Genomic DNA, 71,602 nt, shown 5'->3' on the forward strand with positions numbered 1-71,602 from the left:
TATTATTTATCATAATTTTTTTTATTAATAAATTCTTAGACTACTTTTTTCCAGCAGTGTTCTAACTCCAGGTTGAACACCCCAGCATCAACCTTCCTGCTGCTGTTGTGCACTGATCTCCCTGAAGATGCTGGGGTCTAGTGGAGTGAGCAAGGCAGGGTGGAGCAAGTGACCTTTATCTCACTATTTCCTGGACCTGTCTTTTAACCCTTCTTCCTCTGTTTCCCAGCTACACTGTTTCTTGTTAAAAGAGGTGTATTGTGGATCTAGCCTGCAGCACTGAACGGCAGACAAACCTTATGACATATGTAAGCATTTGACAAGCTCTGGGCTTCAATAAGGTTGGAGACCATGCTTCCCAAAGGAATGGATGGTTTCCTACAGTGGCTGGTCAACTGATTTTGTGTCCTATTTTCACGATGACAGGAATCATGCCTGGATCTCTTCTCTGTGGTGACCAGAGGCAAAACCCAAGGGAATGACCTGAAGTTGTGTTAGGGGAAGTTTAGGTTGGATATTAGAAAAGGTTCCTCACCCAGAGGGTAGTCGGGCACTGGAACAGCTCCCCGGGGAAGTGGTCACAGCACCAGCCTGACAGAGATCAAGAAGCGTTTGGACAATTCTCTCGGGCACATGGTGTGACCATCGGGGCCAGGAGTTGGACTCGATGATCCTTGTGGGTCCCTGTCAACTCAGAATACTCTGTGATTCTCTGGTGCTAATCTCTGCAAAGACAAGGACTGTGCTATTATTCCACACAAGTGGGATCCGGGCGAACGACAGCTAACCAGTCCCTCTGCTCGTTCCGATGGCTCAAGTTGGCAGTGTTGACACTCAAAGATAAGAGCCTTATCTATGGGCCGCCCGCGCTGCCTCCGCCAGGGCTCTGCCCCCGGCGCCGCGTGTCCCTCGCGCCAGGGGCGGGCGCGGTGGCGGTGCGGGCCGGTGCCGCCGCATCCCGCGCCCCGTGAGGGGAGAGGGAGGCCGGGCCGGGCCCGCCCCCTGCCGCCGGCCCCGCCCCGCCCGTCCCCGCGGCCTGCGGCGCTGCCCGGTGCGGCGGGGCCGTCTCTGCGGGGGGGAGCGGCGCGCCGGGGTGAGCTCGCTGCCCCCTCGCTCGGAGCGGGGGGCGAGGGGAGCACGGCGGGGAATAGGCCGAGAGGGATGCGGGGCGTGTTGCTGGTGGTGGCGCGGTGGGGCCGCTGGTACGGCCCGGCCTGCCTTCCCTCCCTTCCTTCCTTTCCTTTCCCTTCTCTCCCTTCCCTTTGCCCACTTCCTCCTGTGCCGGTGCCGCCGCTTTCCCCGGGGAGGGTACGGGTTTGTTCCCCTTGGTACGGAGCTCGCTGTCCTGCTGGGGCGAGGTGGGGGCAGGGAGAGGAAGAGGAAGAGGAGGAAGGAGGAGGAAGGCGATCACGTGCTGGGAGGCGGGGCGGGGCGGGGGTCCTTTTCTGGGAAGGGGATCCCTCTCCGCCGAGGGAGTGCTTGTGGCGCTCGGCGGATGCTCAGCGGGCGCTGCCGCCTCTCCCACATGCCCGGCGCCGCTGCTTCTGCTGTCGGGCCCGCGGAGGATTGCTTTTTCCCCTCTCCTTGCGATCCTAGCCCGGCAAATCCATCCTCACGGAGGTACGGCGACCTGTTTGTCCTGCTGGTAGTGGGGTGAGCCAGCCGGGCCCTGCGAACCCCCGGCTTCCATCGCGGGAAAATGTTGTGCTGAGGGTTAATTTTAGCGTCGGGCTGAATTTAGACAGCTTCGGAGAGGTACTGCCTGCGTTCAGCATCCGAATTTAAAGTGGATCATTCATTCCTGAAGTGTAGGGTTTTTAATCTGTGTTGAGGGTGACGCTGTACGTCTGCAGAGCCAGCTGGTTAAACCCGCAGCATTTGGTCTCCAGCAGCAGTTTATGTTATTCATTGATCAAGTGCTAGCACTCAGCAGTTCCCAATTAGCTGTAAGCAGACACAGTGGTCGACTTCAACCTGGAAAATATTCACCACAAATACTAAACTTGTCGAAAGAGGTCGTTTGTTTGTTTTTAAATCATGTTAGTGTGCATAAAGGCATAAGGTGATCACTGTATTTTGCACAACGTTGTCAATACATTTTATGGTGCGCGTTTGTCATCTTGGTTTATATAATATGTAGAACTGTGTTGAATATTAATTGCTATGAAAGTTTTCATTTTTTGCTGGTAGTGTTTTGGGGCACTGTTAGTGAATCCAACATTGTGAGGAGGCTCCTTTCTGTTTATAAGTCCATAGTGGTGTTACTATTTTTAGTAGATGTTTTTCATCAGCTTTGGAAGTTTTAAGTAGGCCAGATGCAGAGTGATTTGGGTTTTGTTTGTTTGTTTGTTGATGGTGTTCAGGGCCAGATACTCTGCATAAAAGGCACCAGTGATCCTCTTGTTGTGATGCAAATCCATAATTTTAAGTATTTTCTGTTATTCGTGTGTTAGGCTTTTTCAGGGTGAATGTTGCTTTCTGTAGACTTGATATGTTGAGAAAGAGATATGATCTTTTAACGATGCTGGAATTTGTGAAATACTAAACTCAGTTCACATGGATTAGGCATTCTTTTTTGTGCATTTGGGCTTGAGTGTGGTCATCTTGATGTGATGTGGTCTAATTTTCATAAATTCTCAAGTGTTTAGCCATGATTTTTTCAAAGTGAGTTTAGCACAATTGTCCTAGGTCATCATTCATGAGAAAGAATGTATTTAGACTTTACCATTTTAAACTTTGTCAGAGCATCATAGTCAAACATACAGTTATTAAAACATCTTTGTTGTAATGTTTTACAGGGCCAAACCTAGTTTCTAATAAACATGACTAATGGTTTTCACTCGGTGAATTAAGTCAACATGCACAATATTACCAGTGATTTTGCAGAAGACATGGATGACATGGTAATGGTAAATCAGACTTGTGACAGCAGGGCCTGTGATTTCTCATGGTTAAACAGCAGCATCCAGCTACTCAGATGAGTCACTTTAAAGGATCACAGATTTGTTGCTTGTTAAACATTCTCTAATTTAACTGTACGTGCTAAATATCTGGTCTTAATTTGGAATCGTTAGCGACTGTGTGAAAAGACAGCTTGTACATTACCTCTCTGCCTTGCTGACTTAAATTCAGCTAGGAGTAGAATTAAAAATGAAAATTTGAAAAAAGTAATCTTAGAACCAAAAAGAACCAGCTGAATGTCTTATAATGACATTATGCTTTTCATATTAAGTTCAGCTACTCAGTCATCAGCTGAAGCCCTAAAATAGCATCACTTCAGACATCAGGAGTTAATTTCTATCTGACAGAAAAATTAGATAAATTATGTGGGGGTGTGTTAAACTAAGTCTTTTCTTCTGAAGGTTCAGATGTAGGTCTTTGCTAGAACTTGCTGCTGCTTGGACTAGGTAATTGTTTCCTTACAATGTCTTTTAAGAAGAAAAATAGAGGTAAAATGTAAAGCCTGATACTTCCTTTTATTTTGAAGCACCTTCAAGACCTATAAAAGAGGAGTTAAGAGTGAAAAAATCTTACAAAAATTTATCCTGTATTCTGAAATGGATGTCAGTTTCTTGAAGGGCTGTTTTCTTTAAGAGCTCTGAAGAATTTTCAGGGGTTGTTTGCCTGGAGTAAACTTGCACCATTTTGTGGAATAGTTTTTGAGGGAGTGACAGAATCCTGAGTGTTTCTCACTAGTACATAAAGTGACTGATCTATTTCAGGAAGAGTCCCACAATTCTGTGCTAGCAAAAGAATAGCTTTTCTTGTCCAAGTTGTATCTGGCTAGCAGCCCTGGGGCATATGTTTGTTGTTGATCTGGGAAAAAACCAACAAATGTGTAGGAGTAGTCAGTGTTATAAACCAGTATCGTGCTTGATGTTTGAGGCAATCAGTGAGATGTTTGGCCTCTTTAAAAAATTGTGTTTTCTACTTAGAGAAATGCTGGTGTGATAAAATAGGTATGGTTTTGGTATCTAAATGGTTTATTTGGCCCACAGTTAAGTCTGAGAAACTGAATGGATAATAAGCCCTTATTGCTTATTTTGTGCTTAGTGGAGAAAGTTTGCCATGAAGTCTTCATTTCTGTGAGCTGGTGTTGGGTGGGCTACAAAGTCAGCTTCAGAGAGCAGGTAACAGATGTGAAGAAGAGTTAATACCAGATTCGTTGGAGGTTTTTTAACTGTCTTTCCTCTATTTTTGTATCACTTCCTCTTTATGCCCACCTCTCCCTCCCAGCTTTTGCAAGAAATCATTAGCATCTTTTTTTTTCTTTATATTTTTTATTGCATGCAGGTATTGCTTGTGACTGGAATGTGTATGTATACATAAAACATACAAAAATACTGTTTATGTATGTTAATATAACTGTGGGAAGCTGACTGTATTAAACCTTAAAATCCTGATGTAGTTTCAGGTCTTTGGCAAGATTACTCCAGAACATTTAAACCAAATAAAAAGCTTATGTTATTTTTAAGAAAACTATAGTTTTGGTTTGATAATTAATTAAATAAGAGTCGGGACTGGATGATCTTCAAGGTCCATCCCAATCCCTTAGCATTCTCTGATTTTATGAAGTCATTGCTATCAGTTGGAATTATTGGTTGTAAATGGGATGACATGCTGTCAATTCTATAACTGGGTTACTTTCTCTCTCTAAGGACCTAACAGTGATAACGTGCACAGAATTCAGTTTTGGAGTTTACAATGCTTAAGTATCTTGAGTGCAGCTGAGATCTGAGGCAGACCTTTGGAACATGTTACAGTGCATCCTTTTTTTGTTAGATTTTTTTTAGAATATCGTTGCATATTAGCTCAGTTGTTTAGAGCATGGTTCTAATAATGCCAGGGTTGCAGGTTTGTTCGCTGTGTGGGCCATTCATTTAAGAGCTGGACTTGATGACCCTTGTGGGTCCTTCCAACTCAGATGATTCTGTGATTTAAGATCATACTCTTGATTAAACAAAATCTGAACTCTATACATTTTGAGTTCTGGCAAGTGTGTTTTCAAGTGTATCATGAATTCAGCATGGAATATTCTCAGAGTCATAAAACCATAGAATGGTTTGGGTTGGAAGGACCTCAAGAGACCATCTAGTTCCAATCCCACTGCCACAGGCAGGGACACGTTCCACTAGACCAGGTGGTTGCAAGCCCTATCCAACCTGGCCTTGAATAATTCTGGGGATGGGGCAGCCATAACTTCTCTGGGCAACGTGTTCCAGTGTCCTACCACCCTCACAGTAAACAACTTTTTCCTAATATCTAGTCTAAACCTGCCTGCTTTCAGTGTAAGTCCATTTCTCCCTTGTCCTGTCACTCCATGCGCTTGTAAAAAGCCCCTCTCCAGCTCTTCTGTAGGCCCCCTTTAGGTACTGGAAAGTGCTCTAAGGTGTTCCTGGAGCCTTCTCTTCTCCAGGCTGACAACCCCAACTCACTCAGCTTGTCTTCAGCTTCTGAAGCTGATTTACTCCACCGGATCCACATCCTTCTGATGCTGGGGACCCCAGAGCTGGATGCAGTGCTCCAGGTGGGGATAACTCTGAAGAGCTGTTGTTTCACATGTTCTTTCACATGTCTGGTTTGAGTCCATTTTAAAAGTAAAAGTCTGGGATATGCTGTTAAATAGGAGTCCAGAGGGGAAGAGATGATGGAGATAAAAGTAAGGACAATGCTGATGCCAAATTTACAAGCTGTTAGTTCTGCCATTTTTCTCAGCTCTTGTAGAATAAGAAATGAAGTGTTTGGAAAAGGACAATAGTGTTTTGCAAGACATGGCTCAGTAGCAGGGATTCTTCAACTGCAGGGAAAACTAGTCCAAGGTTGGGACACTTGATTTGACTTTCTGAATCTATGTGTCTCACTCTTGGGATGGAGAAGGGTGACACTGCTGTTTCCTCAGATGCTCTACTAACCGAAAAAAATTTATTTCCTTTTTTTTTCTTTCTCTTTTTCACTTTCTTTCAGTGGTCTGAGAAAAATATTATTCAGTATAAATGTGTGCAACTGCCCTGTTACTTTTGCTAGGTCACCATTAGAGCACAGGAAATTGGGGAAACATTTTTCTCAAGGAAACTGGGGGTTTATTGTTTCAGTTTTGTTTCTACAGGGACAAGTTATGTAAGTAAGAGCTGCTACTTCAGGGTAAAGCAGAGCTACTCTAGTTCTGAACACCCAGATAAACCCAAACTCTTTGTAAGGTGCTCTCTCCTGTATGCTGGTAGGTCTTGCCCTGCCCCTCCAGTGGGAAACCTTCCCAGTCTTTAAATGTATTGCATATTTGTAACTTGTAATTCCTGCTGTATTGCTTAATTGAAAAGCTAGACTATTGCCAAAGCACTCGACAGTATCTGCTTATGTTTGGGGAGTTTTGTGGGTGTGCATCAGTTTGAATTTTTCAGTCTTATTTTGATTAAAGTGTCTGGCCCAGGTTTGGGGTTTTTTTGTCGGTGGTGTTTTGGTTGGTTTTTTTTTTAATATTCCTTCATGTTCACTAAGGAGCATTTGTTTTGAACAGAACAGTGCTTCAGACAGTGTTTTTAAAGGCATTGAAACCTTAAAATGTTTCTGAGGCAATGATGTGTTACAGCTAGAGACAGAATGAGTGCAGATTGGAAGGGATTTGAGTGCCCTTCAGGAACAGGAGCAATGAGTATCAGGAGGTCACTAGTAATGTACCCACTACAAGCGGATTTCAGGAAAATTAGTTCTTGCAGTTATATAAACAGAAGAGGGACAGAGTAAGTCAGCAGTGAGGTAATTTATAGTAGAAAACAGTGTTAAAAATGTGTCCAGGTAAGCTTTGGAGGCAATCTTCAGCTCTTCGGGAATTTTTTTTTTCCGCCTTGATTTATAATCAGTGTTACTTCATCTTCACAGAAATTGATTCTATCTGTGTTGGCTCTTAATCAGAGTATGTGCTGGTACTGTCAGAAGATACACTGAGAGGCTCTGCTAATACTCCTGCAGGTTAATACGGCTTTATACCAGAAACTCTCTGTTTCTTGGACTTCCAATATGGGGTGTACCAAAGCAGTCTTTACAGATAATTGCATATTCTGTCCAAGGTGTTGGCTAGGGCAATTTGTGTCTATGCCTAGATAAAGAATGAAGTTGGGCTTCATGATGGTGAGAGAGCAAACAGTGGTTCAAGACCATTTTCTTTTAGGTATGTTAAAATTGTCTGAAACTGTCTTTAAGTATTACTTAAATATGTGAATGTTAGTGTTATAATTGGACCGGTTACTGTATTAAGCTCTGTTCTTGTGAGAAATTTTGGGTTTGTCTGTGCCATGTAGTGTGTTCCTACAGCATAGCAGGTAGTATAAGCAGAAGTGTAAGCCCTCTTATCAGAAAATAACTCTTTTGGTAAAGAACTAGCATGTTTTATTTGTCTCCCTATGAGGAAAGTTTTTAGCAAGGAAATGCTTTATTTTTTATTTTTGTTAGGAGTGAAAATTGCTGCTCTTTCATTGTCAGCTTTTCTACTACCCTGTAGTTTTCACAGTACTTGAGCATCTTGGCTGCTATATTGTCCATGTCATCCTATTTTACTCATTGGAAAAAAAGAAATATTTTCAGATGGTTTTTTTAACATTCACAGAAAAGCTGTTTATGGTGGTAGTTTTTGGGCCATATTTAGTGTTGTCAGGACACATATTAGAAGTATTCTAGATATTCAGTGCGTTTCAACAGCAGTTGTGACGCAATGTTACATTTTGTGCCTGGTTACTTTATGCAAATGTGACTTCTCTGGTATTTTAACCTAAACTAGCATTGCCTTTTCGGACTTGCCTCCATGTGACTCTTTAAGTTTTGGTTTTGCTGAGCTGTTGATAGCCTTTGAGTAAGCCTTTTTGTTTGGGTTTTTTTTTTTCTTTTTTCTTTTTTAATCACATCTATTATCTCTTCTAAGTTAAATTCTGCTGTGTCTTTTTTTTTTTCTTGGAAAGAAAAATGTATCATATGTGGTGCTGTTGCTCATGTATGATACAGTAATAGAGTCCAAAAAAAAAATTTAAACCAAGGATAATAGACTGGAAGAATAATGGTAGAAAAGAGAAGTAGCCTTCTGATCTTGCATCTTTAAGATAAGTGTAAAATTACACATGCAGTGTGTGCCATCTGCTTCTGTCAGTATGAATGAAAATAATGATGTTAATTGTAAATGTAACCTGAAATCATGGGCAAGCTCTCACCATTGTATTGCTAAAGTCTTTATTAGACTTTGAGGGCAGGGAAGGACTGCAGTCCTAAGCTTGATAATTTTAATTCCTTTACTTTTCACTTAGTATACTAGCTAATACTATTAATAAGTGTAAAATCCGTATTTCAATAGAAAGTTTGAGAATTTAATTCTCTGTTTGGAAGTTTGAGTTATGGACATAACAATTAAGGGTTTAAAAAAAAAAAAAGAAAGCAAAACACACCTTTATTTTAATTCTTTATTTTTATTTAAATAGATGCAAACTTTGGGGTTTTCCTTCCAGGAAAATTATGCCACTGTTATCTATGACTTTGAATATGTCAGCATAGAAAACTAACTTAGCAAAGTATTTTTAGTGGGAGTTGAGTGAATATACGCAGTAACGCTGTCCGCATCATTAATTGTTGTCTTCCCTGATGGGGAAGACGTTCAGATTTTTGCCAGGAGAAAAAAGGAGGCGAATGGGACTTCATGCTTCTCAGTCTCCAGATAGGTGTTTATTAATCCTTATCTAAGGAGTACAAGCCACTGGCATGGCCTAGACATAGCACAGAGCAAGAAGACAACTTATCAAGATTTCACAGCCTTTTTAAAGGTAAATTACCCAATGAAAACTTAAAACACAAGCTATTTTCACTTTTTTACCAATGTCCAACTAGTTCCTAAATCACGTAGACAGGAACTGCAGAATTCTTTATCCAATCATCCCAAACCATTATTGCTGCAAAATATGGAGTTAGTGAAGAAGGAGAAAGAAGATTTTAACGACAACTTATCCTCCATTATGAGGTTTTCTACTTCTATCTATTTACTATGCAAATAGACCTAAAAACTCTAAATTTTTTACCCTGTGATAATCTCAGACAGTATCCTATCACCTAATTCACACCATTGTAGATTCAAATTCTTCCCAGAAGCTAGGCAAATTTTCCCATGGACAAAGGCCAAAAACAGTACTGTCCAGGGGAGTAAAACCTTTCAAAACAGGCAGAGAAATATTCTCTGCATTCTAGGTTGCCACAACACAGTCATGAAGAAAAGAAAGAAAAAACATTAAAATATTACATCTCTTGAAATCAGGGGAAATGAGGAGAAAGTATATCACAAATATACTGATGTGGATTCTTATTTCAGAAGTTTTATTTCCCTGTTAAGTGTTTTGACACTTCAATAAGCTTGCAGATTCTGTCATTTCACCCGCCCAGTAGATGAAGGGAAGGTGGTGAATATGATTTTTCTGGACTTTGTTTAGGATTTTGATATTGTCCCTCGCAGCATCCTTCTGGACTAGTCTGACTGTGAAGTGAGCAGGTAGATGGTGTGCTGAAAGAACTGGCTGAAGGGCAGGGCTCAAAGGGTTGTAGAGGATGGGGCTACACCTGGCTGGAGACCAGTCACCAATGGTGTTCCTCAGACCTCAATCCCAAGGCCAGTTCTGCTCAAAATTTTTATCAATGATTTGGAGGCAGGAGTCGAGTGCACTATTAGCAAGTTTGCTGATGATGCTGAAGTGGGAGGTGCTGTTGACATTTTTGAGGGACAAGAGGCCTTGCAGAGGGATATGGATGGATTTGAGTGTTGAACAATCATCAGTGGCATGAAACTGAACAAGAACAAATGCTGGACTCTGCACCTGGGATACAGCAGAACCTTCCACAAGTACAAATTGAGAGAGGCATGGCTGGAGAGCAGCCCCACAGAAATGGGTCTGGGGATACTGGCTGACAGCAGGGTCAAAGTCAGCAGTGGCAAACCTTCAAATACAGCACAACCAGCTGGTCAAAAGGGGTGATCATCTCATTCTGTTTAGCATTGCTGCGACTTCATTTTGAGTACTGTGTGCACGTCTGGACTCCAAAATTTAACAAAGGTGTGAAGGTCCTTAAATGTGTCCAAGGGGAGGGCACTGAAGCTGGTGAAAGGGCTAGAAAGCAATGCCCTGTGAGAAGTAGCTGAAGACACAGGGTTCATCTAGTTTGGAGAGAAGGAGGCTGAGGGGTGACCACACTGTTTTCTGCAGCTTCCTGAGGTGGTGGAGAGAGAAGTTGCTGATCTCTTCCCAGTGGTACCCAGTACCAGGGCATGTGGGAATGGCTGAAAGCTACATCCATCAGGGCAGGTTCAGACTTGACATGAGGAAACATTTCTTTACCAAGAGGGTTGTCAAACCATGGAAGAGTCTTCTTTGAGAAAGGGTTGATGCCCCAAGCCTGTCAGTGTTTAAGAGGCATTTGGGCATTGCCCTTAATGCCATACTTAAACTTTTGGTCAGCCCTGAAGTGGTCAGGCAGTTGGATAAGGTGACTGTTTTCTGTCCCTTTCAACTGAATATTCTATTCTGCACTCATGATGAGTCAAATAACAATAAGACTGTTATATGCCTGAAATGCCAGGGTTTTTTTAGCTTTGAAAACACTTTCAAAGACGTGTAACACAAGAGATATAACTGGAAACAGGATTTTATTTTTCTCACTCTGTTTCAGAATTAATGTTCACAAGCATTATCACAATGTGCAGGTGTAGCTAGGAGCAGGTTAATGCAATCCTCAGTTTAGCTTGAAAAAACATCACTTGAAGTCTGGCAAAGGAAAGTCAGAGAGCTACAGAGCATTGCAAGTCCCCTACATTTTGTGGATTTGACACAGGCCCAACGCCAGGCACCCATGAGAGCTGCTCACTCACTCTCCCCTGCCACAGCTGAGCAGAGGAGAGAAAGGAAAAAAAAAGTCAACAAAGGCTCCATGAGCTAAGGACCAGGAGAAGCGCTTCAAGGGTGAAACAGGCTCAACTTAAGTTACAAAGTGAATTTTTTACTAACAGAATCAGAGGAGGATAATGAGAAGTAAAATAAGCCCTTAGAACACCTTCCCCCTCCCAGCCCCTCCCTCCTTCCCGCCGACAGCACAGGAGACAGGGCATGGGGGTTTGGTCAGTCCATCACCGAGATTTCCATCTGCTGCTCAAGGACAGGAGTCCTTCCCCTGTGAGGCCGTGGGTCCCTCCCACAGGGGACAGTTCTCCTGAACTTTCCTGGTGTGGGTCCGCTCTCAGGAGCAGCAGCCACACCGCCCCTGCTGCAGCCTGAGCCCCTCCCACGGGCACACAGCCCTCCCAAACTGCTGTGCCGGGGCTCTCTCTTTCCACGGGGTGCAGCCCTCCAAGGACAGGCTGCTCCAGCCTGGAACCAGGGCCCTCTCTCTCCACTGGGTCTCCCACTGGACACAGCCTCCTCCAGGCATCCACCCGCTATGGCACGGGCACCTCCCCACGGGCTGCGGGTGGATCTCTGCATCCCCCGTGGATCCCCACGGGCTGCGGGTGGATCTCTGCATCCCCCGTGGATCCCCACGGGCTGTGGGTGGATCTCTGCATCCCCCGTGGATCCCCACGGGCTGTGGGTGGATCTCTGCATCCCCCGTGGATCCCCACGGGCTGCGGGTGGATCTCTGCATCCCCCGTGGATCCCCACGGGCTGCAGGGGCACAGCTGCTTCACCATGGGCTGCACCACGGCCTGCAGAGGCACCTCGGCTCCGGCGCCTGGAGCACCTTCTGCCCCTCCTTCTTCACTGACCTTGGTGTCTCCATGTTGTTTCCCTCACGTGTTCTCACCTCCTCCTCTTCTCTGACTAGAATCCAAAATCTTGTGACTTTGTTTTGATTTTCTTCTTAAATATGTCATCACAGAGGCGTTACCAGCCTCTCTCACTGGCCCAGTTTTGGCCAGCAGCATGTCCGTCTTCAGAGCCATCAGCCATTGGCTCTGCTGGACATGGTGGGAAGCTTCCAGCAGCTTCCTCACAGGAGGCATCTTTGTGGCCCCCCTGCTACCTAAAACCAGGCTGTGCCAAACCAATACGGACTGCATGAGGAAAACAGATTTCTGTCTCACTCATGTGTCTCTTGTGGCAAGGAGTTAATGGCACGGTTTGTATCCAACACAGTTGCTATGAACTCCACCTCTCCAGGCAAGTTTGCCCATAGAGTTTCTTGGAATATTGTAAATTATGGGCTGTTTATCTTCCTGGTGAGTGTCCTTCACCCAGGCTCTCTCTGGAGAGAGTGAACATGATGATCTGTGAACATCATTCCTTCATAGGACATACTTGTTTTGACCACACATCCTTCCTGGAGCCTGCCATAGAGAAGGCCAAAAGAAGGGGTGTCAGGTGAACCCAGTCTCCTTCAAATCAGAGGCAGACACTGGGTCAACCCACAGATGATACAACAGTCTTGAAAGTATGTTACTGATATTGAAAAAAAACCCTGAAAATTATCTATAAAATCTTTATAACCTTTATATAACCTTTATCAGAAACAGGAAAGTGGATAACTCACCGATGCACAAAAAAGGTTCTTTTTAGAAAAAATCTCAACAGTTATAAGAATGTGATTTTCTCTCTTTATTTGATAACGATTTTTTTTCTGGCTGAATTTGCATTTTCAAAAACCCAAACCCCAAACATTCTCACACCCAGTTTATAATTATTTTTTTTCTCTGATTCAAAATTATTTTGGTTTTTAGAAAGAACAATAATCAATGTAATGTATCAATTTGGATACAGAAATTCAAATAATATGGCAGTATGAATAGAGGTCGAGCTGTCCATGTTTCCTGAAGAGCAAGAATAAAGATCGGTAACAGTCACATGCAAAAGAATTGTGTGGTATTTTTAAAAGTATGACACATCTCAATGACAAACACACCTTTCCTAAACTTATTCCACCACTGAGTTTCTTGGCCAGGGATGCATGAAAAGCACTCCTGTGCCTGCCTGGTGCTTGTATTGCCCACATGGAGTGCTGAAAAGTGACATCTCCTCATGAGGGTGCAAGCCTGGAGCCCTTCCAAGCACGGGCTGTTCTGCACAAGCAAGAACCCCTGGAGAAATGGAGCCAAGGGAAGAGCAGAGCTCACTCACTCCTGCTGCAAACTTGTAATGGGCAAGAGAGATGGGGCATGACTGGTGCTTTGGAAGTGCAAGGGAGGAGAAATGTTGTTGCTGGTAATGCTGAGATGTGTATGAAAGTGTCTGGCCAAGTCACCATCTAACACTAACACTGCTTTTTAATAGTCCTTACATGCCTGTAAGACAGCTGCCGGGAAGAATTTAAGATTTTTTTGTGCACCCACCTGAAGCCATTTGAGAATGCTGGTGTGATGAAATGGCTGATTATGTCATTCAGGTACAAAGGGACTTTTTATTTTAATTAATGAGAGAGATAATGGGAAACAATCCTCTAGCACACTTGGTGCTTAATCAGTTCGCAGAGCTATTGCAATGAGTGCAGAAAGCTGCCAAGCTATGTCTGTTCAGTTAAAGAATCACAACATTTTGATGCCAGCTTAGTGTGATGAGAGAGGCCCTGCCATGTGTCCAAACATGGATCTGATGGATCAGCAGACAGAGCAAGGCTAGAGACAAATTCCCTTACTGTGAGTATCCCCTGTCCAGAGGGCTTTGACGCAAAAACCAGTCTGTCAGTAGCAAGGATTTCAGAGTACATGGCATTTATAAGTGAATCTGACATTTTGAGTCATGCTTGAAAGCAAACTGGTAGCCAGTGCATTTTAAGGCCATGCTTTTCTCTTTGTGGAGGCAAATGGATGCTGAACTAGCACATCCTAAAACAATTAGCTCTGGTTGTATGAATTGCATTCCCATACTGTTCTGTATCTAGCAATAATCCAGACTGGAAATAACAACTTCCTATATAATTGGCACTGAGTGCCATGTCAAAATAAAATAAATATTTTAGCCAATGTAGATGGAAATTTTTTTGGAAGTTCAGGTGTTAACTTGTCTTTATCTTTTCTTTTTAATTACGGCCATTGATGGCCTGATCTGAGGTTTATGTCTCATCCCAAACATTTTCCCATGGCCTGCTGTTACATAGCAGGGCAATTTAGTGTGAGGGTTTTCAGAACAAAGCAAGTGCAGTTCACAGCACTGGAGTGCAGCAATTCTGCTCACGCCCTCGGGTTCAGGCAGCCCAAAGTTCACTGTAGTGCTCAAGACACCTGACCAAACACACATCACGTATGTCTCCCTCCTCTACAGCCTTTGCCAGCCACGTTTCAGGCAACTGCTGAAATAAATGAGGAAGATTTAAGGATGCATTGTGCTTGTCCACCCTTGCCTGATGCTTTGAACTCCCTGAAGGCTGCTCTGTGTGACTTGACGTAGGCATTTACCATCCCTGGCTGGCCTGTGTCTTCCTCAGTTCTGATGTGTGTGCTCTGGTAGCTCCCCACACCACCTTTACTTTTTCCCTGCGTCCTTGTATCCTCCCTTGTGTTTGCTTAGTAGTGTGTTACAGATCCCCTGTTGGTCTTTGACTGACTGTGCTCCTGAAGCCTTGGGGTTGAAACACTGTTGAAAGACAGGAGTGGGAAGAATTTCTCTATCTCTTGCCATTTACTGTAAAACAATCCACGCAGCAGGAAGCAAAGTTTTGTTCTTGAATTTCAAAAAGCTATTTCACCAGTGTTAAAAAACCTTGTCTGATGTGATTTGTATTGGAGGATGTATAGTTTCATCTTCTGAGCATTTTGCATAAAATTGAATTTTCTGTGTGTTTCCATGAAACTTGTAACCTTCTGAGTCCACCCTTTCTAGAAGCTTTAATTGGACAAATGTTCTCACAGAGGATTTAAGTGAATCATGCATCAAGCTGCTCCAATTTTATAGGAAATTCAGCCTGAAACTTCTTTTAAAAGCCTTGTATTCAAAAGAGACTTAGGGTAATTGCATTACCCTTAACCACTGGTTGCACACATTTTTTTCATGGAGAAACTGTCTGGCAATGTAAGTTGCTATAGCAGCTGAATTTACAGAGCTAATAGCAGTGTATATGCTTTATAGAATTATTAGTACACTATTTGGGGATTTTAATGGACTTTTAATCTTTTGTTTGTGGCAGCTCTGGATGTGCTAACACTGCCATTTTTCAGGAATTGTATGTGGAAGTTCGTTTAAGTTGTCTTCCTATTTATTGAGAGCATTTAAATCAGTATTGGAAACCTTCAGGATGCACAGCATCATGCTTTTTATTCATTCTATTCAATGATCTCACTCGAACAACATGGAGAAATGACCCATTTAAATCTAGACAGTGTTCCCTTATTTCAAATGGTCTAATTGAACATTAATTCTCTTGCTTCACAAATCTCCTGAGAGATGAAGAGGAACTAGATACTGTGTTAGAAACAATTTCTAGGGCCAGCTTGCCTAATTCTCTCAGTCATCAATTTAGCAAAAAGAGAACTGACACTGTAAGGTGAAAATACCTCTTGGAATTACGGGCATTTGGTGACTAATATGGTTTGATTTTGTTTGTTTGTTTAGAAATTCTTCCTATATGGATCAGCCTTCTAGTGATGGTAAAACTGGAAGAAGACCACTCTAAGCAAACTCAGGATGAATCGGGTCCCAGCTGATGCAGAAAATGCTCACAGTAGCAGCGTGGAATCTTGTCCTTCCTTGCGGGATGTCCACTCCATCAACCCCACGCATCTGATGGCAAGGATTGAGTCATATGAAGGCAGGGAGAAGAAAGGCATATCAGATGTCAGAAGGACTTTCTGTTTGTTTGTTACATTTGATCTCTTATTCATAACCTTACTGTGGATAATAGAATTAAATGTGAGTCGTCTTTTCGGTACCTACCCTTAGACATTATATTAAGTATTTATTCACTTCAGAGACGGTTAGTAAGTTGCTCCTTTCTATCCAAAATTATGTTATTTGTATCTATAAGTTGAAGCTGCTTGTTACTTTAAGCTTCCATCAACACAGTGTCTACTCAATTGCATCTACTTTTATTCATTAGGACACGTTTATCTTATTATGAAACCTTTAGATGTTCCTGTAGTCTGTGAACCATGCTGAAAAAAACATTGGAAATCCAGGGAACTCTTCAGGCATCAAATAAATGAAAATGTTGCTGTACATCTTTGGATTTAGCAAGAAATGTGAATTTTTACAGGATTCAAGGCTTTGCCTTCTGAGTAACTTTAAGTCAGTGATATTTCACTGAGGTGTTAGTCCCTGAAAAGACTTCCGATGGCCAAAACCTTTCTTTTGTTGTGATGTATTTTCTTTGATGTAAATTTAGTGTGTTATACATTATGGATGGCAGGATGCATTTGAACAACATAAACTCCCACAGTTGCCATCTTTTAACTCCACCATTTGTAATCTGGAAAATGAGGCTGTTCTCCTAAAATTTCCAGAAAGCAATAGGATAGCTCATTTGTTGTTATTTCATAAGTAGCATCCTAGTTCTTGAGCTGGGTTTTAAGCTATAATCTAAAGTTTGCATTAAAGAAAGGACACACTAGGGAGGAATCCCTTTTCTAGACAAGAAAGATCTTGAGTAAATATTTTTTGTCAGCATTCCTTTACTAGATAAATAACCTTGCTTATTAATTTGACATAATGAAGCTTCAGGAGCTGACTGTTCAATAGTTTGTTGATGCAGTGAAAAATACTCATTCTGATTTAATTAGAGAAAGCAGATTTGAATGATGTAATTTTGGGACTAGACTTTCTGTTTTCTCTCTAGGTGGAAAAATGGTTGTAGCATAGTGTTCTGAGGCAGTTCTATTTTTTAGGCCAGTTTCTCAACAGCTTGTACGAGGAACAGAGTGGGTTTATATCTCTTGTTGAGGTTTCAGAGTACAGATTTTCGCATGGGTGCTCTCAGAATACTGAAGACTGAACAGAAAATGCTACCAACTCATTATATTTTATTTTGAATGCTACAGCATGAAGGGACCTCAAGATCATAGCAGTTTCTTTGTGAAAAGCTGTATTTTCAGGACAACATATTATGAACTGGTGTCCTATACTTCCACATGTCAGCAAGAATGAAAACCAGGTTTTTGTCATTAGAAGTCATGATATTAGAAGCTAAAATTTGATATCTGGGATCTGACATGTGCTTAGGGTTTTGTTCTGTTTTTCTTTGAGTTGCTTTGTTCACTGGGAAGTCAAATAGCACTGTGTTAGGACTGTCTGTCATTGGTGCATAAGTAATGGGTCAGAATTGCTATGAGAGTTCCTGTAAATATTGTTTTCACTTTGTTGCCACTATCCAGTTTCCTTAGGTATAATGTACTTTATCATTAAATGCTTCAGGGAGTGGCTCCCTGTCATTTTGAGCAAAAATCAAGACTTCCATGGTTCTCTGTTTATCCTTATGTTAACATGGTGCTCACACAGCCACACAGTTACGAATAGCTCGGAGTGGGGGAAGTTGATCTTCCTTATTTATGCTGGATAATCGCACCTGATGCAGTAGAGCAACCAAGGGAAAACTGTATTTATCAAATTGTTTGTCAGGTAGCCATAGAGGGGAGGGAGAGGAGAAGAAATTCGGAGTTTGAATGACTAGTTTCAGGAAAACACTGTCCAGCAGTATAGCTGGAAGAGTGTGCAAGTGTGTAGACTGCATTGCTTTGAGATGGTGAGCATATGTTGTTGGCATGCTTTGGTAGCTCCTTTCCTTAAAAAGATGACAGTAGTCGAACTCAAAGCCTTCCCTTGGTGGTTTTTTACATAACTATTCCAAATTTTCAACTAAGATAGATACTGCTCTCATTCTCTGACCCAGTACACCTTAAACTATTTTCTTACGAGGCCTGTTTGAACAGTAGAATCCTTCCACTGGAAAGAAACACGGAGGCTAAGGAAGGTGTAATTTTGAATCTCATCAGCAAATGGAGGAATTAAACTTGAATGTTAGTTATTTGTGGGAGATTAGTCTAATAGTTGCAGCTTCTGGTTTTTTTACTGTGGATCTTTTTGCTCAGCTTTCTTAACAAATCATGTGAGGTCTGATAAGGAAAAGACCTAAAGTATGACTTCAGTTTCTGTTTTGTTTCCTATTTGCTAATATGAAACTAACCAGAACTGGGTTATGGTTGGCTTTTTCATCAGCTGTTTTGATCCTCCTTATAAGACATAAAATGCTTTGTGAGTTTGTGTAACAGACCTTCTTAACATTTAATCGTTTCTTCCTCCCTCAACAACTTGTTTGCTTTTATTTTGGGACAGTCTGAAATGTAGCTTGCCTAGGGCAAGGATGATAATCCTAAATGTTTTCACTTTGAAAAGTCTATGTAATCATGAAAAACAAATAACAACAATAGTCTTGACACTATCATTCTTAGCAGACAGCTCTTCTGTATTTAGTTTAATGATCTTTTTGTATATCAGCAGGAATTATTAGGGAATTATTAGTTTTACCCTTCATATTTGTGTGTATTTTGTTTTCTGAAGCTGTGTGTTTTGTTGTTCCTTTGTAGGTAAAAGGAGGCATTGAGACTACCTTAGAGAAAGAAGTCCTACATTATGACTACTCTTCTTCATATTTTGATATATTTGTAAGTGTTCTTAAAAAAAGAAAAAGGAGCAGCAAAACTACAGTTTTCCCATTCCTCCTTCCACAGATGTTTCCTAGTTTGAGTCTTGTGAAAAGGTTGATCTTTTCTTGATAATTTAAACCAAAAGGGCTTGTGCCAAATTTCATCCATCTAGGGATTCTAGGATTGCCCAGTCCTGCTCTTGCAGCAGCCTCATGGATCCTGTGGATAGAAATACTTAGGGCCAATTAATTTGCATCTTTAGCTTTGGGGTGCATGGAAAAGCAGATAGAAAACCCAGTCAAGAATGTGACTATGATGTAACATAAGGTAATTCATTAAGAGAACGAGACCCAGAGACCGCCAGCTCTAAAATAATTTTGCTCAAACCGATGTTTTCGTCCTTCCTTGGGCATAAGGTGGCTGCAACGAGGAGAGGCTTGTTCCCAGGGTGGCCTGCGCAGGGCAGGCTTTTTCAGAGTTGTGTTTTCACTCCAACAGTAAAAAGAGTTGGCATGAAGTAGGAGTCTCCTTTACTATGTATAAATAGCTTAGGCACATAAGAGGAACTCTATTGCATTAGGAAATTTCTTTCTTTAGGTGAAGCTGTAGCTCTGTAGCTGCAATGCATTTTGCACTGCATGACCCAAGTAAAAGGTGTTTCACTACAGTTCTTCTAAAGGGCAGGATTGTTAATTCTACCAGATCTTGTTTGCCTTACAGAGATGACTTGGTTTGGTATTAGTCATTTTACACTGATGACCATATCCAGAACCTCTCTTTGAAACTGGTGTAGAAACCCATCCTTACTTCTGCACTGGACATTTGCTGTGTCAAATGAACTTACTTACTAGATTCAAATATAATATAAGATGGCAAACTCTGCTACTTCTCCCTCTTTCATTGTTTTGCTGGCAGGTTCTCCATGATAAACCATACTGCAGAAGGCAAAAAATGTTATCTCTAAATGTTGAAGCTCTGGAAGTTATTTTATCCCGTAGTTTAACCAAGGGTTAAGAACATGCAAATGCAAAACAACAGACTTTTATTCCCTGGGAAGGGACTAGAACATTTAATGTTGCAAAATTATTTGTGGGCTTTTACAGAATTTCCTGTTTCTACTACACATTTGCATAAGATTAAGTGGGTTTATTGTACTTCTGGCCATGGCTGTCTTTGACTTCTCTTCATTTTTAAGCATTTTTTCCCCATTTTTTCAATTCTGAACACATCTTTTAAAACAAGTTGGAGACAATCTAGTATCAAAAAATAAACAGGGAAATTGAAGGTCGGGGTCCCTGATTCAGAGATCTTGTCTGTCTGCTATTGATTTAATTTTATGGCCTAGAAATACCATAACTTACCTTTCTCTACTGCAAAATAGAATGACTTGCTATTGCAGGCACCTACATAAAGGATAATTGATTGTTGCAATGTTAATATTTCAAAAAATACTAGAAGTATAGTAGCAGACCACTAAGATCAGTGAGATGCAGTGATGCTCAAGGTATTTGCTGGATTAACTGCATCCAAATTTAACTGTTTAGATTCCAGTCAGGTAAAATGATCATGAACATACTTTGTGTAGCTTTCTTACGTTTCTAACTAATTTGTGGAATTGCACATGTTTGCATATTTGAGCCTGTGTAGGCATGTGGATGTTGCTTTACAAATTGGGAAATTGACTTCTATTTCTGTATTTTCAGTGAGCTGAGAATATTGTGGTTCTTCTGTGTTCTGAATTAACCAACCAATGTGTTTTCCTCTCTCTGTAGCTACTGGCAGTCTTTCGGTTTAAGGTGTTAATACTGGCATATGCAATGTGCAGACTGCGCCATTGGTGGGCAATAGCTGTGAGTAGTAGCCAAGTGTAATGGAGTTTTTCCTAGACTGGATCAAACAGACACAATTTTAGATGCCTCTTAACGCTTGTTTGTTAAGAATCATCTTGATGATATATACAAACATTTGTCCTGCAGTAACAAATTAAAAACTTGTTTTCTGAAAGATTTTCAGCCTAAAGGCAAGAATTTATTAACACAGTGGGTGTGGTTCTTACTAGGTATCATGTTAATACAAATTGAAGATTTATCAATTTGTATTATATTTTAATTTATTAATACATTATATAATTAATATATATTAATAAATATATTGATTTATCAATAAATTCAATTTAATCCAGTATGGATGGCTAGTCATAACTGCTTGTTACCTTAGATTTGTTAATTAATGTTGGAAATACATTTGCATTTGAAATAGTGAACCTTCTTCAGAAACAAGAATTGGCATTATTGTACCAGAGATCCAGGTGTCCATTAACTCCCACATTCTTACTTTTTAAAGTTTTAGGTGCCACCCATTGAACACTAGTACCTGTATTGCTTCATGCTCCAATAAAAAATGTTGAATATGCATCCCTTCTTAAAAAGGAAGTTCTCAAGAACTGTAGGCAGCCACAGTGGATTGGAGCCAATATCTTTAATGCAGCTGTACTGTGTGAATGACAAAGAAAGCAAAATTTGGTGTAAAATTCATGCATCCACCAGTCAATACTATAGATTGTAATACAATAGGTGTGCTGCTGGCTTAGTGCTTTGTAAATCAAACTTTTTTTTTCCCCTTATGCTGTGGTGGGTGCATGTAGAACAGGTTCATGTATAACTTTCTTCAAGTGAGTAGCATGCAGTTTGCTTAGTACTCTGAGACTACATGCCATGATTTTTATAGACTGTGTTACTAGCATGGCACAAACACATACATAATAATAGCTGCTGCTCTGATTGTGCTTATATTTAAATGCATGCCTCTTAGAAGTCCTTGCTCTTAGTTGTGTAGCTTTAGCATATTTCTTAATCCTTAAGCCTTTGTTTGTGAGGTGGTGAGAGTGAACCCATCATGGTAGCAAGTAATTAGATACATAAAGCTTCACTGAAGGTTTTGCCAAAGCCTTTAATCTTAATATCCTACCTGTGATTGACAGAAGTTAGTTAGGTTCTGCTGTTACTTAAAGAATTGCTGCACCCAAATGCACTAGAAGATATAGAGGCCTTGCTTCTGTGAACAGTACTTGTTCACTGCTTTTTCAGGTTTTGGGGTTTGTTTAGATGTTTTATCCAGCCTGCCATTTTAAAAAAATATATCAGGGAATATCAAGTCTTCAAAGAAATAAATTTTTCAAAATATCACTTCATGGATTAAAATATTTATTCCAATTTACCCCCACAAAGATGTTTTGTTGTTTGAGATGGATATTTTGATTTGGATGGTAGTGAAAAGCATTTGGAACAGCTGCTGTTTGCTTTTTTCCCAAATACATAAATAGTTGGGATTTTTTTAAGGGACTTGATGACTAGAGTACACTGTCTTCATTGTACAGTAAGATCACAATTAACGTAACTCAGGCAGTTTAGATTCTACACAAATGCTGTCTGCTATGTGGAAATCAACGTTTGGAGGTGCTCGTATTAAAAGTTATCTTTATTAAGGAGGTTATTTTAATAACACTGGGTTAATTGTATCATGCTTGTTACATTTTATTAATCTATGTGATCTTGCTGTTATCAGTAAATATTTAAAGTTGCAACTAATAGATAATGGCAGAAATCAAAAACTAAATCAATTTATTAGTTTATCTGTTCTGTCTCTTTCAGTTTACAACAGCAGTGACCAGTGCCTTTTTATTAGCAAAAGTAATTATTTCACAGGTATATATTCTAATCAAATGTTTGTTTTACTTTGTTGTTTTCTTAAAAGCAAGATTCTTCAGGGTAATTTTTGTAATGTTTTTTTTCTTTCTAGCTGTTCTCACAGGGTGCTTTTGGCTATGTGCTGCCCATCATATCCTTCATACTTGCCTGGATTGAAACTTGGTTCCTGGACTTTAAAGTGTTACCACAAGAAGCTGAAGAAGAAAACAGTAAGCTTGTGATATTTCCCCTCAATCACTGCAGTTGGCAACATTTGATGCCATGTTAGCTGGCAGAAGAATACTTCTTTCAGCTTCTCAAAATTTGAAGAGCTGAGGAAAAAATTAAATCATATGGCATGATTTTTTCGTTTTTGGGAAAGGAACATATGCCTTCAAAGAAATGAGGTTTTTAATTAATTTAGGGAGGCAAATTTAAAAGTTACAAAGGCCAGATCAGCAATTTTTCAAACACTTAGAAATGCATGTAATTTTGTATGCTTAAGATACGAAAATTTAACTGACTTGTAAAATTTAACTGGGCTTGTAAAATTTCATTTTTTGGGTAGTGCATAAAGTGTCTGGCTCTTCTTTTAGGAAGAGCATACACAATAACTAATTCAATGTCACTAACTCCTCTTTTGAGGTGGAAAGGGAAAAGCAAAGAAGTGTTGTGGAGAGTCTGCTTCATGCACAGGCAGAATGAGACCAGAACAAGTGAATTTCGACCTTTGAGATAAGACACCAGGTCATCTGACACTCAGTGTATTCAACTAAATGGAGAAAACCCACAGTTACAGTTGAAAGAGAGTATTGCTTGAGTGGTGAGGAAAAGAAAGCTTACAGATGCTTTTTGAGTTTCAACAGCAGGAGGGTAGTTATACAGCCAAGCTGTTATTTATGCACCATTACCTGAAATACAGTCTGAAACTCTGTTGGGAGGGCATGTTTATGTGCTAGGTAAATCCGAAGACTTTACATGGGCATGGATGCCCCCATTTTTACGTGCTCTGAACGCAGTCTTCCTGCTTTGATCCCTTCCCTCATCTTTTTCACCAGTCTGAGAAAGAAGTTGGTTAAATGAGAACAGTGGGTTTTGTCTGCAGAAAAAGAAACTTAGGGTAACTTTTTTTATCTTTTGAGGGGATGACAAAATACAGCTGCATCACAGTGTTATCTAAATAGATAAGAAATCTAACCAGTTCAGAGACTTTTGCATTTTTTCATGTTGAATATTCATAGACAAAGAAAATATTCCATACATACACATGCAAATACTTCGTGAAGGTTGCAGAAACTAGGTATGTTGAGACAGATAGGTGAAAGCAAGCCATTAGTGAAGAGTCATAGTGGCAAAGTGAGAAAATAATTTATTTGGTTATGCATGGTACCTCACTGATCATTAAAAATACATTTCAGAAGTTTTAGTTAGCCAGTGAATAGAGATGAATTTACGTATGGCAACCTAGTTGTGTAATTGCACGTAGTAGAAGGAAAGATTCCTTAATTCATGTGTGCAGTATGTCTGTTTTGCTAGTGTGTGCCACCTTAGCTTCCAGCATTTAAATAGAAGACGTAAGTGTTACATTAATTGTTGATGCTTTTTAAAAAGGTATTTATTTAAAGAAGTAACTTGTTAGGAATGCTAATGTAATACATCAGTCTTCAAGGTTCTTCATCAATATTTGATCTTTAAGATGCTATGCGTTAGCAGTGAGGAATTGCTTTCTGGTATTCTTTTTCTTTTAGGGTTTTTGATAGCACAGGATGCTTCAGAACGAGCAGCTCTTCTTCACCCAGGAGTCCTCTCTGATGGGCAGTTCTATTCTCCTCCTGAGTCTGTAGCAGGTAATGATGTTTCCTTAGTGAACGATTTTTCATATTCACTTTACACTCCTGCATATTTCACCCCCTTCAAGAGGGGAAGGGGGAAGGGAAAAAATATATTTTTCTTTTTGAATAAAAAGTGTATTTACCACCCTGAAATGCAAGTCTTTTTTATTCAGTAATTCAGTTTAGTTACTACCTACCAGATGAGTTACAATACACATGATTATTGTATTTTAAATCATGTTCTGACTAAAAACAAGGTAAGTCTGAAAGAAAATGGCACCACAACTGAAAGGAGGCAGTTATGGTTTGCTTCTGCCATCGGTGATCCTTACAGGTCCCTTCCAACGTGAGGTGTTCTATGACTCTGTGATCTCTTATCTGCCAGCAATACATTTATGCAGCAATGCACTATTTAATCCAGCCTGGACTTGGAGCTTTATACTGTCTTAGGATAGACAATGAACCTGAAGCTGCTATGAGGCAAACTGAAATTTCAGTCAGAGGCTCTTTTCTTTTCTCAAGAAGAAAAAGCCCTCTCTGTATAAAAAGGCTCACCTGTGTGTAATGTTAATTATATCATAACTCTGCATATCATGTGCTTTGGTCTAGTTGAGGTATGAGTTGATTAAGTCAAAAATAAATGTAAATATGGCAAGATTTAATAATATGTTTTCAAGCATTTCAAGGAAATGAGTGATTTCTTTATGGATCGGATCAATTTGTGTTACCCGAGAATGCAGTGGGAACCCCCAAATCCTGTATCAGTTTTTTTCCCCTAATACGTAAACCTCTTCTGTAAAGCTGTGCTGTGTTATGCAATATAATTAAAATAATATCTGCTAATTGCTACAGATACGTTCGCCTATCTTGCATTATAGAGTTATACATGTATGTGATATTTTTCATTTTAATATTTGTCTCTGGTTTCTCTATGCTGAGCATCTTGGCTCAGTGAATGACTTCGAGCTCCATCTAGGGGTCACAGAGCATTAATGTCGAGTTTAACCAATGATTCAAAGTGAAAATGGATTTTAGCTGAAACTGCGGGTCTGTTTTGAGGAATAATGGTTGGAAGTATTATACCGGACTCGGCCATTCAGCCTGGGCTTTGTGGGGTTTTTTAGCATCAGAATATCGGTGTGAGAGGAGTGCAAGTGGAGCTAACGTTTCTCTAGACATTGTGTCTGGGCTGCTCGTGCAGTGAGGTGGTGTGTTGCAGCATGCATGTGTTAACTCTAGGTGTGCCATTATTTTCAGCTTGTCCAGTGGGATTCACTAACAGCTCAGGTGCCTTCTCCAAGTCTGCCCTGACTGCCAAGTACATTTGTTTAAGCACCCTTTATGGGTATGAGAAGTAAAAGGAACAGTCAAATTAATATATTTGAACTGAAACGCACACACTGGTAGTCACAAAGTGAAACTGCTAGATAATGTAGAGTAAAAATAGCTCATATTTGAAATATTTCTTTAAAAATATGCATTTCTTTCTGAGAAGACAAACAATGGATTGTTCTAAGAGAGCAGTTTTTGGTCACTTTGCCATACATACTGATTTGACAAATATTTAGACCTAAACTATTCCCTGTGATCATGCAGTGGGGAATAAAGCCCTCTGCTGACACAGCAACATTTCTAAAAACAAATCTTTGCTTTTAGGAGGTGATGTTTGAAATGAGATCTGTTGGAATTTTCAGCATATTTGTCTCTTTTTGTCTTTCTTGAAGCTACACGTGTCCAGGAGCATGCCCTGAAACCACTTCTTTATATGGGGTGACCCTTCCTCTTCAACATTGGTTACTTGGTAACCAAGTCTATTCTGGAGGTAGCAAGTGGAAAATCAGCCTGGAAAGACTAAATTTATTCAGTTCCTGTACAATTTGAGCTTCAAAAGGAGGCAGATATGCTATTCCAAGAAATTAAAGAAATTCAGAGTAAATTGTCCAAAAAATGCTGAACACTTTTGTGTGTCTTTTTACTTCTCTCAACCGATCTACAGCATTCTTGTCTTCCTTTTCAGGTTCTGATGAAGACTCTGAAGAAAAACAAGACAGTGAAAAACCAATTGTATAGCAAATATAAAAGAGCAGGTAAGCTCCTTTGCATAGAACCTGAATATTCCTAAAGGTATGTTTTACCTTCCTAGTTCCTTCCCAAACAAATTAAATGGTGTGTTAACTCTTAGGAGTTCATCATTTTTGAACTCAGTCTGTCTCTCATAGCAGCCTTCAAGAAGGAAATCCTGCCAAGCTCTTGAGAGCCTGGAGTTGGTGTACTCTGCATTTATTTTTTGGCTCTCCTGGAAAGGACAATAGTGGACCAGATGTGTAAAAACTCCTTTTTTTGGCAGAGGAGAGAGATACTTCTTTGGAGATGGCACCGCAGGAATGCTAGGAAGAGATTGTCTCTGGTTTAAGTCTATGACATGTATGCCTGAAGATTTCATGGGCAAACCTACTTTGGTATTCCCCCTCCTCAGTCTGTTTAATACTACAAATGGGTCACATTGGAGCAGCCTCATCTTAAGATTTTTGTAGTCTACTTTGGTTAAATATGAGATTGCTTCCTTATTTTGGAAATGACTTTATTTACTTTTGGAATTATCGTGCCCCATGCTTTCACTTCACCACTCACAGCAAAGCTCAAGCTAGGGGAGGTATTAAATGTTCTTGAGAAGCTGAAGCTACTGATTTGAAGTCTTCTAGTGCTCACCTGGAAGAGTGGATGGCCTTTTCTTTTCAGCCTCCCTGTTTACAATATCTGGTTTCTTTACTCCCATCTTCATTCATCCTGGCTTGTGTGATCTGTTGCAGAAAGAAAATCTCTGCAGGAAGTTGTTGGGGTTTGGAAACTGGCAACAGAGTCTGTGGCTGACTTGCTGGTGGAGCTGCTGACAGAAGAATTTGCTCATTAGAAAGTAAAGGGAAGGGTTCCCATGTACTGTAATACCTCATGAAGATGTACCTTGTTGACATATGTATATTAGGTTGCCTCCCAGGTGGTATGAAAGTATTTGTCCATGATGTATTTTATTATTCAGTGATTCCTGAAGTTGATCTTCTAATGACTAGGTAATTACTGGAAAGTGTTGTCTTGTGTACCTAATCAAGAGACTGGTAATATAATGAAGTAAAACTTCTCTGTGGTGGAAGTATATTTAATAATTGTTGGGTCTCACTAGATAAAACTATTTTATGTTCTTGCAATTTGTCATTAGTTTATGTTTACTTTTTTTTTAACTCCATGCATTTTCTTTTTTTTTTTAATGGATATGTTCACTTTCTAAAATAAAAACATTAAAACATGACTAATGTATTATGATATTTCATTGCTCTGTTATCAGAAAATCTGATAAACCACTCCTGTATATGTGGGGTAATAAGGATTCCAGTTTGCAAAGATTTTGTGCAAAATGTGTTATAGTGCTGTTTGCCTGTAGGGAGGCCATGTTAGTGGTAGTGGCACATCACTTCTTTGTTGCATTGGCTTCAGTATGCTCTTCCTAAAGTTCTCTTCTGTGATTGCTGAATGAAAATATAAGCCAGGGCCAAGTTTATCCCTTACATTGCTTCAGAATAGCCAATATCTGTTTCAGAGGATGCAGGTAAGAATAAACCATTAGAAGAAAAAAAAAATTCGAGACAGTTACTAACCAAAGGTCTGAAGCATCTCTCTTACGAGATGAGACGGCAGGAGCTGGGCCCGTCTGGAGGAGATTGAGAGGGGATCTCACTAATGCATATAAATATTTCTAAGGCAGGTGCCAAGAGATGGTGCCAGACTATTTTTGGTGGTGCCCAGCAACAGGAGGAGGAACAATGACTGTAAATTAAAACACTGAAGTTTCACCTCAAGACAAGGAGGAACTTCTTCACATTGAGGGTGGCAAAGCACTGAACAGGCTGCCCAGGGAGTTCATGGAGTCTCCCTCTCTGGAGACATTCCAAACCCACCTGGATGCATGCCTGTGTAACCTGCTCTAGGTGACCCTGCTTTGGCAGGAGGGTTGGAGAGGATGATCTCGAGGTCCCATCCAACCCTAATGATTCTGTGAATTCAATGAGAAAAGTGCATCTGGGATAGGAGGTCAAAGGTTCCATTAAAGCTATGAACTTCATCTAGGTGCACAACCCATGATTTTACTTGAACACTTTCCTCAATCTGCCATATGAAATTCCTCTGTGTATCTAAGAAATTCAACATATCCTCAGTGCCTATTTCCTCCTGCAGTTCAGTACTTGGAAAAAATTTAATGGAATTAATACAAAAACTGCAAAGCAGAACAAGCCATATGCACTGGTGACAGAAAGCCCTTGGGGTGGGGGTTATTTTGTTACACCGAACATGAATAGTTATATTTGGCAAATGTCAGGTAAAGATTTTGCAAGCCTCTCCTAAACAAGCATCTTTCTTCCTGTGGTGCATGGTTTGGGTGCTCTGCATAGTGAGTTAACTGAGATGCCATGTTCTCATACACGGGTAGTTTGCCAAGGATGTTACTCCCTTTGGTGCATCCACAAACAGTTCCAGTTGCTGCCATGAGAGGCTGCATCTCCTGTAAATCTAAAATGCATCAGTTACAGTATAGAAAGGAGTTAAAACTCAATCTGGATTAATTTTGTTCACTCCTCTCAAACCTACCTGTAAAACCTGCAAAAACTATTGTTCAATCCTGCCCTCCCCAGGGATGTTGTTTCTCCTTGGGTAGCCCCCAAATACATCTCCAGAAGAACTTTTCACCAGCCTTTCCTAGAAAAAGCTGTTTGCTTAATACAGGTGAGGTGATTGTTCATGGGAAGGCCCGTGGTAATGGACTGAATTGCTTGGCATGACTGTGACAGCAGTGTGGCTATGTGCTCTTAATGTGTTGGGTTTGCTTTTCATTGGGCTTGAAAATGAGATTTAAGAAGTTTTGTTTCAAGAAGCAGATTTGAATCAAGGATTTAAAAGGAAAAATAACCTAAGCAAGATGTTAACCGAAGTACAATCACCTGCCTGTCATATATCTGTGACAGGAATGTTTGATTGACGGTTTACTGCAATCTTAACTTCAAAATATATTTTGCAAGAAAGATTTCCTACATTTTTTACCCAAAGGAAGTCAGTTAAGCTGTATCAGGTTGCTTAATGCTCTGAAATATACACAGATTAGAAGAAAAAAAAAGGTATTTGAACTATCAGTATTTTTCATTTTGTGACAAAAACTTGGCACTATGTCATCAGGTTTCCATTAAATCCCAAAAGGGGAAAAAATACCAAAACCAGAAGAAAACGAGTGTAACTCAAAATATACTTATGATTTTGGGGTTTGTTAGTTTTGTGGGGTCCAGGAACCCGCACAACAATTTGATGAGGAGCTGGCATTTGTTACATGGCATGTGAGTGCACACCAGACTGCTGCCACACTTAACATACACTGTAAGTATGCCTGTGGTGATCTCTAGACATTTCTCACATGTACATGTCGGAGTCCAGGTTCTTTTGGATGTTCCACAGAGAGAGCTTTTCATGTTCAATATCAAATTTACTTATTTGATATATTAGGTATTACATGTGAAGAGTCATACAGCAGTGTGCCGAAATCACAAGACAAGCACACTAGCAAGGGCAAGCACAATGGAATCACAATACAAATATTATTTCCATTAGTAGTTCCTATATTCTCCACATTCTCCATGCCCGTTCATTGCCAGAAGTAATACGTGGGCTGAGGCCAGCACAAGCCAGATTCTGCTCACTTCAGAGGTCATTTGCTGGGCTGCCTGGCTCAAGAAGACATGAATTCCCCAGTAGTTATCCCATCGCCAGGATTGTCGTCGAAGAGGGGGAGCAGAAGGAAGGAGACGCTTTCTGGAACAGTGTGGTTTTCTACTATTGAGAACTCCCACTCTTTTGAAGCTGGCACATCATTGGTGAGAAATTATCAGCATCTGCACTTGGCACCCTTGAAATAGATGAAGTTACACAGCCCCTGTGTTATACTTTACTTGAGGCCAGCAGATGCCCATCTGAGAGGACCTGTCTTTTTGGACTCACATCAAACTGCTGCCCTTCATGAGTATTTCTCAAAGTAAGGCAGGGTTTGGCACCTCAGCAATCCAAGAGCATTAATGCTTCTGCTTGTACCAGAGCTGCTTTCAAATGGAACAGAAATATTTACAGGGTAAAAAATGAAGCTTGCTTTCCTTTTTGGTTTGGATGCTAGATGCCTCTTGGACTTAGAAAAATGTTTTCTCTGTTGGGACAGCCTTGTAAGTAACAGATCTCCTAAGCCCTACTCATTAAATTGGAGACAATTAATATTATGTGTTCATGCTCATTTACTACCTGCCAGAGCATTCCCATTTCTATTCTCTGACTCCTTGATTAAAAGGGAAGGGATTTGCCTTATTTCAGCAAGGGTCCTGAAATATTACAAGCCTAACTCCTGCAGTTATGGATGATTTTAAGTGCTTTGCATGTACATTCACATTGCAGGTACTGTCAGACAACAGTCATACTTAAAAGAATGCAGGTAACCTAATTTGATTTCCAAAAGCAGTGAAGTTAAAGCACTCACATTTCAACTAAATTAAGCTCTATCTTCTTCCACAATCACTTAACCCAGTTAATTTTCTTCAGTAGAAGTGTATTCTGTCAGCAGATTGGTTAATAGGGAAACTCAGAGTGTAAGTGGAGATTTTATTGTAGGGATTTTGGTGGGTTTAGACAAAGCAAAAATTATGCTTTTTATACTTTGATCAACAGAAGGAAAATAGAGCATTTGCTGCCATGTTAGTAGTTTCATATGATACTAAATCCTCTCTTTTTTTCTTCCATCAAGATTTCAGCTTTATCTTCTACTAAGTAAAATTGAAGGTAACATAAATGGTGTCTATCTAAAAAAACAATCTTTAATAACTATGTGCTCAACATCTTTCAAAAACTTTATACAGGTCAGGCAGGTTAGCAAGCTGCAAAATGTTGCCGTCTTCTGCAAAGTGTTTAGGAGGTAAAAGATGAGTCCTAAAAGCTTTGTAAAGCACGTGTTCCACAGTCCATTTCCATGTTGTTGAACCAGACTCAGAATCTTCATTCTGAAATACAGGAAGAAAAGTACAAACAATTAAACCGAGGTACTGTTTAACTAGAGGACAGCACTCCTTAAAAACTTTACTATGTAAGACTACAGCAATTGTAAAATTCTGCTGGTATTAGAAAAGTTCATTCTATACAGTAAATTCTAAGCTCTGTGAAGTCACTTGCAGAATGGGTGAGCTTAACTGAATGATTGGGCAGATATTTAGACACAATCAGGCTGTATTTTAAATTTATATGCATCCTTGTTCTTCTGTAGAAATATAGCATAAAAAATACATTTCCAACTTGGAGGCCAAGGAGGCTTGTTATAATATTAAGTACACTGCAATGCCCAAAGTTAAAAGGTTCCCTCAATACCTGTAATACTTCAGAAAATTTAAGCCACATTCTTTCAGAATCTTGCCACACTGCTACTTGACTCAGTTCACTGAAAGAGCTGGGATTATAAGTCTATATCTGAAAGAGCAGCAGTTTCCTGTATGTTGTTAGTTATCTGCTCACAGGACTAGTTACAGTATTCTTGTACCTGAGAGTTTGCCAGGTTGGCTTCCTCTATTATATACTGCTTTCTGATGGAGTAGAACATGGATAGTTCTTTACTTAGGCTTTCAAAACACTCTTTTTCTTCATCCCAGTTTACCTGTTACAAAAAAGAAGAGTCATCTTACAGAATCTGGGTAGCAGTAAGAGACTTGATAGAGATTCTTAACATGGAAAATTCATATTAATGTATTGGCCATTTTTGTCCTGGTAAGGTAAAATTATAGAATGAAAAAAGAGGGTAGGAATGCAGGCTTTTAAATCAAAATAGAGGCTCATTCAGTCAGTAGTTATAAATACAGAAGCAAAGCATAACTAATCAGTAACCACAGAAAAGCATCTGGAACACGTAACAGTACACTTAACCTGCACCAGAAACTGCAAAGGAAGGCTGGAATTGCTTAAATGTAAAGTAAAAAAAGTAATTGTGCATTATTAGAATAATTAAGAGAATATACCTCTGTGGCCAAGCGCAGGATAAACATAGGCAGTCCTTCCAGTGGTGGGACATAGTTGTCTATCAGAAGTGGTAACCCAGTAAGATTTCCTTCCTGCAAGGCAACACTGCTACTTCAGTAAAAAAAGAAAGTTCTTCCTCACAGTAAAAGCACCAAAACTGTTACATATTGTAAGACTGTTTCTTACCAAACTCAGTGAGCCTTACAAGTTTCTAAAGCCTGATGCCAGGCAGAAATTGCCTGGAAGGAAGAGAGTTATTGGCAGAGTTTAATTTCACAAGGCATGGATTAAGCCACTCAGCTCAGGGAGTGGCTGAATTCAGCCTTCTCCTCTAGCTCTAGGATACACAGGTACCACTTCCTGGGCAAACATCCAAATGAAGTGCCTGGGTTTGATGAAGTTGTTCACTTTTGTATAAAGTAAGGGATGCCTTAAAGCCACACAAAAAAGACACATTAAGAGCCACAGTGGTGCTGCAGCCCTGTCTGACTTGAAAGCTGGTTAAGATTGACACCTTGTTGGTCAACAGATCTGCATTAGTTATGGAAGCAATTACTAAATTGTGGATTGCCCAGAGAGGCTGTGGAGTTTCCCTCACTGGACAAATTCAAGAACCACCTGGATGCAATCCTGTGCCGTGTGCTCCAGGATGACCCTGCCTGAGCAAGGAGGTTGGAACAGATGACCCACTGTGGTCCCTGCCAACCTAACCCATTCTGTGACTTGGTAACTAATTAAACAGAAACTTTGTGTAGCAGCAGCATAAGTGCTGAGCATTTTTAACGAAAGGCTTATGCCACCTAAAATCTTACTAGAACTAATTCTTAATGATGGTAAGCACTGCAAGCAAACTACTGCGGTTATCTGTCTCCAAAATGTAGAATTATGGAATCATTTAGGTTGGAAAAGACCTTTAAGGTTGAATCCAGCCACAAACCTAACACTGCCAAGTCCACCATTCATTTACTGTCAGAAGTAATAGCTGCAGTCACCTCATCAATTTCAAGAGAAAAATAATCTTTCAACATTTCAGTCTTCTTTTTCAAAAACTCCACAATGTACTCAGCAAGCCCTTCTTTTGGGCCATCTTCTTCTGTCCAGCCACTTTCAGGATCCTCTAAAGCAAGCATGGAAAGCTCATATAAAGGAGCTGGCTCCTAAAAAATGAAGAAAGCAAAACTTTGGTTAATGATCAGCACACCCTATTGGAAATCTATTGCTTCTTCCTTCACATACTAACTAATTGTAATACACTACATCTGGCCTGCAGAACTAACAGTTCTGTTTATCACAACCAGGCTAAAAAGGTATGAATTTCTTTCTTCTTTCTCTGCAGTCCACAATCCTGCTGAGCACTGTGATATTTTACAGGACGAACACTGGCAATCAACACTGTATTTCTGTAATTTGTATATTCAAATTAATTATTTGTCCCAATGTAATGAGCAACAGCAAAACTTGGTGAACAACTACAACTGACACTAATAACAAGCAGCCAGGATGACAATTTAACAGTAGCAGCTACAAAATTACTGAATTTTCTATATTCTTACTGAGAAACAAAACAATACTCTTGTAGTGGACAAAAGCCAACCTGACTGTGCAACCAAAAACCATGCATTTGTCTGAAAGGACAGACATTTTGTAAATACATTGTTTTAAAATCTTTTTATATAGGATATAATGTAAAATTATACTTACAGACAACCTTAAGACTCCAAAGTTTGCAAAGTCATAAATAAGTATCTGGTAGAAGAGTTCTTGGCTAAATTGAAGCATAAAAATTAGTTATATGGACAGGATATCATATCTCCAAGTTACCATAATTAAGAAGGGAAAGTATCATCCTGGAAACATCAGATGTATATATTCAGTCCTATTAATAAAGACCTTATTTTAACTAAAGAGTTTAACGGTTCACCTGCACTACCTAGATATTTACAAGTCTATTTCTTGGTTTCTGACCTCATCAGCCACACTGGTGCAGAAAGGTTACATACTCAAGTATCCAATCCCTATCGATTTATTCCCTGATAGTTTATATTTCCACTTCTTTACTCCTTTACTGCACTGTAAGAAATGCAAAGGAACTGTGAAATTAATAGACATATCTACCCCAAATCTATTCTCTGATTTGTTACAAAAAATTAAGTAGCTAGCCCTGTAAGGCTGCAGAGGCAAAATTACACAGTTTGTGTTACAATCACGTCCTGCAGATACTCTTAACCCAGTTGGATACAATGTTTTACAGGACTCTTCTGAAGCCTCTGCTCTATACAGTGTGCTGTAGATGATCCTGCAGCAAATTATGGTGATGATCATACATCATCATGAAGCAAGAAAAATTCTTTCCCTTCCCACTGTCTGTGAGTACAGAATACAGTAGTTGGCATTTTAGTTACACTGATTCCCTGCAACTTTTCCCAAGTGTGCCAGACTTGTTTCCACTGTTCTGAACTGACTGCTTAACCCTTAGCCTCGTGACTTTTCAGATAGGCAACAAGAACGATGTTGTTTTCTCTGTCATTTCCTTCCTTCTTCTAATTAGCTTCACAACTGGTACTTATTTCAGCTGCCAACAGGTCTTACAACTCTTTTACCTGAGTTTTGTTGTATTGAGAAGGTACAGCTTTGTCTGATACTGGGCCAGAGCCCACTGAGGACTAACACAACCAACAAACGAGTGATCACGTAGCATCTCCTGAAGTTCTGAAACAATAGAGAGGTGGGGAAGAAACAAAAGGATGTCATTTCATAGTTGCAGCCTGTCCTGGGGTGATGTTACGAAGCCGCTTTATTCCTAAACCATCCGCTCACCGCCCAAGGCCGCTGTGCCTTCAGATGGGCCCGGGGGGTGGGGCCGTGGGACCGAGTGCGGGGCACTTTAATGGCTCAGCCCAAGGGCTCGGGGGGCTCTGCGGGGCTCGGAGGGAGTGTGCCGGGAGCGCTGTGCTGCTCTTTGGGTTTCTTTTGTGTTCTGCATAGCTGGGAAAAGGTTCTGTTGGGTTTTTTTTTTCTTGTTCTTTTTCCCTTCCCTCTCCCTTGCCTCACTGCCTCCCTTCCCTCCTCGCCAGTCCGGGGAGCCTGCGGGGGTGGCCCCGGCTGGTCCGAGCCTGTGTGTCTGTTCCCTCTCCGGGAATTTGTTGTATTTGGAGGTTTTATTTTTATCCTGTTCTACCCTGTTTTGTTTGTGTGTTAATAAACAGTTTGTTTTTTCCACTTTCACTTGCTGTGACCCACTTGTCTTGTTGGTGGAGGAAAAGGGTAGGCCCTTTTCCCTTCGGAGGAGACACTCACTCCGGAGTGTTTCCTCCTTTAGTTTTGTCTCCAAAACCGAGACACAACCCTGCCCTCGTTTATTTAGTTGAGTGGTTTGCATCTTCTTAGCATGAAAGTCTCAGATTACTGTTCAGTCCTACTACACCCCTGCTTCTTCTTATATCCCTGTATGACCAATTATTCACAAGTTTTGAAATATTAATAACTTCTGTGCATACTCATACTGTTAAAGCATAAGGGAGAATAGTTATTTAACATTTAAACTACAAACGCAAATTAGAAAAAAAAATTAAAATTAAAAACCCTGTGTTTGAATACCTTCAAAGATTAATTTCCAGCCACAGGAGATTGGTGAGGAGCACATATGTACTTCAAAAACTGCAGTGTAAACCAGCTTTGCAGCACAATCTAGGTATTGTCAAACTAAATTCTAAAAGTGTGATAGAATAGGTCCATAATTTTTTTTCATAATTTCTTTGTTTTTCTCTCACAAAGTTTTTTAAAATATATATATATGAATGAGAAGGCTGGGAAGGGTATGAGATGTCAGATTTCATAAAAGAGTTCATTTTAGGCATTCCACAAAAAAAATTCACTAGTTGCCATCCTTGGGAGCAGCTTTGTTACAGATGTTTGGCACTGCAGTCACAGCATGTACAAAGCACTACGCTACCCTAATTCCACTCTTATGTTTTCCAAAAGACGGTAACAGTCTGAGAAAAGATTTCTCTCTTTCCAAAGTCTCTTCTAGGTATTTCTTACAGATGTGAAGATGAGACACAACCATAGGCAGCTTCAAAAGTTCTATCACGCATTTTGAGACATTTTTGGGTATTTTATGGTTCAGGGACAACTCTTTGATTTCAGTATTTAAACAGTGACAGTCACATATGGAATTACTGGCTCAGAATTACCAGTCTTCTGCAAAACATTTACTGCAGCACAAGTAAAGTAAAAGTTCATGCTTTCTAAAGTTTAAGATTCTTAGCAGTTTATAAAGTTATTTATTACAGATGTCTGTGTGGAGTGTCCCCAGTTCTTACAAGCAGAAAAATCAAAACAAATCCAACAGAGCCCCCAGGATGTGATATTCTTAGCATTTAGACATATGAATAATAAGGGTATGAGTCAGGGTAAGCTGCCTTCAGAGGCAACTGAGCTAAGAGGGAAACACCCTAGAAAGATTCGCAAACCTTTTACCTCTGTCTAAAACAACTCTTTACAAAAGAGACAATATTTTACAAGTCTCACCATTTCATATAAGTGGGACAGATACAAATAAAAATGAAAAGCAAAAACTTTTGTTAAAAACTTGCTTAGCAACACAGTAAGTTCACTGGGCCTCCTTTTAAATACCTTTTTCCAGTTCAAACAGTCATATTTAGTTGGTGGAATAACAGTAATTTTGAGAAACAAGCCTTGCTTACTTGCATGTGCCTGGTTCTCAATTTCTTCCTGGAGAGTCAACACACTTGTCAAGTTGATAATTCTTCTTCTAGGGGTGCAAGCAGCAGTCATGTCCTTTCTGGTGTGATCTTTCTCCAATTCTATGTCCGTGTCTTCATGTGGTCTCTTCCTGCAATACCAAAACAAAAGGAATTATGTTCAATTCTCCTATCACTTAGGCTAAACACAGCAACAGATGGGATGCTCAATTCACATGCTGTATGTTAACACAGGAAATGCAGACAGTTTCCCAGAAAGACAGTTTTATTTTGCTTCTGAGGAATAATTTGTTGGGAAAGGGTAGTTCAGAATTTTAAGAGAATTTGTGACTCTAATATTAGGCAATTGTTGCTTAAGCACCAAGCAAATTGGGCTCTAAAGGACATATCTAAATATGTTGGTATTTCTAATGATTTTTTTTTCCATGCCCATTTTTCTGTTATACCGGGGAGAGGGAATCAGATTCCCTCAGAAGACTTTGGCCTCTCCTAACAGCTCTTCCAGGAGCTCTAACAATAATAATAGCACTTTTACCTTTGCTAGGGTAATGCCTGTCAAATTCTGTGATGTAGTTTCTATCCCTCCACAAAAGGGAAGCTTCCAGAAAGAGACAGACCAGTATGATCTCCCTAAACTAATGCCATTATGTATATTGCTTCCTGCCTTTCAGTATGCATGGAAATCCTATTCCAGTCACAAAATTTATCACAAATTACATAATTCACAGTTCACAGATTAACTTTAATTTCTCAATAAAATGTCATGAAAAGTTATTCTAGAGAATTGTTCCCCTCTGGAAAAGCAGAAATGCAAAGAGATCAGAAAAATCTATAGTTTCAGGGCTATGCCATGAAATGAATAGGTAGCCTTGCACCACCTGAGGAAAGGTGAGACTCACCTAGAAGGCACAGTCTCAGGAGACAGGTGTCGACTCTCGCTTGGCCCCCCAGGCTTCACTGCATCCTCCTGAACATCAGCCATTTCAACCAGGTCGCTGACTTCTTCCATTTCAGCATCCTGGGGTCTGCCTGCACCCTCTGGAGGTCCTGCATTAACCTCTGCTGTCACTTCAGTGGGGCCTGCACTTAGGGGGTTGTTCACTGGCTGAAGAAAAGCATCCAATTTCTGCTCTCGGGAATCAGTGCGGACCATCTGGTGCGCGTAAACTTTATCGCTGGTTCCCTTCGTAACCACAGAAGGGTTCGCTGCTGATTTTACAACCTCACTGGAAGAGCAGTCAGCCCCTGGAAGCAACGTCTTCATTCAGATAGGGGGAAACAAAGAGAAGAGATTGAATCACATTTAAAAAAACCCAGAAAGATCAACCACACTTCTTACTGCTCAGGAGCAAATTTGAAACCCCACCAACAGAGTGTCAACTGCTTAAAAGGCCACTATTTTTGCGCTTGCTATCCACATAAAGGAATGTCATCATCTTGGCAGCTAAAATCATTAGTTACCATTCCTTTGTCTCAAAGGAAAAAAATCTTTAAAGTAAAAAAATCACAAGGAAATTAGTTTGTATAAAAATTATAGTAGTTCTCATGCTATGCTTTACATAGAGTAGAATATCTTCCTGACTTTTTTTCTGGTTAGATTAAATCCAAAGTGTTATCAAATACACAGAACAGTTTCCTCAATCACATCATCTTCACATAAACCAGGGCAGAATAAGAAAACAATTTACCACATGTGAAGGCTAACATACTTATAAAATCAAGACAACCGAACAGGTACTTGACAGAAATATACTTAAAGTGTTTCCATACTTTTTTTTTCTCTCTTTTGCCATACTGGTATATTAAAGTGACTTCATCCCTGAAACATAGAGCAAATATCTTAAGGTACCAGTACAACACTTTTAAGTGCCATATCTGCAAAGATTGCACTATTGAACAGAGTAAAAGTATCCCTGATCATTACAATAATGCAGAACTGCCATCACTCCATACACGTTCTCACCTGAGTGAAGTACATCCTTGAAGAATTAGAGCCCAGTAACTTGCTCTCTACATGTTGTTGCACACGTTCCAGAATACTGTCTTCATGAAGAAAATGGACCTCATGTTTTGTAGGATGCACATTCACATCTACATTCTGGGGAGCTATTTCCAGGCTGGAAAACATTTTAAAAGAAGTTAACCTAAAATACCCCATGGATGGCAGAGAAAGCAAAAATTGGTTCAAATTTGACAAAATTTGTCCACACAAATTCCATACAAAGAAGTCAAGAAGATCCTGAAACCTGCTAAAGTTGTATTACAGTCAGACTTGTTTAGTGTATTAAAAAATAACCCAAAATCACTTGGCAAAATAAGCTTACATAGGTAAGCTTAAACCAACATCGCCATTGTACAACTACAAAACCCCACTTTTACAAATATCTTTTACTTGCAGTGTCTCATGAATTAACAGGAAAGGACTTCAGCTGAAATTAGATACTCACTACTTCTAAAAACAAGGTCTGCCTTCTTAAGATTTCCTTGATGTTACTTAATAATCTCCTGTCTCGCAATTAATTACCTCAGTGCAATGCTTAACACTATTACAAGGAACAGAAATGTCCTTCTAAACTACTCACCCTAGTTATATCGTACAACATGAAAAGGCTACATCTTCCTATTACTTTACCTTAAGTATAGGAATGGGTGCGTGCTTTTTGGCAAATAAGCAGCGTACACAGTTTCTATGGCTTTGCGCATAGCGGCTGACTCTACCAACCGATCTGAAACACAGAACACAGCGCTGTTTCCAAAGAGCCCAGCTAAAACACACTGCACAGTGCCCAGCTGCTCCTTCAGACATCTTCATGCTTCGTGTCTTCAAAAGGTATCTGTTAAGCACATTTTCCCCCAAGACCTATTTATTCTTCATATAAAACCAGGAATAGACAGTATTTTCTTAGCATGTTTTATACTCAGAAGTATTTTTTTCCACAAATGCTGAAATAACCAAACTACCTTTTCATTATTTCATACAGTCAAGGTTTGTTGCAACCCATGCCAGTGTTGGTACAGAATGGAGGGATCACTCAGTGTAAGCTGGCAGGACACAACCATAACCTCGATACTCCTCGGTACTTCTTTAGGCCCAGTTTTAGCTGTTTTCCACTAAATACAGTGCCAAGTGTGATGCACATTACAAATCAAAAACCACTTTAAGATTTACAATTAACTGCAATATTTATTCTTAAAAATGCTTTTAAAAATGCTCAGGTACTTTGTAGGTCTTCAGAAAGTTTTGTTCTTCTGTTTATGTAAGCAACACATGACTGTACATAATGCTGCCTTTTTTTTAACTTACGGTTTATGAAGAGTAAAAATATGCATTTCTTCACTGAGTAGTTTGCATTCGTGATGTAACCTTTCATTTTAAAGGCCAGATTTGCATCTTCACAGCCCACTTCTATCAGTTCCCTATTAAGTTTGACAGAAACACAATCAAAAAATTAATTCTGCAAATTTTGAACAGTACATGATATTCTGTTTCGCCAGCTGGCAGGGTCAGCACAAAAGATACAGACACCAGCTTTAAGGGATGAGTGTAATTAACTGTAGTTCAAAACAGCAAAGAATTACAAAGGGATAACCTAAGTAATGCACCTACTCATTACTACAGAAGATTGCCTACAGTGATTAAGAAGATACAACACCAGTTACCCTAACACTTTACCATCACCCAGATGCACACATCAGCTGGGGAGGCCTGGTCACAGTGCAGGACAAGCAGAACCACTCCTGGTAACTGGGAAATCCTACACAGAGAGCTCACTTGTAGGTGAAGACTCCACCTTTGCTGTGAGGGTCCAGCTTTTACACTGTTGACTAAAAAAGCCCACATAACCCTAATGCAGAAACATCTGGTTTCATTCTCTTCTTGGGTTCCACCCAAAGCCTGGCCAGGGCTCAAGGAGGAACCAAGGGAGTTGGCTTTGACCATACACCCCCAAACAAGGTCAGATGTCTGATTTCACCGCCTTGTCCATCCTCTAAATTTGGAAAGATAAATATATTCTTATTACACTACGTATTTTGCTAATGATCATGCATATTTTGCCAATGAGCAGATAAAAATATCATATAACATAAGGTTGGAAGGTTCATCTAAAGGTCAACTTTGGCTTAGGGCCTATTGCTCAATCTCACTACTTCATATACTGATCTATCTTCTATCCCGGTTAATGAAAACATTAGAATTATTTCAGAGCTCAAACACTGACTGCTGGGCCACAATAATTATTCAACCTGAACTGTATCATTTCCTCTTCTCAACTAAGTGTAAACTGGTAATGTTGTATGGTTGGAGTCTGTAAAATTACCTCCATTATATTTTTAATACTGCAACATATTACAGTATCCACAGCATTATAATCTATTGATAATTTTAACATGCATTTCTTTGTTTAAGTCATTGACAGTGATTGACAAGAACACTTCAAAATTGTCTACAGCCAGGGAAGAACAAGCACATTATTTCTTGGACTACTTTGTCCACTTTTGTCAGTCTAATATGTCTTGGTGGTCTGTTGAGTAGTCGTTAAAATGTAAAAACTTCTTTCCAATTCAACTTAAATAGATACCAAGTGCCATTTTTATTTGTGTTCAGTTTTTAACACCACCTTGAACTGGGTAAATTAAAAGCTTTGTTTGAAAATAAATTTTCACAACATTTACTGTGAAGTGGGCGATTTATCCTGAACTGTACAAAGGAAAAACTCTTGCCAAAGGAGCATCCATAGTAGGAAAAAACGAATACTTAACAAGGAAATACATAAAGCTGCAAACCTTATTACTGAGTAGCCTCTCTATTTTGCTGTGTTTCCTAAAGGTGTTTTCATTAATTAGAAATTACATTCATTAAATGTGAAGTTTGACTTCAGTCAGTAACAGAACAGAATCAAAATGACACCCAGCTATTCATGGGACAAATTCATAACATGAATTCTTCACGCCTGAAAGTCTCATAAAGAGGATTTTTCCTACAATGGCAGATACATCTTCAAAATACAATCTTTTAGTTTTTTAACTTCTACCTGATTTACACAGCCTCAGCTAATGTAGCTTTTGTCAAAATAAGAAACCATAAGATTTCAGAAAAAACAATATGAGTAGCTTCAAAATTTATGAGGTAGCAGACGGTAAGAAGAGGTAAGATTTTCATGGTATAGGAAGAGAATATGAACTTGTAGAGAACGCAGGTTCAGCTTGCTGTTTTTACATGAGCACTCGGAAAGTTACAAGCAGATGTTTCCTTTTCAGTACATTAAAGGAACAACTTTGTAACTTTCCTCTTCCCTTTGGTGCACAAAAAAAGTCACACATTCTGAAAAGAAGCGAGAGCTCTCTAATTGCTGCACTCCCTCTTCTCTGAAATTAACCTTGAAGGAAGCAAGAAAAGTTATCATAGCCCATGGTATTTAAAGAGAAAAGAGAGGGTGATTCACTGGAATATCAAAAGGAAACTTGACATCAACATACCTGCTAACAGCATTTCCAAAGATGGCCCTAATGTTGTCCACTGTTGAGGCGTTGGATAAGGTTCTAACATCTGACACGGTGTCACCTTGCTAAAGAGAGCAGAAGTGAGTGTCAATCAAGTCACCTTTCAGGACAAAGTTTTAGAAATACTTTAAACTACACAATAACATTTCTAAAACAAAGGCAGGAAACAACATAACATCATTATATTGTTTTGTATTCTTATTTACTTACTTGTGTTCAAAAAGCAATGGATGGTAAATGGCACATATTTACAAGATCAGCTGGAGCACATCAGATCCACTGAGGCTAGTAACTCCACCGTGGAAAGTGAGGAGCACACTCAGTTCAGTAAATAATTATCAAGAATGGCACAGAATGAGGGTAATCTACCCCAGCCTCTTTCATATAGTACTTAGTAACCAGCCTCTCCAGAGAAGCTGAAACAGCTCATAAAGCTAAACCAAATACAGCACTGACCGCACAGAAACATACAAACTCCTGACAAATATATTTTTGTCTTGCTTACTTCTAACTGATGTGCTTTCTAGGCAAACTGCACCAACATACCCTTCAACAGTGCAGTACAAGGGAAGGCGCTGTGTGCTGTCCCTGCTCCAAAAGATGCAGTGCAAATTTTCTGGCATTTTCAGATACACACATTATGTATATATACACAGGCACATACAGACACACAGTGAAGTTACAAAGACTTTATCTACACACCTTTTTAACTGAAAAGCTGATGCCTGAGTTATGGATAGCATACCTGAAAAACACATAAATGTAAGTCTGCAGTATGTGGAAGAAAAGTTAATTGTTTCCCCGATTGCTGAAAAGCAGCTAGTAATAGGGGCAAGCAATTTCACTTCCTGTTAGACAGTAATGCAATTTGAGCCAACCTGAGCTTTTGTAGACTGCATAGCTAAAAAAAAAAAAGCGTGCCCTATTTATAACTCAACTGTAACCATAAGAAATTCAAGGATCAGCTTAGCTTATTTCTCAAAAAAAAGGATCGGCTCCTACAGACCTGTTTTTTCAGTTTCACTGCACAGGTTTAACTAAATAAAAACACCAAAACATCCTAAGTACAACAGAAGCAAGCCTCAACTACTAGGGAGAAGCATCTGAATAATGGCTGGCCCACCCTTATAACTTCCCCTACCCACACAGTTCAGCTATTTGTGATCCCACAGCTGAGATCTGATACACTACAGCTCCACAATCTTGGCTCAGACTTCCAGGGAAATTACTGCATAGTGAATAAAAGAAACACCACAGAACCTTGCACAATGAGAAATGTAAAAATGCAGACAAAGATTAGACTGCTCTGACTGTGAACTCAAAAATTCAAGTGGAAAAAACCACCAAAATTAAGTAACAGAAAAATCCTAATGAAAACAACAACCAATGAGCTGGAGGGCTGTAACTCAGGAAGACTTCAGATCATTCTGTTTGACAGAGCAGCAGGAGCTGACCTTCCACCTCCTGGCTGAAGTCTGCCTGACCCAGTAAAGACTCTTAAATAGTTCATTTGGGGAGTAGGCTAAACCTTGGTATACAGTCTTGCTACTCTTTGCTACCTTTCGTGTCTTCTGAAAGTCTAAAGCAGTTCTTTTGCTTAAATTGTGCAGATCCTGCTTGCAAAGCCTCTGCACGTGGCAAAACACGCAACCAAGGGGCCCAGGCAAGGAACATCTAGTAGCTAAAGTGACATTACTCCTTTTTGGGGATGTTAAGTCGCCATTCAACTTTACTGTATTCAGCGAAATCTCAATACTCCTGAGCAGATTTTTACATTAATTCTATTCAGCCCAAGTACATTTAAAGTTCACTTGTTCAAGTCCATCACCATTTCTTTGCTGGAATTCTTAGAAATAATTAATAGTCACAGATAGAATACACTACTTCCTATGTGGATTCTTCACATCAAATTGGACAGACTGTTATCTGGTAGTGCACACTAAAAAATAGCTTAAAAAAACCTTAACAAACAAAATCACCACCACCACCAACAAAATGACACCAAACACACACTTGCCAGTCCCTCTGAAAAACCCTGGTACTCCCTATAGCAGTATACAGAATTGGGAGCCTCCTATTTCAGTTTACCTGCTAACAACTTCTAGTATTTTTGCATATTCTTCATTTGGATTCTTTAAAGCCTTCCTCCTTGTATTTACATTGTAAAAGAGATCTTCAACCTACAGAGAAAAAGTTCACAATTAAAAACAATTTTTAAAATTCTCTCTTACTATAGAATTAATCTAAATCCATCCTGTTAATTTTTATTTTATATATAAATTTTCTGAGAATACTTTAGTTTATGAAGAATCAACATTCAATTTATTCCTTGCCTCCCTATGTTCACCTGACAAACTGCAGCTCCAGAGGTGATACTGTCATGTACCTTACAACGTAATTGGTGCAAGCCTAACAAGCAAGGAACAGAAAAGGAACAAGAGAAAATGGGCATTAAAACCTACCGTGATCTGAGTTCCTTGGTTTCCAGCACAGGGCTTCGGAGGGGCTTTGATTTTTCCATCACTGTAAGTAGCTCTAGGCAGAAAATAAAAGTTGTCAGACATCTAGATTTACAGGAGGGCAGACATGGACAGATCACAACTAAGGAAGAAAACAAAAGAAATCCCATCATTGTCACACTCCTCCCAGCAAACAATTTGGGACCCTGAGAATTAGCTTTCTACACCTTTTCGCTAGATCAAAACTGTCTTTGCTGATTTTAAGAGCCAGAGGGGCAGTGGGGGGATGGGAATAATAGCAGAGGAAAGGAGGCAGATCATGGCATATGTGTTCTGAAATTGTATTACTGAGACTTTTCCTCTAAAGGCAGGATTACTGCATTTTTTCTTTAATAGGTAGACATGGCCTAATAACAATTCTCTCACTAGACTTTACACTTCAATTATGCTAATGAGAAATTCTTGACTTTAGTCTGTTTCCTTTTTGACACTAACAGGATTTTGAGCATAAGAGATTTCTGACCCACGTAGGTCTTCCAGCAAGTTACACAGATGCATAAATTCAAAGGACAGACTTTATTTTGCTGTCTCACATACCCTGTGTATTTAGTGCAAGAAAGACAACACAATCTTTTGAAAAACCAAGATTCAGAACATCTCTTTTTTACCACTTCCTTTTCTTAAAAGTAGTTAAGAAATTAATGGAATAGCTTGCTTATAATTTAGATTAAGTTTTCAAAAGAACATTCAAAACTCTTTTTGGATAGGATAAAGCACCACAGGATAACAAACTAAGCTGTAAATTCCTATGCTGAGACATCCAAAATTTGCTTGACACAATGCCCATAATATATATGTATAACCTTTTATCCTGAAATGGAGAAAAAGACAAATGTTTAGCCTACATTAACTACTGAAGTAGAAGTTCCTTCAAGATCTCTTGCCTCCCCAACCTACCTCCACCAATTTTAAAATACACTATTTAGCTCAAGCTTCCATTTACAATTTGGAAAAATACATTTTCTCATATTCCAAGCCTTTTTGGTACCTACTCTTACCATACCCTCTTCTGTAATAGGAGCTCTGAAATAGATACATCTGTTACTGCATGCAGCAGAAGTCACCTGGATAATAGGTAGCATACCTGAATGCACACTTTGCATCAGCTGTTTTAGTTGTTACTGTAACATGGGCAACGTGACTGATGCTGGCCAAAGCCTAGGAAAAGAGAAAGCATCTTTGTAAACCTTGCTCTGGAGAACACTGAGGCATGTCCACACTTTAAACACCATCACTAAATTTCAATATACCACTTGCAAGTAATTAATAAAAATCCTTACAAGGAAATTGCTGGTCAATAAAGCTGAAAAAAATGTTAGTATCTATAATACTGAATTTAATCCAGGAGATCCTTCTGGCTTCCCTAACATTTCATTATCACTGACAATCCAAGTGGTTAACCACGTAGCATAACTAAAAGAAATTTGCAAAATTATTACAGTTGTGCCTTTTTCATGTTAACAAGAAAGCAGTTGGAAGGTTTTAGCTGTTACTTTCTCACTCCTGCCCAAGTATTTCTCTTGACTGTAAGTAATATTACAAAGTTAGGTCATAATGGTTTTCCTGGAAAACTCAATGGACATGTCCACACAGATGAAACCAGCCTCAGGACCAGACTCCACTGACTGTGGAGATGATTATGTTGAAAGTGTGTGAGGAGAGGACTCAAGTAGTCTACTCTTTGGAGCATGTGAGGATCTCTGTATCTGACCACAGGACACACACTTATGTATCTTGTTCATCCAGAAGAGAAAGTTAAGCTCATCCTTGACTGTTCTTCCAGAGTTTAAATACAGCCTATAAGAGTATGAAAAACCAGTATATCTGAAGGGTAAGAGATACTAACTTTGTCTAATAGCAAAAGAAAAGGAAGACCACTGTACATTTTGAACATTTCGTTTTAAATGTGGTATTTAGACAAATGTCTGACATCAAAGATTCACCTTCAACTCAAATCTTCCACTTTTATCTGTAAGTTCCTGAACCATCATTTGAGAAGACAGGCTTTGTTTCAATTAAAAAAAAAAATCTTAATCCAGAAAGCAAAAAGAATATATACCTCCCTGTAGGAATCCACCTAATCTTGGAAGACACTGAAATGTATTTTGAATACTATATTCACATAGCAGACTCTCTCAGAAAACAGAAGCTTCTGTAAAAAGTACTGGGAATGAGACAGTATGTACAGCCCACTACAGCAGAGTAACAACAATGAACAGTTTCAAAACCTTGATGAAGAGCTTACCTCGCCCCTAAAACCATATGTAGAAATACTAGCCAAGTCTTCAAATTTTTGCAGTTTACTTGTAGTAAATCTCTCACATACAATGTCCAGATCTTCTTTCTATGTGAAAGGGACAAGCAATAGTCACTCTCTGAGTTTGTTCAAGATCAGAAACACAAATTGAAATAATTTTTAAAAGGTAGTATTAAACAACAGCGTACTTGTCAACTCTGTTTACTTACTCTGATACCACAGCCATTATCTTGGACCTGGATGAACTTCAGACCACCTTCTTTAACTATTACCTGGATACTTGTAGATTTAGCATCCAAACTGCAGAAACCAAAAAACCAAGAAAGCAATTTCAATCCCAGAGTTCTGCTTAATATCTTTATCCATGACCTGGATGATGGGATTGAGTGTACCCTTAGTCAGTTTGCAGATAACACCAAGCTGGGCAGAAGCATTGATCTGCTGGAGGGTAGGAAGGTTCTGCAGAGGGATTGGGTCATGCTGGATTGATAGGTTGAGGCAAATGGTATGAGGGTCAACAAGATGAAATGCCAGGTCCTGCCCTTGCGTGACAACAACCCCATGCAATGCTACAGGCTGAGGGGAGAGTGGCTGGAAGGCTGCCACATGGAAAAGGATCCGGGGGGTGCTGCTCTAACAGCTGGCTGAACATGAGCCAGTGTGTAACCAGGTGGCCAAAAAGGCCAAAGGCATCCTGGCCTGTATCAGCAAAAGTGCGACCAGCAGGACAATGAGTGTTCCCGTGTACTTGGCACTGGTGAGGCCGCACCTCAAATCCTGTGCTCAGCTTTGGGCCCCTCACTGCTAGAAAGATACTGAGGGGCTGGAGCATGTCCAGAGAAGGGCAGTGGAGCTGGTAAAGGGTCTGGAGCACAAGTCTGATGAAGAGAGGCTGAGGAAGCTGGGGGCGTTTAACCTGGAGAAATGGAGGCTCAGGAATGACCTTATTGCTCTCACCTCCCTGAAAGGAGGTTGTACCAAGGTGGGGATTGGCCTCTTCTCCCAAAGAACAAGTGATGGGTCATGAGAAAACGGCCTCAACTTGTGTAAGGAGAGATGTCGATTGGATATTAGGATACATGTCTTCAGAGAAAGGGTGGTCAAGCACAGAACAGGCAGCCAAGGAAGTGTTTGAGTCGCCGACCCTGGGGGTATTTAAAAGACCTGAAGATGTGGTGCTTAGGGACATGGCTTAGCGGTAGACTTGAAGTGGTGGGTTAATGGCTGGACTTGACGATCTTAAGAGTCTTTTCCAGCCTAAATGATTCTGTGAATGCTAACTTGTCTCCGAAACCAAACGATTCATAAGTTTCTCAAACAAGAACAAAACAAGCCGGAGCACAAACGCAGACAGGAACGCGGCTTTCCGAGCGGAGCTGCCCTCCCGCGCGTTCCGTACGAGCACACACAGGTACCGCCCCTCCTCGGCACCCGGGCTCCCGCTCGCCCCTCGCTGCCCGCCGGGAAGCGGGGCCGGGAAGCGGGGCCGGGAGGCGGGGCCGGGACGCGGTGTCAGCCCCGGCAGAGCCCCCCCGCCCCACGCAGCGCGGCCGGGCTGCGGGAGGGGCGCACCCCGCGTTACCAGTTCTCGATCATCTCCTTGATGGCGTTGGCCGGCCTCTGGATGACCTCGCCGGCGGCGATGCGGTTCACCACGGCCTCATCCAGCCGCCGGATGACGCCGGCCATGGGCGCCGCGCGGGGGCCGCGCTCGCGCCGCGGCCGGGCGGGAAGCGGGGCGGGGGCGGGGCCGGCGCGAGGAGCGCGCACGCCGCGGCGGAGGGGCGCGCCCCCTGGCGGCGGGAGGCCGCGCTGGAAAGGCGCTGGGCGAGCGGAGGCCGGAGCCGCCGAGGCCGCGGCGCGCAGGAGCCCCGCGTGTGTCTGAGCCGGGCGGCCCGGGGGACAACAGGCTGTCCCTGAGCCAGCAGGCCCTTGCGGCCAGGAAGCCCAGCGGTATCCTGGGGTACATTAGGAAGAGCATTGCCAGCAGGTCGAAGGAGGTGATCCTGCCCGTCTAGTCAGGCCTGGTGAGGCCACATCCGGAGTGCTGTGTCCAGTTCTGGGCTCCTGGGTACCAGACAGACTTGAGCAGGTCCAGAGGAGGGCAACAAGGATGACTGGGGGACCGGAGCATCTCTCTTATGAGGACAGGCTGAGGAAGCTCAGCCTGTTCAGCCTTGAGATGAGATGACTGAGATGGGACCTCATTAATGTGTATAAATACCTAAAAGGTGGGTGTGAAGGAGATGGAGCCAGTTTCCCTGGTGGAGCCAAGCAATACAATGAGAAAGGCAATAGGCAGAAACTGATGCACAGGAAATTCCACCTGAATATGAGGAAGAACTTCACTGTGTGGGTGACTGTGCACTGGAACAGGTTGTCCATAGAGTCTGTAGAGTCTTCCTCACTGGAGACATTCAAGAACCACCTGGATGCAATTCTGTGCCATGTGCTCCAGGATGACCCTGTCTGAGCAGGGAGTTTGGACCAGATGACTCGCTGTGGTCCCTTCCAACCTGACCCACTCTGTGCTTCTGTGAACTGCTACGAGCACTGTGGCATGTGTGTCCATCAAGGCTGAGCTCTGTGCCTATGACAGCAGGACTGCACTGGCTGTGTGGCTGCCCCTACATGTCTCCATTTGCAGGATGCTTTCCAGGGTGTCCCTGTGTCCACAGTTATATATGTCTGGGCAGTCACAGTTAAATGTTGTTACTCAGTAATTACTTAAAAATATAAAGCAGATCCTTATTTGTGCAACGGCTAAAACTTGGCAGAAACTCCCAAGTTTTGGGGTCTCTTGAGGTTTGGAGACACTTGTCCAGCAGAGCTCTTGCTTTCTCTGCCAGTGCATATGGAAAGGGTGGTTAAGTATTGGAATGGATTGCCCGGGGATGTGGTGGAGTCAACAGCCCTGGTGGTGTTCTGTTACAGTGGGGATTACTGTAACAAGCATATATCAAACCAGGAGTCCCGTGGAAAAGAAGTATATATGGACAGATTCGTGGTAGATGTTTCAGAGATGTTTATTTCTCCAGCCGCATGGCCGGGGCTCTGCTCAGGAACTCCCCAGTCACAGGACCCGAGGGTCCTTGGCCACACCAGGGAACACAAACCAACCAATGGGAAATGAGACTGACCAGGGGCAGGGAAACCCTGTGCCTCCCCTCAGGGCCCCTCTCCCAGGGCTCCATGGCAGGGGGAGGAGACCCCAACATCTCACCCGTTTTATTTTAATAAAAGGAGAATGAAAACAACTGGATAAACATAACAAGAACAGTTTCAAAACAAAACAAGCCACCCTCCTGAGTCTTTAAATGTCCAAACAGATTCTGTGGAACATCTTAGGGCTGACAGAAGGGAGACAAAACTCTCCGGGCATGCTTTGTGGGGAAACTGAGGCAGGAGAGGGTTTAATTTCTTCTCTCCCTCTTTTCATCCCCCCCTTGGCATCGGAGAGGAATTGTAGGGAAATGGAATTGTATAGGGAAGCCATGGGGTGAAAAACGGATTAGGAATAAACTGGGGATAGGGTAAACTTAGGAAGGGGTTCATATTGGGTATAGGGTAAAAGGGGGAAGTAGGCTGTGGGTAGGGAAATTGCTGGGATGGATATTGTTTATAATTTTGTGCATAACGGCTGCCTTTGATTGGAATACCTCCAGGCCCAGTAACATTTGCTGCTTGTAAACCCTTCTTTCCTTGCACTATATCAAACTGTACAACTTCCCCATCTCCTACACTTTGCAGGTAATTTTTAGGGTTATTCCTTTTAATGGCAGTTCTATGGATGAATAGATCTTCCACTGTATCATCTCGTGTTATAAATCCATAGTTGTTTTTTACATTGTACCATTTCACAGTTCCTGTGATTTTCGTTGCTGTAACTCCTCCTATCACGCGTTTGCATGTTCGTCGTGGCTGCTGGTCCCACGTGGCCGCTGCCTCGCCGACTCCGATGTCTCAGCCGGGCCCCCGCGTTGCGGCTGCTCCGCGCTCTCCGAGCGGCGCTGCTCCGGCGTGTCTGGGCTCTGCGCGGCCCCGCGTTGCCATCGCCGCTGGCTCCGTGCCCTGTGAGCGGTTCCGCTCCGCAAACTCCACGCTGCTTTGGGAGCGGCCCCGTTCCGGCTCGGCGCTGCGCGGCTTCTCGTGTCGCTGTGGGAACCGCCGCTTCTCCCTCCGCAGGGCTCTCCGAGCCGTGTGCTCAGAGCGGGCTGCCACGCCGATGCCCGGTTCCTGGCTGCTCGTGGCCCGCGGCGCCTGCGGCATCGCTCCCTCACTCGCGGCCGCGTGGCCGGGGACCCCGAGACAGGGATGGGGTCCGTGATAAGGAGCGCGCTCCCGAGGGGGCCGGGCGCATCCAGCACAGGCACCTCCGCCGGCACGGCTGCAATCATGTGCCACAGGGATGGCGGCCGCGCGGTCTCGGCCACGGGATAAGTATGATCTTCTGCTTTAGTGGTAATGGGACCATACACATGCTCCTCAGGAGCTTCCCTGATTATAAGGTATGCACGGAAAGCTTCTCTTTGATCCCTTACCTTATCCCAGATCTTGTCCCAGAAACACCCCTGACAAGATCCAGGAGGTTCGATATCCAAAAGTAAGTCTCGAGAAATATCAGAGAACCTTTTGAAAAGCCAGATGAAAAAATGTTCTAGATCTCCCAGTTGCATTACTTTTTTGTTTTGTTGTTCAAGGATTCCTTTTACTTCTAGATACATTTTTTACTGTGGCTCAGAGAGCCCCATTTCCCATGATTCTTCCATAGTCCAGAGAGAATATCCAAACCAAGATGAGAAGAGAGAGGTCTAGAGTGGTTATTTTACTCACGAATCTTCCTCAGGGATTGGTATCGTTCTGCTCACAGTTCTCCACCATTTTGTTGCAGCGGGGATTACTGTAACAAGCATATATCAAACCAGGAGTCCCGTGGAAAAGAAGTATATATGGACAGATTCGTGGTAGATGTTTCAGAGGTCTTTATTTCTCCAGCCGCATGGCTGGGGCTGTCCTCAGGAACTCCTCCAGTCACAGGACCCGAGGGTCCTTGGCCACACCAGGAAACACAAACCAACCAATGGGGAACGAGGCTGACCAGGGGCAGGGAAACCCTGTGCCTCCCCTCAGGGCCCCTCTCCCAGGGCCACATGGCAGGGGGAGGAGACCCCAACAGTGTTCAAGAAACTATTTTATGTGGCACTTGGTGCCATGGTCTTGTTGACAAGGTCAGTCAAAGGTTGAACTTGATGATCTCAAAGATCTTTTCCAGCCTGAATGATTCTGTGATTCTGTGATTCTGTAGCACCTCGTGCGTTGTTCTGGGTCTCATGGTTGGAGTACAACCAGTGTACAGGAGGCGGGAAGCTGTTCCCTTCTTTGCAGTGGAGGAAGAGACCATAGCCCTGATGCAATGAAACCTGTTGCTCTCAGAGTGATCTTGACTAGAAGGGTTGCACACAAAGGAGTTAGTGGAACACACATGAATTAAACTGCTGCACACCCAGCATGGATTTGGGCCAGTTCTAATACATTCTTTTAGATATTATCCCCAAAAGCTTCTCTAGGATGGCAGTGTCACTGCAGTGCCTTGTCAGGGTGATGTAGCAAGTGTATTGCTTTGTAAAACACCAGAGTATATTCATGTTTGTTGTGTCTTGTTTGTAGCTGCAGTGCCAAGAAATGGGCATCATTCCACTTGAAGATGCTCTACAACTGGCATCTCTTAATCTAGTGTAATGTAACTTCAGCTTCTTCTCATCCTCTTCATAAACACCTGTCTTCATCTTTGAAACTATACATTAATTGTGAAATGTTGACAGCAGTAAACAAAGCAGTTTTCATTTTGCAGAAGAGAGAAGAAAAAAACTCTATCCTGCAAGTATCCCTTCACAGGTGTCACTTTAAACAGGACGATCCTGGCCAAGGGCATGAAGAAGATACAGTCCCTCTGAGGAATGAACATGTAAAGCAAGAAACAAAACCACTTAAGTGTGTGACTTGGACTGGTGGTACCTTGCTATAAGGTGCTTTGCCTTCGAAGGACATTTTGTCCTCAGCACTGTCTGGGATGGTTTCTACAAAGTTTTGCTCTGTCCAATTCCCTGCCGTGCCCTCAGGCATGACAGATCTCCACAAAAGCCCCTTTTGAGACTGACTTCAGGTTCCCCAGTTGTTGACCTTGGCAAAAATACCTGGATGGAAGACAGCAGTCCTGCCCTGCCACCTCCCTGCCTGTGGCTTCCTGAACCTCCAGGCTGCAGTGACAACTATATTGGCCACGGTGCACTTTTGCTTTGACTTGCAGGAAGAGATTCAGGAGCTGCTAGGATGAGTGGGGCAGGGAGCAAACGGTTAATAGGGACAAAGAGAGGGCGACCTACTGTACACTAACCTTGACTTTGTACTGGCCTGGGAAGCACCAGGAGTGTGGGGAGCACTGAACTTCAGATCCAATGAATTTGGCTCTGCTCCAGGATCTGAACTTTGAGGAGGAATCTGTTTTCGATGGCCTTGGGCAGTCTGCCACAAGCCTCACCCAGAGCAGCTGGAAATGGGAGTAGGAATCTGCTGGATCTCATACTCAATCTGGGACAGAAGACATTTACTCCAATTCTTCCTTGTCCATGCTGTTGCTGACAGCTATTTGCCCTGTCAGTATCTGCCCTGGACCAGCCAGTAGGAAAATCTTCACTTTGTACCTTATACTGGTGTTACAGTTTGTAGCACAGGGATGCAGCTCATTTTACTGGATGTCGCCTGTATGAAGCTTTAAAATTTTGTTTGTCTGTGCCAAAATCCTAATGCCCATGTGGAAGCAGTGTGAAGAAGTCTATTTCTCTGTTTGGCTGCAAGCAGCCATCAAAAGACTTTTTCATATTTGCATTGCAACTGCTCCAACTGCTCATACCTTGCAAGCTTTGCTCTGACCCATTCCAGTTTGGATTGTTTTCTGTGACAGCGTGTTAAAAAATGAATTTGTTTTTATTAAAGCAAAAAAACCCCAAATTATCTAGATTTCATTTTAAATTATTTAGGAAGATATAACCAGTGTATTTTGGTGCCAGGGCTCAGAAATGGTGTTGGGGCAAAAGAAGTGGTGAAGAATGAATGGAAACAGCCTGTTGGACTCTTAATGCTTTTCAAGATCCCAGAGAGGAAAGCTGATATATTTAGCAATCAATGCTATGAAATTTCAGAAGGCAAGAATTAGTTTCTTAGAAAGTCATGAAACTGAAACAACTCCACAGTCATCAGAGAAATGTAGCGACTTTTTTCCCTTGACACACAGAGGATCATTTAATTTTAAAGAAAAAAGTAAATAATGCAATGGAAGAGCTGCAATCTTACCAAAATCTTTCTCATGCTGAGAAGAGGTGGCCTAAGTGTCAATAAACAGTATGGATTTTGAATGCCTTTTTTGTTTTAATTATAAAATCTATTTTCTTAAATGCAAAGATCTGTCTAGTTTTAGGTCTGATAATATTAATCTAATATATTCTTTTAGCTATAAGAAAGAAGTTTTTTAAAATGAGAGTGGTAAAATACTGGAACAGGTTGTGCAGGGAGGTGGTGGCAGCCCCATCCCTGTAAACATTCAAGATCAGGTTGGATGGGGCTCTGAGCAACCTGGTCTAGTTGAAGATGTCTCTGCTCATTTCAGGGGGGGTTGGGCTAAATGGTTTTTAAAGGTCCTTTCCAATCCAAACTGTTCTGATTCTATGAGACTTTATACCATTTTGAAGTCCTACCACTCATTACTTGCAGCATGTACTTACTATTCCAACTCAAATATATTAGGAACCCCAGGAAATATATTTGAAGCTTGTTTGTAAGTTGTTATTGACCCCTTCAAAGTCAACATTGCTTTATTTGCCTTGAGCAGTTAAAAGAGAGTATTAAGAAATAGTAAATAAGGTTTAAGAAAGAATTGGAGCATGGGATTGTTACACAGGGGAAGCAAATAAAGTCTGGCTGGCACAACACTGTCTTCTGTGCGAAACTGGAACCAAAGACTACATCCTGTAACATGAGACATGGCTGAAAAAAAGGCAGAGATCTGCTACACTGAAGAAAGGACTGATGATTGTTGAAATCAGCTTGAAAGCTTAAGATTATTAGGGTTTTAGACTGCAGCTCAAGCAGAATAGGAAGTTAAAAGATGAGGATTGCTTGAACAAAAAAAGCCTGATTTTTTGTTTGTTTTTAAAGAGAAGCAAGTTGAGCAGCATTCCAGTATGCTACTACTTTTACAGAATTCCTTCTAAAAAACAGCTGCTTTTTTTTTCTAGGTGACCTGCCTGTATCTGGAAATGTCTTCTCATTTGCCCTTGAATAATTTCCCATGATGTGCATGTTAGTGGAAAATGGCATATTTCACCCCTTCTTACAGCTTTTAATGCCAAACTGCAGCATAGTTTAACACAGTTTCTCAAAAATGTCTCCAGTTGCCAAGGAAGAGATAACTGAAAGAATGCAAATAACCTTGATTCACAGACCTCTGCTTCCTTTCAGCTTGTCTTGACAAGCACCCAGAGTGTCCAGACAGTTCTTTTAACCCTTATTATTGCAGAATACAGACCCACACTTCTTGCAGTGAATTCTTTAGGATGCAGAATAAAGTATTAACACAAAATTTGTGCAACAGAGGTTAGCCGTATATCAACAACAGAAGAAACAGTACTGGCAGTAACGTTGTGTTACTAAAACTATTTACAGACAAGGAGCTGCTTTGAGTTAATGCAGTGCCTACCTAACCCCGCCTGTCCCACATAACCCCCCATCCCATGACAGAAAAAAAGGTCTCAGACTCGTTCCACTGAAATCAGATGATCCCATATATAATTCAGGACAGTAACTGACATAGGATCACTTGTTTAGCCACAGTAATTTTATTCTGGGTTGGTCACTCATGGTCCAGGCTTTGGTGAAAACGTGCTTCTATGAGTAGAACAGCTGCTCAAGAGTATGTGTCACACTCTGTTATACACAGCATCAGGCATTTGTGTAAGGCAAGAGGAGTTTTTGCTGGACAATATTGCCCCAATTAAGATGAATTTTTTTTCACCCTAGTTTATAGTGCACATTTATGAGTTCTGAAGCAAAACATGTTCCTGAAGCTCATGATGAGAAAATAACTGAAGTATTTGCATCCCCTCATCACACCCTGCTCATGCAGTCCTGTCAGGGAAGGAGTTCGTATTAAGTCCACTTGAGCTGGCCCTGGAGCACTCAGAGGAACAGGATGATTTGTGCAAGGCCCTATAGGATATGCCTGATAGAATTTGGAATAATTCTTTTTTGTCAGTATGTTAACCATAATATGACTTCTCTACCTAGAATATGGGCATTTTTTTCTATGGACCTTAAACCACTCATAGTTGCATTTCCTAGGGAAAAAGAAATACTCTGCTGTACAAGCTGAGATTTGTTACTCTCCAAGTCTTACAGGAAAAAATGGTGCACACTATATAGGTAGAGTTCCCTTAATGCAGTGTGTGTAGGGGAACTTGCTCTCTATTGGTTCTCAACTGTCCAAATTTCTGTTCTTTCTTTGATAACTGAACTGGTTTAACAAGCTTATCTTCCTGTAATGACCACTGTGGTTTGTCCTCCCAGCCTGGGATCTCTGGTACCATCCCATTTTTGGTTCTTTTACCTCCAATTTTGTTCTAGGATAACAGATAACACAGTCAACAGAAAATAACTTTGTGTTGTCACAATCAACTAAAGGTAACCTAAACCCAACGTGACCACTGGGTGGTTGCTATCGTCTCTAAAATCAATCAGAATCAGCCTGGGCCAGCATAACCCAGACAAGTGCTGAGACCCTGCCCTGTCAAGCTGATGCAAATCCTTCAGGCTTTCATTTGTAGTAGCAAAATTGATGTTTACTTGACTGCAGACTAAGTCCTGATTTTTAGAGAGGGCACAAAGGACAGTTTGCATTTGTCCTTTGCAACCATACCAAAGCATTACTTGTTATCTCTTCATCTGGTATTAAAAATTGTCACAAGCAGGATGCTTGTGACAATTAATCACATGTTATTATGAAAACAGCATTTTCCATGGTCTTAAAATGGCATAAAGATGGAATTTTTGAGACCAAATTTATGCCACCTTTTTTTTTCCCCCCCATTACAGTAATTGCATCATTCCATGGTGTTTAGATTTTTCCAAGGTGCTGTTCACAATGATAGTAGTTTTTCTGGTATTCTACTTATATTTTCCTTTGAAACAAACCATCTGGGCCATTCAGGAAGTATGAAACAAAAGGGCTGTTTTATTCCTTAATTTTTGTAACTTATTTCCTGTGTGACTGTGTATTCTTCAGCATGTAAGAGTTACTTTTATGAAGTATTTTGTGAGGTCTGGATGGTGTAATACTACTGCATAATGTTGTATGTATTCTGTTACTGGTTTTTTCCGAAGAGATTTAGTATTTCTGAAAGATCAGGTTTTTTGGCATAGTGTCAGAGGAAGCTTGAGATGAACTTAAAAGTACTATACTAACTACATAGAATTATTATATATTAGTGGAAAAATTGGGAGAAAAAAGTTTTGAATTATCTACAGGTGTCTTCATCTTGAGACATAAGAAAAATTTTTTACAATCAGAACAATCACTTACTGGTAAAACCTCTTCAAGGATGCAGAAGACCCCTCCCATCACTGGAAGTTTCCAAGGTGCAACAGGATATGGTGCAAGATGTCATCAAGGCTCCATTTCCCACCAAAAATTGGACTGGGTGAACTTTGGAGGCCCCTTCCAACCTGGGCTCTTCTGTGGTTCTATGTTTATTGCATGACTGGTCTACAGGAAAAAAATAATTGTTTTCTAGTATTTTCACTGCCAGTAAATACTGGCAGTGTTTTAATCTAATTTTTATTGTGAATGAAGTCCCATTTTGATTTTGCTCCTTAACTTCAATACATTACAAGAATGGACAAAATACGTGTGCTGAAGTTTCAATACCTTGGCCTTTCCTGTAATAGATGAACTAGCTCTTGACGGACATCTGAGTCTTGGGCTAAGAAATCTCTAAAGACCTCAACTTTACTGAACTTTCTAAGGTAAAATAAATGAAAAAAAAAAAAAGCAGCTTTATTTCCAGAAAGAATAAAGAAGTGCAGTAGAGGATCAGCCATACACTTTTTCACAGCCAGTCAGTGACCTGCATGCTTTAAAATGTACAAGTCACATTTTAGGATATAGGTGATTCAGATACTGGGCAAGGTCTGGAAATATTTTACCACTGTTCTCAGGATATTTATTGTCTTTTTAATGGACATCAAGAGTAGCAAAAGCACCATGGACTTCAGTCAGCTCTGCCAAATTTTCACTTCTGAGTTTCTCTTGTGTGGAGACACCATGCTCCAATAACATGAAAGCCTAAAGCAAATAGCTACAAACCCAAACAGAGAGAGATCCCTTACTGCAATATGGGCTATATTCCATAACTGAAAGAACACCATGACCTCCAGATACACAAAACATTTGTGTCATATTCTGCAGAAATTTCTGGGGATTTTAGATAAAAATATCTGCAGTAGGTAATTCAGAACTGGTCGCCTGCTTGTGCTATAATGAAAAATATAATGAAACAGTTCTGTAAGCCTGTAGGAGTTAAAAGAGCTGTGGAAATCTTTCTGAGACCTTTGAATAAGTAGTATTCAGATGCTAAATTAAAGCGATCCCTGCTATTTTTGAAGGTAATCAGAGTATATCACAGCTGTATTGTCTTCCTCTAGTAGTATGACAGTAACTGTGTAAAGCAGATAGGCCTTTTTTCAGATGAGGCTCTTTTTTTTGACAAACTGGAATGGACACATCAGCAAAGTTTTTCACAACTTCCTCTGTGAATGAGAGGGTTGCGTGTAGTGCTTGGTAAAAAGTATGTAATTCAAGAAGAGTAAATCCTGCCAGCATCTCCAGAACAAGACAAAAGTCTAGATACAGACCAAACGAGCAGTCCTACAGCTGGAGGAAACATCCTGCACAGATGCTCAGTTGTGCAGGAATGGCTATGTCAGCCACGCTGTGCCCCTGGGATGGAGGGGATCACACTGGCTCCACTGGAAGGTCCTGGAGGATGGGTGGCAGAGGGTGTCCTTTTTAGAAGTCTTTGTCATGGATTCATTTTGAGAGTTTGAATCACAAAAGGGGACAAGAGAAATTTAGAAAAACTGTTTGCACTTTTGACCCCATGATGGCGGTGCCCACTGTCGTCACTAAAAACAAATACCTCCTGCTTAAAACTTGACACATACTCATTACAAAAACAAACACAGAAAATCCTGCCAATCTCTCCTGGTGTGCTGCCAGAAGCATGCTAGTGCTGAGATGTGGATTGGAACATATTTGAATTAGCTGTCCTAGTAAATGTGCACAGATTCTTGACTAGTTTCCTGACACATAAACATCTCCTGTGGACGTCTCTTCCAAGGAGTGATCATCATCTTTTGTGTCACCAGACTGTCACCTCTGTTTCTCATGAAGTAAGGCTCAATGCCACTCTCTCTTGCTAAAATCCTGTCCAGTCCTTGGTGTTGTAGACGGACATGTTCTTTGCTGATTTAAACTTGGTCTTCGTGCTTCAGAGCACCTGATAACCCTCTGCTACTGTTATTTTCACAATTGGCTTCATACAGTCCTAGTGATCTCAGGGAGTTGGCATTTGCATATCACACAATTGTGAGAGACTGAACTGCTGAGGGATAATGACTCAAAACGTTCCCCCATTAGTGGAGAAGCCAGGGTGCTTTGCTGAAATGGAGGTGAGCTTTTGGGTGTGTAATGGCTAATCTCTGATCTGATAAAACAGAGGGTGAATGATGGGCTATGAATGAGTTAGGAGATAATCCTTAGAGATTGGATGGTGCCTCTTGTCATGTGTTGTCTAAATTGTCCTGCCTTGCACAAACCACTGGGTTGTGGGGCTCCTTCTCCTCCCCAGATTTTCCTGGGGATTTTTCCCCACTATTTCTTTGGGACTTCACCCCCACCCGGTAGATCTGGTCTGCAACTACCACTTTGACCAAGACTGCACAGCAACCAAGTCTTGTCCCTGGGCCTACACGTGGTGAGAGCCTCACCCCCTCATCCTTTCTCTCTCTCTCTTTCTCCTCCCTTGGGCACGTCCTTAGGTGATGTTGTTGCACTTTCATATTGCGATGCTTCCATGTTGTTATACTGTTATAGATAATAAAACAACCAAAATGGCTACATTCCTGTTTTTCTTTGCAACCAAATTGTACTATAATAAACCCCAACATATGTATATCTACAAACACCAACCCTTTAGTGTTTTTTCACTCTAATCTGCCCCAAGGGATCTATTGCCAACAACTTGGGTTACCTTTGCCTTCTGCAGTGGGTCGTAACAACCACACACAGGTGTCTGCACCCCATTAGAACATACTGGGATGGAAGCAACAAGGACATGAGTCTGAAGTTACTGACCCAAAATTACCTGAACAAGAGCTGGGGAAAATTTATGTATTTAATTCAAAACAAGAGTGTACAAACCCATGTATCTTTATTTTTTCAGTTTTTTTCCAGGATAACTCATTTCTGACCACAAGCCTTGTGGTTTTGTTTGTTCTGCTGCTGCCAGCTGTTGGTTGCCAATTCTCCAGATTCCTTCAGGCACCACACTGGGGAGACTTACCAGTCCCAGCCCGCACCAATGAGCCTCAAGAAGTGCCTTTCCCAAAACCTTCATCATCTCCTCTGTTCTCCACCTTTCTATTTCTTCTTTTGCCCTCACTCCTCCTTGCTCAGCTCTTTTGCCTTCAAAACAAATAGGCTGAGGTGACAGGTGCAGAAGGAGCGTGTTTCTTTGCCCTGGTTACACTTATTACTCTCCCTGCCCATTCTTCGTCCCTCACTTGTCTCTGTAGAATTGTTCATACTGCTTCCACAGGAGTGACTACACTTTCTGTAAGCAGTCTGAACTGGCTAGGTTATTCCAAATTGTTTAGCAGCCAGAAATAAAAATAGCAAAGGGAGGTAACTATTTCTGTGATACTAAGTGAGCTTTATGCTGTGCAGTTTCAATGCTCCTGTCAATAGCTGGGTTAAAGCCTAGCTAAGAGACATTGCTAGAGGTCGTGGCATGCACAACAGATTATATTGCTTTACTAACAGGATACACAGTTCTTGCTGCCATAGGACTCCAGTCCCGACTTAGGACATACTGTGCCACAACTGTTTTATGTATGTAAAGAATAGGACTGGAGAATGGCTGTGTTGGTAGCAGACACAAGAGGAACAAAAAGCTTTGTCTTGGAAAGAGCACCAGAGATTGTGTGTGCATCACTGACAACTGTACAATCATACAGACTTCTTCATGGGGGACAAATAGTCCTTCAGGTGGTTTTCGAGTATACTGGCCTATATGATTCTGGGACAGGCATGGTTAAGCAGTTGGGCTCTAAGGAAAAGGAGTAACAGAGAAGGATAACGTGGAAGAAGCATTAGACAGGAGAGATGCAAAGGGATTTTTCAGCATTAGGGCAACAAGCAGCAAAATAAAAACTTAGGCATGTATTTGCCATCAGTTGCACTGTCTTTTAATTATTATGTGCTTAATTAAAAGTTCTTTTAAAGCTGTTATTCTGAAGCACCTGATTTCTCTGTAACCTGTTTCTTGACCTCAGAAATAGGCCATGGCAAACAGAAGTCCATTGCCAGTATTACTATATCAGTTTGGAGATAGGCTTTTAAAGTCAATTGAACATCCTGAAATAATCATGCTGGTGGAAGCTGCAGCTTTCCGCAAAACCACACCTACGCCACAAACTTTTGCCCTCATAGCTGTAATAGCTGGAGATATTGTTTATGGCAGGTGTATTTTTGTTACCTAGCTGTCTTGTGTGGGGCACAAGAAATATACATACCAGGAAATACATGTTTTTCCATGTATGGTATCAGGAAGCAGCAGGGGCCAGTTTCTTCCCAAGGGTTTGCGACATGTGGAGATCCCCAAGGGACAGGTGAAGCAGAGGCTTCCTCAGCCAGGGTCCATTCTGCTGCCTTCAGTGAGGGAGGTGGCAGGATGGGGAAAAGCCAAGCACAGCCCCCAGCCCAGGGCCCATGGGGATGGGCTGAGGCCAGGCTGGGATATCTGCTTGCTGGCATGGGTCAGAAATAGGCTTGGTGAGGGGAACTAGGGTCAGATTCAGCCCTGGGATTGCCAGGCCCATGTGTTACCAAATCTCCAAAAACTGGAATAAGACACCTTAACACCATTTTTTTTGTGTTAAAGAGGGCGACATTTATTTAGGTGCCTGGAAGGCATGGAGGATCACTCCTCCTGGCATCCCCCTGATTGTTACAAGTGTGTTGCTAATATACAGTTAATACATGCCTAATTTGGCCATTACCATAAAAAAACCTGTTCCCCAAGTTCCCAAACTCAGTCTTCGTTTTGGCTGTAGCTGTATTCCTTAGCCAGATGTCCCCTCTTTATCTTCCAATGTCCTTGCATGGAGAATAATTTCTGCACGCCTCGCTTCTCTGCTAAAGGTCCACAAACCCAGTGTCTTCTCTGCTAAAAGTTCTCAGCCACAGTGTCTTTCTACTGAAAGCTCACAGTTACAGTAGTAATTGAATTAAACTTTTTGGTATCACATGGGCCAAAGGGTGCCCCAGGTGAGGTTGGTCAGGTCTCTTGAGGCTGGTGGGTGTCCCCAGGCCCTGAAGTATGGTGTAGTTTGTCCTCAGGGGAGAGGGAGTGATGTTTGTTTCCCAGTTCCAGTTGTGCTGGTGTCAGGCGCATGTTGCCACTGCAATAGATGCAGTGCCTTCAGCTGAGAGCTGAGTCTGCCTTGCACCAGGTGAAGGTCTGTGATAAGACACAGCAATATCTGATGCAGGCTTGGCACTGTACTTTCAGGAGCCAGCAGATGCTGACTGCAAAGGAGAGTGAGAGCTGCTGGTGGAGTAGCTCTGCCAAGCTCAACATGATCCAAGGCCTGCGACATGCACTGCAATTCTCTTTCCTGGATGTGTTATGAAGGGTATTCTTCCCCTCAAAGTGAGGTTTTCCCATCATTGAAAAAGAAGCAGAGATAAAAAGCAGGATTGCTAGTACTATGCCAAGACCCATCCCTTCCATGCAATGGATGCACCTGCACCATGAGCTCTGATATACAGGTACACAAGGAATTTGGGGGATCTATTACTCAATCTCCTATGCAAAAGAAATGTTTTCCCTCAGAAATTTGCCCACATGGACACCTCTACTCTACAGTGACAACAGAAGGGATTTAGGAACTATGTATAAAGGGCTTTATACATAATTTTCTGCTGCCTTACTGGGCTTTATGAGCACCTCCTCCCAGTGCTCTTTGTTCTTTATGAGCATCCCATATCAACCAGTACACCTAACCCCTTAATGCTTACATACAGTACTGCCTCCCCAAGTGGGTCCACCCTTTCCAGTTTCTGCTGCTTCTCTGCTCATATAGATGAGGAAATGCAGTAATTTGCAGACTCAGTAATTCACTGTCAATACATATGACATGCTGCATGAGAAGGAAACGCCCTGCTGCACGCAGAGAGGCTTGCAAGCTGCCAAGTTTCACTTTCGCTGAGTTATAAAAAAAAAGAGTTTAGTTTTCTGTCTCATGACTGTTTTGACAAACACACCCACAGCATGCCAACAAATGTGGCAAAGACTGTTGTGTCAGTGTTTAGGTCAGAGTCCCTTCTGAGTCAAAAAGCAACGAGTTCCACTTTCTGCATTGGTATTAAAATGGTTGGTCCTTGGTTTCTCTGTCTGCACATCCCTAAATAACAATGATGGGGAGTTTAGACGTGTCAGAGACTGTAAAGATTGATGTCTCGAGACATTTTGGGGTGCATGTGTATGGGGGAAGAGGCAGGTGAGCCTTGCCCTGGCGAGGCAGTGCACTACCCTGTACACCCCTCCTGCCCTAGAGCCTGTATCCCAGCCCAACAGTCCCTGGCACAGCAGAGGAAATCTCTACACCTGCCTCTGGAGCCCCTAACCCAGCTCCAGAGTGACCAAATGACCAGAAGACTCAGGAGAAGGACCCAGGAAGGCCAAGGTGTATTTAAAGCTGAACATGAGGCAAGCATATGTCTTGACCCTATCTCCTCTTGGAACTTCTATCTGAATGCAGCTGGAACCCAGTAGTGGGTAGCTGTATGTGTCCTTTTCTATATCTTTTCTGTCTTTCTCTCTTCTTCTTCTAATTTCCTCTTGGAATTTTTGAGTAACTTAAAATTGAACAGGCTTAGAGTTTGCTAAGTTGAATGGGCCAAGTTAATGCTTTGGGAAGTGTTTCATGTTGGCTGAATGCTGCTTTAAACCTTTTGCTAAAGTTCTCTGGTTTTCTAAAGTGGCCAGTAAAGTATTTTTTGTTGTTTTGACCTTTTGAGCATATCTTGTCAGTATTTCTCTCATGCGCCTAACTCAAGAGTACATGAACAACTTTAAGCCCTTCTAAAAGTTCCATCTAGCAAGTTTTTTTGGGGCCTTATAGGAGGTTACATGAAATTCCAGATATATTAGCATCCATCAGCCACTTATTCCTATATTAGTATCCCTCAGCCACTCACTCCTCTCAACGTTTATATCATGTTGATTCACTCATGCACTTTTGCCTGATTAAGAACTCTGAAATCCCACCCAAAGTACACCCATGTACTTTGATTTCTTTAAGTCACTTAAGAAACAGGATTACACTGTACTTTTCCCACCTTGTGTGGATGCAGCTACAAACAAATTTTGGCTGTATTTTCACTGCCTTCTTTAAAAGTGGCCTTGCCTGTTATTTTGATGCACTCCACTAGGAGCCAGGTGATATAAAACCATCTGTGCCAAGGTTAGTATTATGTCATTTCTCTAGTCCCTTAATGGGTAGCAGGGTAATTTATATGAAATCTCAGTGCAGAAGATGGATGAGTAGCAGAAATCCATTTTTTAATGAGAACGGGATGAGTTGACCTTGGCTGGGAACCAGGTGACCACCAAAGCCACTCTATCAGTCCTCAGCAGGAACGGAGGTGGGGAATAAAGTGGTGAAAAACTCTCACGGGTCAAGACAAAGTCAGTTTAATAAAGCAGAAACAATGGCTGAGTGCAGAAGCAAAGAATAACAAATGATTTGTTCTCTATGTCCCAGCAGGCAATATCCAGACACTTCCTGGGAAGTAGGGTTGTAGTATGCATACTGGTTACTCTGCCTTCTGTACAGACAATTCTTGGCACCCCTTGATCACTGAAGAGATCCAGATGTGTTCTGTGCCCCTGTAGCCTGATGACACCAGAGTATACTGTACACCAATGCCTACCAAGGCCTTTTACTTCTGTGGTAAAGTTCTTTCACACCTAGGCATTAGTGAAGACATTAAAACCCACTTTTTCTACCATTAGTGAAGAGCCCAAACCCAATCTTCCAGAGCCATTTGTGATGACATTAGCACCCATTTTTCCTACCATTTGTCAAAGGACCAGCTTCTTGATCAGACCTCTACTCTTCTTCCTCCTCCTCCTTTACTAATTGACAATATGGATCCATTTATTTCTTCATCCACTGTTTCTTTTTCAGTACTGGGAGAATTGCTGTAGTTGTTCCTGTCTCAACCACATTCCTCTGAGAGTACTGAACTGGCTCCATAGGCACAGGCCAGGACCCAGTACAGTACTAGAAGCTGCTGGTTTTCACTGGGATAGGCAAGGCACCTTTCTATCCAATTGTGGCACATCAATTTGCCAGGGTAACCTGCCTCTTCAGGTGTGAATTTCCAGGATTTAGTAGATGATAACTGCCCCAGGAATCTGCCCAAATCCTTCCACACACCCTGCACCCCAGGACCAGCTGTCTCAGGGCACATTTCAGTATCACTTCATCCAAAAATTGTCTTCTCCTAGATCAGGATGATATCAGATTCCACAAACCCCATAATATGCTAACGGTGTTAATTAGTAGTATTAAACAGCTCATGTTGGGATGAACAAGGACCTCAGAAGCCGGCACAATAAAAACATCTGCATCATTCCCAGGTATGGAGAGAGATATGTATTTCCCCGTTGTGAGAAACGAAGCCCACTCCTGTTCTTGGGGTTTTATATATTTAATAAGGGACGATAGGGGACAAGGGTCACTTAGAGCAAAACCGACAGCGCTGGGTGCTTGGCTGTGGCCAGAGGCACACAAACTTACACAAACTTCCAGTTTATATGCTTTAACATTATACATACTAATAAACCACAATGCATATGCATAATTTTTCTAAGAACTGATTTACATTTTCTTAGAAGGGATTGACATAGTTCCTCCCCCAGTCTGCCTTTTAGAGCATGCATAATATGATCGTGGGGGTCTTCAGGGGTCTTCTTCGATGAAGGCTCAAGGTCTTCCTCTCATCTGAACTTTTCAACCTTGTCTTTGGAGCACGCACAGTTATGGTGTTTCTTGGTCTTTCTGGATCTAACTGGTTTAAATTCCCCATTTTGTGGCTAACTGACTTTACATTTGCCAATTTCTCATTAGTGCATCCTGCTGCTCCCCAATATAGCGATACTCGTCTATTTTTGAGATTATTCACCTGGTGAGTTTCCATTTATTTAAGCATTAAGCGATTAGTTAATCATATACTAGCTATTACATTGTACAGAAAGTTATGATTCAGGTTATATTGGTATCTTATAACTCAAGCTATACAAGCATCTTGTAACTTTGACCCTAGTTATAATGTTAACTAGTTAATATCTGCATAGCAAAATTATTCTTAATGTATTTGCACATAATATTTCCTAACATATTCTGATACATAATATTTCTTACATTTTACTACCTGTGAAAGCCAATGTTTCCACAAGATACTTCCTCCAGAAGAGCAAGGCCAGAAATACCAGGGCAAAGGACAGAGCCATTGTTTTTATTACCATGTTCTCAAGCTCAACTAAATAAAGAAATAAGCAGTGCAGCCAACAATCTCTGTGACCTGCATAGGAGCTTGATGCTGAATAACCATACAGCTGTAGCACACTTCTTATAAAACTCTTGTTCTTTCATGCCCCTATTGGGCATCAAAAGGACTGTGATGGGTTCATTTTGTCGGGAAATCAAGAGGCCATCAAGCTGCTCTGTCACTCCCCTCCTAAGCAGGATGGAGGGGGAAGGAACTAACATGGAAAAAACCCTCATGGGTCAACATAAAGGCAGTTTATTAAAGTGGAAGCTCAAGCAAAGGTAAAAAACTCCAAAAGATTACTCTCAACTTCCCATCAGCAAGCAACATTCGGCCATGTCCTGGGAGGTAGGGCTTCAGCGTGTGTAGTGGTTGCTCTGGAAGGCAAATGTAAATAATGAATGCCCCACCTTCATACTCCTTGCAATTAGCTTTTATATTTGAATAAGCGTCATATGTTCTGGAATATCCTTTTGGCCAGTTTAGGCCAGCTGTCCTGGCTGTGTCCCCTCCCAAGATCTTGCCCACCCCCAGCGTACTGGTGAGGGAGGAATGCTGGAGATGAGTGGCCAAAGCACCCGTGTGTTATCAACACTTTTTAGGTCCCAAAGCAAAGCACAGCACGGTAGGGGCTGCTGGCGGCGAAATTAACTCCATCCCAGCCCTCCCGAATACAGGGGAAGACGTGCAGGCGATAATACTCAATGCCAGAGAAAAACTCGCTTAGAAACTTGATTCACAGGGAGGTGAATTATTGAACGATCGATCTCCTGTGAAGTACTCATCTTTGGCTTATTGAGCCGCTCTTCACAGTGTGAAAAGACCATGGGAAACGATAAATTAGCAAACGATTGCATCGCAGGAGGACAAGCCTTCATTCCCCAGGTGATCCCTGCACAGTGGAAGTCCAAAGCAGCCACAGCTTCCTCTAAGCGGGGGCTGCCGTGAGAAGCCACAGGGACAGCACGGCGCCTCAGGACGCGGGGTGCCCCTGGCGCGGACGAACGCTGATTTTCCAAGTATCCTGAAGGCACCGCTAACGTCATTTTAAAAAATGGCACTTTCTACACTTCCCGCTGCGGAGGGAGCCCAAAGCCATCCCAGAGCCACTTCCTGAACGTTCCGCCGCGGAGATGGACTCCTGATACCACCCACCCCCACTGCGGGTCGGGGGGGGGACGGACATCCCCCGCGGGCGGGGCGGTCTCGTTTCGATTTCCCGAGGGCGATGGATTTGTTTCGATTCCCCCCCCTTCCCCGGTGACGCGGGCGGCGGGGGCGGGACGCGGGGCGGAGAGTTTAAGGGCGACAAGCGGAGCGCGCCCCGGCGGCGGCGGGGGACGGGCGGGCAGGTAGATGCGCTTCCTTGGCGACCCCTTGTACTCCCCTCACTTCCCCGGTAAGGCGGGCGCGGGGATCGGCCGCCCGCCGCTCCGTGCGGGATGCCGGGGTGCGGCGGGCGAGCCGCCGCAGCGGGAGCTGCCCGCGCCCCCCGCGCTGCTCCGTCGGTGCTTCGTGCAGCGCGGGGGCAGCCGCGGCCTCCTGGGGGTGGCTTCCCATCTCGGTGGAGCTGCTGGGAGCTTCCTGCATATTGGAGCAGTTCCGGAGAGGGGACGTGCTGCCCCGGGGAGGAGCGTGGGTGCGGGATTTGGCGTGTGGGCAGCGGGGGTGGCTGTGCTGGTTGGGAAGGCTGCCAGGGAATGTGTGGGGTGGTTGAAGGAGAAGGGGAAGAGTGCATTCTTGCTCCGGCCAGGCATCTGGGAGTGTGTGTTGGCCTGGTACGGTTTGCGCGGAGGAGCTGGGGGAGATGTGATGCCGTGTCCGTGCTTGAAAAGAAGAGGGAGAACTCCTTTAGCGTAGCCCGGAGCGAAGCATTGTCTTCAGTGGTTTTGGATCCTTTCCCTGAAAAGCAAAACTCTTCTACGAGGTCGTGGAGTGGTCACTTAACAAAACAGACTTTTTCAACTGGAAAGGAGTTTGAGCACAGTGTGCACTGCAAAAGAATAAATGCAAAAGGATCTCTCACCAGCTTTTGAATTTTTTTTTTTTTTGGCGATTTACAGAGAATTAACTTCAGATCTATTGCGAATGAGAAGAGGCTTTGCTTTCCCATGAAAACATGCCAGAGGGAGTATTTCCTACCAGTGTTTTTTTACCAACATGCAATTAAGATTTGTCAAGCATTGGCTGTGAACTGCACGCGCTTGAAAACCTTGGTGTTAGGGCAGTCTTGGTGTTTTGGTCTTGAGGTATTTGTCGTTTGTTTTTTCCTCATTCCAGAGTCAATACCCTCTGGAGTGAAGTATGCAGGCTGTTGGTTGCTGTTTCTCTTACCTGGTCATAGAATCATAAGAAATGCTGAGTTGGAAGACTCATCTTCCAACTTTTCAGGATCATTGAGTCCAAGTCCTGGCCCCTCACAGGACACCCACCCTAATAATCACACCATGTGCCTGAGAGCGTTGTCCAAATGTTTCTTAACTGAGACAGGCTTGATGCTGTGACCACTTCCCTGGGGAACCTCTTTCTGTTATCCAATCTGAACCTCCCCTGACTCAGCTTCAGGCCATTCCCTCAGGTCCTGTTACTGGGCACCACAGAGAAGAGATCAGTGTCTGCCCTTCCTCTTCTCCTCACGAGGAAGTTGTGGAGTGCAACGAGAGGTCCCCTCAGTCTCCTCCAGACTGAACGAACCAAGTGACCTCAGCCGCTCCCCATACAGCTTCGTCTTCAGACCCTTCACCATCCTTGTGGTCCTTTGGATGCTCCCTAACAGCTTAATGTCTTTTTGATTTTGTGGTGCCTGAAACTGCACACAGTATTCAAGGTGAGGCCACACCAGTGCAAAGAAGAGCAGGATAATGATGACAAGAACATTGCTAGGCTGAGCAAACAACTCCAGCAGTGTAAACATCTCCCTCTTGGACTGAGTTAGGTCTTATATGGCTGAGCTAGACTAGGGATTTCAAGATTGTTGTTTCAGAGAGAAACAGAAAGGTTAACTTTTCCCACTCTTGTGAGGTTTTGGTGGTTTTTGTGTTGACATAGTAATGACACTCTGCGAACAGAATATTGAACATACTTTTGCATCTTTTTTTTGTATATAAAATGGAAAATGCAAGTATTTTCTTAATTTACTGTAAATCATAGGTATTTGTATGTATAAACAGATGTGTTTCTTGAAAAAGCAACTCCAGACATGGCTCAACCTTATGTTTTCTTAGGTATAACTTGTTATCGGTAGGTTACAAAGAAGGAAAAATCATTTGAAGCTGAAGGCAAAGAAGCCTGTTTTGTTTCCTTTAACAAAACAGGATGTGCTGGGGAGCAAGGCCAGACCTGTTGCTGCTGCAAGCTGTGAAGCAGTCTTCAAGGAAGGCTAGTCACATGTGTTTGGCCTGAGTTCAGCTTGCAAGGAAAGGAGGAAGGATGCTCTGAGGTGTCATCTGGTTTTGGCTGGGATAGAGTTAATTTTCTTCCTAATAGCTGGTACAGTGCTGTGCTTTGGATTTAGGATGAGAATAATGTTGATAAAACACTGATGTTTTTGTTGTTGCTAAGCAGTGCTTATCCTAAGTCAAGCATTTATCAGCTTGTCCCACCAGTGGGGAGGCTGGGTGGGGGCACAGGAAGCTAGCAGGGGACACAGCTGGGACAGCTAACCCGAACTGTCCAAAGGGATATTCCATACCATAGAATGTCATGCTGGTCTGTCAGGTTTCTGTTGCCCTGTCCATGGGTTTCCCAGGGTCTAAAGTAGGTACAGAGCTGGTGTCCTGGGGTGTGTGCACCCATCTCTTTTTGTGAAAGGTGTTGTCTTGTTCCTGGTGATATGCTTCTGATGTCCATTTCCTTGCTATGTCACTTCCTTGCCTGGTACCTCTCCTGTGTGCAAGTGAACCACAAATCCCTGCTGTAAAGATCAGTAACATTTCAATGTCCACGTATTGAGGTTTTGCATGGTTTTCTGCTCATCAGCAGGGCTGGCCCAACTTCTGGCTGGGTTTGGGTCCCGTTTCTGTAGTCCTGTTTGGTGCTCACGCATCTGAAGAACTGAGCTGCCAAGCTGTGTCAGCTGTGAGTTTGGTACGTGGCTAGCTGGAGACATCAGGTAGCTGGGCTTTGTTATTAATAGCAATTGCTTTCTGACAGTTTGCACAAACAGAAAGCAACAGAAAGCAACATACAGTGGTAATCTGAAAAAGGAGGACCTCAGGAGGTCATTCAGGCCAGATATGCCCAGAACAGGGCCCTCGCCCAGACTCTTGTTGTGTGTGTATTCCACTTATATCCCTTGTTTCATTCAGACCTTGCACACGTCTTCCCTATCTGGTTTGTATGTGGTGTTTGAGGTGTTAACAGGCCTTTGAAACATCTGTGCTAATCGAGTCCTGGGCTGCATTTGCCGAATGTTGATAAGGATGTTTGTCTTGTTTCTGACAATGTCTGTGCCCTACAATCATCAGTTTACTACAGAGCACATT

The 71,602-nt window shown here is 41.8% G+C and overlaps 2 protein-coding genes across 2 annotated transcripts; one reads left to right on the forward strand and one right to left on the reverse strand.

Annotated features, from left to right (window-relative positions):
* The first annotated feature begins 1,049 nt into the window (after positions 1-1,049).
* STARD3NL (STARD3 N-terminal like) lies at positions 1,050-27,260 on the forward strand. Its single transcript, XM_082280845.1, has 9 exons — positions 1,050-1,093; positions 15,552-15,848; positions 18,515-18,592; positions 20,347-20,424; positions 22,225-22,278; positions 22,373-22,490; positions 24,009-24,107; positions 26,110-26,179; positions 26,903-27,260. Exons 2-8 carry the CDS (start codon positions 15,624-15,626, stop codon positions 26,160-26,162), a joined length of 705 nt encoding a protein of 234 aa, XP_082136971.1. The 5' UTR covers positions 1,050-1,093; positions 15,552-15,623; the 3' UTR covers positions 26,163-26,179; positions 26,903-27,260.
* Positions 27,261-29,644: 2,384 nt separating this feature from the next.
* On the reverse strand, positions 29,645-48,885 carry MLH1 (mutL homolog 1). The gene is made up of 19 exons (XM_082296615.1): positions 48,753-48,885; positions 47,380-47,470; positions 47,159-47,257; positions 45,998-46,071; positions 44,857-44,929; positions 44,483-44,574; positions 43,097-43,139; positions 42,371-42,459; positions 40,197-40,309; positions 39,525-39,618; positions 38,856-39,009; positions 37,792-38,150; positions 36,875-37,023; positions 34,769-34,877; positions 33,870-33,933; positions 33,161-33,325; positions 32,168-32,260; positions 31,696-31,809; positions 29,645-31,165 (listed from the first exon to the last, which is right to left on the reverse strand). Exons 1-19 carry the CDS (start codon positions 48,857-48,859, stop codon positions 30,998-31,000), a joined length of 2,250 nt encoding a protein of 749 aa, XP_082152741.1. The 5' UTR covers positions 48,860-48,885; the 3' UTR covers positions 29,645-30,997.
* Between the last annotated feature and the right edge of the window lie 22,717 nt (positions 48,886-71,602).

The sequence above is a fragment of the Coloeus monedula genome (genome assembly GCF_965178545.1).
Source record: "Coloeus monedula genome assembly, chromosome: 1".
NCBI classification, from domain to species: Eukaryota; Metazoa; Chordata; class Aves; order Passeriformes; family Corvidae; genus Coloeus; species Coloeus monedula.

Coding starts and splice junctions, on each gene's coding strand:
- STARD3NL (XM_082280845.1), top strand. CDS start 15,624: ATGAATCGGGTCCCAGCTGATGCAGAAAATGCTCACAGTAGCAGCGTG. Junction 18,593..20,346: donor CTTCATATTTTGATATATTT/GTAAGTGTTCTT, acceptor CTCTCTCTGTAG/CTACTGGCAGTCTTTCGGTT. Junction 22,491..24,008: donor AGAAGCTGAAGAAGAAAACA/GTAAGCTTGTGA, acceptor TTTTTCTTTTAG/GGTTTTTGATAGCACAGGAT.
- MLH1 (XM_082296615.1), bottom strand. CDS start 48,859: ATGGCCGGCGTCATCCGGCGGCTGGATGAGGCCGTGGTGAACCGCATC. Junction 47,471..48,752: donor AAGGAGATGATCGAGAACTG/GTAACGCGGGGT, acceptor TGGTTTCTGCAG/TTTGGATGCTAAATCTACAA. Junction 39,619..40,196: donor ATTTTTACTCTTCATAAACC/GTAAGTTAAAAA, acceptor TCTGTGTTTCAG/ATCGGTTGGTAGAGTCAGCC.